We start from the raw sequence: 61,470 nt of genomic DNA on the forward strand, positions 1-61,470 counted from the left end.
AAAAGCATTCATTTCAAAGGTGCCAGACTTTTCCGGCCAGCCTAGTGGTGCCAGCTCAAACAAGCCACCTGAAGAACCCATGACTTGGCCTTGGTGATGCTTGACCAGCCACGAGCTGCTGTCATCTGAATTCTGGAGAGCAATTTCTGCAGGGGTTTCATTATCTCAGCAAGAGCTGCAATACCCCCCCACCACCATTCTTGTGATGTCACACATGCCACCACAATAATAGCCCATCCACAAAAACCCACTAGTTGGCCTATCCACCTTTCTTCACTCCAGAAAATTGCACAATTGGGTTTGTCAACACAGTCCTATGGAGATGGACATAAGGCCCCAACCTGGAGGCTCAGATTCCTTCACCACAGAGACAGAGTAGGGATTTGGGCTGAAACTGAACAGCCATTTTTTAGTGGGTGGCCATTTTCAGCTGTTCAGCAACAGCATCTTGGAGGACAGTGGAGACGGGCTGGAGAAGCCCCAAAGTATCTTGTTCCTGGCCTCCCCAGTCTCCTTCCTTTGCAGTCCCCCTAAAATGCCCACTTCTATCCCTCTCTGAGGTTGGTTTTCCAAGCAGTGTGGTTCTTTCTATGCCAGCTGCAAAAGGGCAGGGGAGGGGGCAGCACTCCAATTCCCAGCTCTGAACACAGGCTCCTGCTTCAGAACTGGGTATCCAAAAAGTCCTATGGCCCGTCATTCCACCTGTATGGGCCATAGGATTTCTCCGTCCACAATGTAGCCATCTCAATTTTAAGAGCTCACCGGACAATTCTCAATGCCTTTCACTTTTTCTGCTCTTCACCAGGTCTCCAGTTACTCCAGAAGCAGGAGTCATTAGCCCACTTTTCACAGCTCCTTTTGGAACACTCGCTGTGGTTACTGCAATTCCCTGACAGTCCAGGGGAAAAATACAAAGAAAAAGAAAGGGAAGGAAAGGAAAACTGAGAAACTGGTTGTATGGGACCAAATGAATGAATGGATCCTTGTAGGTGCCACTGGGATTGCATGTGCTCCACCCTGTTCTGCCATTTTTTAACCCTCTCAGGAATATTTGAGAATTTGAGGAACTAGGAATGCATGCAAGTCTAATTCAAGAGCTGGGAAGTAAATGGGTAGGAAATCTGTTTACCTGCAGTAACTGCTCCGTTAGTGCAGTTGAGCAAATTTCCTCACCATTTATTCCCCATCCATTCAATTTGTATGTATTTCAGCATTTCTTTAGAACTGTTAGGGAGCTGTATTAACTGCAGCAGAAAACGCTCCAAAAGGGATCCATGAAAGTGTGGGGAGGGTTAATATCTCCCCTTTCTGGGGTATTTTGAGTCTTGGGGAAGGCAGGGGCATGGAGAAATGTCAGGCCAACCCTTAAAATAAGGAGGGTTGCATTATTAGAAGGTGATATTGCCTTCCCACTTTTGGTACAAACACTTCCGCTGTTCTTTCTCTTTTATCAGTACTTTTTGATAGACAGCCAGGCAATTAACAGCTGGTGATTTGTCCCTGGCAACTGTGCACAAATTAGCCTATATGCAGTCTCCCCTTGTCAGTCTGTTACCTATTCCACTTCACCACTCAGTTTGACCTCTGAAACAGACAAGAAAATTGACCCAGCAAGACTGCAAACACTGGGCAGACACAAGGAGTGCACTTCAGAAAGACGTGGATGCTGATGCTATTGCAAGCAATTGTGCGATTCTTCTGAGGCCAAAAAAAGCATACGACTCCATTTTGCAGGCTCCAAAGCAAAAACAGTGGAAAGGTAGCAGCCTGGGTAGAAGGAGCTAAGGTGGGCTCTGCCAGGAATGCCGCGAGGATGCCGGCTGCAGGACCAAGGAGAAACGAGGGGAAGAGCAAGCCATTGTGAACAGGGTCACCTGTCAGGTACACCATGGGTTGCTCCACAGACAACCCCTTCCACCCCATGTAGCTTCTTTGCGGGGTGGCTTAGCATGGCATGCAAATATGCCTGATGCTTTAGACCCGTTTTTACTCTAGAGGAGACACAGGAAGCCAGAGCTGAGCTGAGTCTCCAGGATGTGGCATTGGAGGGACTTTTAAGAGCTTAATCAGTCCCCCTGTGTCTACTCTAAAGTAGCACTGGTGGGGTGGGGAGAAAGAGAGATGAAACGGCTAGATCCAGGTTTCAAGTGATGCAATTCTGGTTCTCAGTATATCCAAGAATTCTGCCTATGAGGGGTTAAAACACTTGCTGCGAGCAAAGGAGGTCCAGGGGTGCAATTGGAGGGCCCTGGAGTAAGGAAGCAGCAGTAACAACAGTTCCAGAAAAGGAAGTGGGGCTTACTCATTTGTTTGTTGATTGTTTCAGCAGTTTGTATGATGTGTCTCATGTACTATCTCCATTCCCCAGTCTCCCACCCAGTTAATTATACAAGGGAAGTTCTGCTTCCTGCAAGCACCTCCTGGGTACTCTCCCATTGTTCCCAGAGTTGACACAGAATCCTGGCGATGGTAAAAAAGGGGCTGCTCATTCATGAGCCTGTGAGAAACACTCCAGAGATCTCTGCTGTGTGAATAGAACAGATGGTTTCATTGGCAAAGGCAAATTTCTAAACTAGTGATGCATCTAATAGGATTCACCTACAGAAAATCCCAGAAAAAACATGTGATGTTCATACGAAGCAGGTTCTTCTGCTTGCTTCTTTCCTTAACATGCTGCTCTGTTTAGTTCTGAGCACCATATTTCAAACAGCATGTTGACAAACTGGAAGGGACTCAGCAGCGATCAAGGGTCTAGAAAATAAATCCGGTTAGAACATGTGCAGATTGGATTTCATACAAATATTTAAAATGACACCAAAAATTAGGAGTAACAATTTAACAAGAAGCATTTTAAAATTATGCTAAACATTAGGAGGAATAACCTTCAAACATTTAGCAATTAATCAAGCTGCTGAGGCAGATTGTGAAATATTCTTTCGTGGAGATTTTCAAAAGCATGCTGGTCAGGCATCAGTCGGAGGATGCCAGGGAGTCAGACTGGGCAAGATGGTTGGAGGCTGGACTGGGGCACCTAATCTTTTTTGGCAGACAAGCAGCAACTGCAGTACAAATGCTGCCTTTCCCCCTGTCCTCACTGTGGAGCTTTTTGTGAGTCTTGTTGTGCCTGGTCTACTAAGTTGGGAAGTAGGCAGCAGAGTAATGCGGGAGAGGCAGAAATGAAGCTCCGACTTGTTGCTACAATCACTTGCGTTGGCCACGCAACTGTAGACATGCTACAATTTCCTGCAACATGGGGTGTCCATGCATCCTCTTTGACAAAGGAGGGTTCTCTGTTTGAAAGGTGCCGGAGGACAGGCCTCCATTCTGAAGGCATCTTCTGTTGGAAGGAATGTCCAAGCCAAGCCCCGTTTAAAGATGAAGAACTGATCCTTGATGTTGTCGATCAGTAGTACCTCAATAGCAGCTGGAGCAAGACATAGTAGTCTTCTACACTAGGGTGAGATATACTGCATCTCTTCTTAAATCATAACAATAATTAATATATTTGCATTAAGACATATAAGTTAGCATGTGTCAATTTTATGCAAATTGTTATCCTCATTGAAGAAGGGATGAACAGCTGCTGATCAAATTTGCAGTCAATACTAAAATGGGGGCAGTGGCCACAACTGAGGAGCAGGTACTTCAGACCCAAAAGGATCTGGACAGACTATGGAAGTGGGCAGGAGACAACAGGATGGCGTTCAAGTGGATAAGTGCAAGGTCTTGCACTTGGCACATAAGAATGGGTGTCCTAAGTACAGGTTAGGGGACAAGTGGCTGGAGAGCAGTACTTGTGAAAGGGCTCTCGGGGTGCTGGCTGACTGCAGGCTCAACATGGGTCAGCAGTGTTATGCGGTGGTCAAGAGGGCAAATGCCACCCTTGGTTGCATAGCCAGAAGTGTGACTTCTAGATCAAGAGAGGTATTACTACCACTCTATATGACTCTGGTGCATCCGCAACTGGAGTATTGTGCTCAGTTTTGGGCCCCTCATTACAGAAAGGATATAGCCAGGCTAGAGTCAGTGCAGCGTAGGGCCACAAGGTTGGTGGCCGGCTTGCAGGGGATGGGGTATGAGGCGAGACTGAGGGAACTGGGTCTCTTCAGCCTGGAGAAGGGGAGACTCTGAGGGGATATGTTGGTGACATACAGGTATGTGAGGGGATGTCACACGGAGGTGGGTAGGGAGCTGTTCTCCCCTGCAGAGGAAGGCAGGACGTGCTCCAACGGAGCAAAGCTCAGGGAACCAAGGTTCAATTTGGATGCCAGGAAGTACTTCCTGACAGTTAGGACCCCGAGGGTGTGGAACGGACTTCCATGGGAGGTGGTTGAGGCCCCATCAGTGAGGATGTTCAAGGAAAGCTTAGACAACCACATGTTGGGGATTACAAGAGTGGAGCTAGCTGGAGCCAGAGGTCAGACTAGATGGCCCGGGAGACCCCGTCTGACTCACTCTATGTTTCTATGACCTAATCTTTGGTGATACATTCTCTCTTTTTTGGCAATTCATTTGGCAAAACCATATCCTGCAGGATGGTCCCCCATAGACAACACATGTCCTTTGCAACTCTACCGTTTGGAAACCTCACAGGCTCTAATCTTAGACACGTAAGGATGGGAAGTGAGGATGAACATGCGAGCTGCACTCCATCCTCCTCCATTTTCATTGCCCACCACATGGAAAGGGCAACTTCTGCAGAGAAAAGCCTCCATTAGTCGTGGGGGCTGTTCCTGAGATTTTATCACCCTGATTTTGCAGGCTCTGAAATCTCAAGGAGGGAGTGTCACCAAGCAGTGGTACAGGCCATACAAGCAATTTGCACCGAACATATTTGGTGCATATGTTCCTTATTTTAAGGGAATGGACAGAAGTGGGTGGGCCCTTATTCCCAGTCAATTCTGATCCACAGAATAAATGCCATAGCACCACTTCTAACCATCACTCATTTGGTTCTGCTCTGGAATTCATGGATAGTAGTCAACATTTCTTTCAACATGCATGTTCAGTGCTCCAGAAAGCATTCCAGGCTGTGTACTGCACCTGCTTATCCACAACTGAGTCACCTTGTCCACTGCAGCTTCATTTCTCACCATGGTACCTTGGCTTCTGCCCGTGCATCTACAGGGAGGGCCACCTTCCACTTTGGGAAGCCCAAGTTTAAAGCTGCATGTGGGCTGCCCTGTTGAGCAGGGCCTTTTGAGTAACAGATACTGAGGCTGGATACTGAAAAAAGCAACCACTCAAAACTGATCAACATGTGCCTAGGCTCTTCTCCAGAATTCTCCTTGGCTTTTGGTTCATACAGGCTCTGGGTTGGACAAATTTTAGTTATGGGATACTGTTGAACATGGGCTAGGATCTTAGAAGGAGCCCTTCCTGGAAAGTGCAGCCTGAGTGCATACAGAAGTACCTCCCTGCAGGAACTGGAGCATTTCTCTCTGCTACAGGGCAAGTTCTGCTTCCACTGGCCTCCTCTCCTCTAATGAGTAGGAAGGCTCTCTTCTGCAGAGGAGTATCCTGCATTTGAAGGCATCCTCTACTTGAAAGTCTGCCCTGTCCAATTTTAATTTCAGTCTAATGAGCCATGCAAGCTGCTGCCCATCAATAGCAGCTGGAGATGCAGGCGCACAGGTCACCTGGGCACAGTCACCCTCACTATGCACCACACTTTTCCTTAAATTATAATATACATTTCTAAATCTGCATCTGTGCATATAAACTATTGTGTGCAAATGTTATGCAGAGCACGGTCCTCTTTCCATTCATGAATGGCCAGCCTACTTGAGGGCTGGCCATTCATGACCCAGGTACTTGAGGGACGCACCTCCCAGTTCCTCCCTCCCCCCCCCCTCCCCGCACCATGCTTCAGCTTCAAAACAAGCAAGCATTTGCTCAGTACATTCATCTAATTAAACATCCTTTGTCAGCACCTGAAGGCAACTTTTGAGACATCTCTACATGGCTGTTTTCAACCAGCCAGATGTAGCCCCTGGGAGGGAAGAAGGTTTGGCCCCAGACAGAACTGGGATAACTGCATCCTCCCCTCCCCGCCACTATGGCAACCCCAGTGGTGCAGCAGCCCGTGCAGTTCTTCCTGGGCTGCTGCAGCAGGTGGTGCAGAAGATCAGCCTGTGGGTCTCAGGCCCAGGATCTGGATCCCAGCTGCCAGCTGAGGCTTGGAAAAATCCTATGGCCTCCGAGACAATGTCTTTTAAAAAAAATTCAGTGCAGGTAAGTGCAAGGTCATGCACTTGGGGCATAGGAATGGGCGACATAAGTACAGGTTGGGGGACAAGTGGCTGAAGAGCAGCACTTGTGAAAAGGATCTCGGGGTGCTGGGCGACTGCAGGCTAAACACGAGCCAGCAGTGTGACACGGCAGTCAAGCAGGCAAACGACACCCTTGGATGTATAGCCTGAAACATGGCTTCTAGATCAAGAGAGGTACTACTGCTACTCTATGCAACCCTGGTGCACCCACAGCTGGAATATTGTGTTCAGTTCTGGGCCCCTCATTATAAGAGGGATATTACAAGGTTGGAATTGCTGCAGCGACAGGCCGCAAGAACGGTGGCTGGTTTGCCGGGTAAGCCATATGAGGCGAGACTGAGGGAACTGGGTCTCTTCAGCCTGGAGAAGAGGAGACTCTGAGGGGATATGTTGGTGACATACAGGTATGTGAGGGGATGTCACACGGAGGTGGGTAGAGACCTGTTCTCCCCTGCAGAGGAAGGCAGGACGCGCTCCAATGGAGCAAAGCTCAGGGAACCAAGGTTCCATTTGGATGCCAGGAAGCACTTCCTGACAGTCAGGACCCCGAGGGTGTGGAATGGGCTTCCACGGGAGGTGGCTGAGGCCCCAACGGTGAGGGTGTTCAAGGATAGGCTGGACATGCACTTGGTGGGCATGTCATGAGCAGAGTTGGCTAGAGCTGGGGACCCGACTAGCTGGCGCAGGAGGCCCCTTTTGACTCACTCTGTTTCTATGTTTCTAAGCCAGTTTCAGCTGGGGGCCTTTTCTAAACTTATTCAGTTTCCTGAGACCAGCAAGACCAGCAACCCCGTGCCAGGCAAATGTTTGCATTATCCTGCACTTCACAGTGCTCTCTGTCAGAACAAATTGCTATTGGATACTATGTTATCAGGAGAGGTAACCTTCTCCCTATATCACCACTGCTATTTTGCTAGAAAACAAGGCCTATTTTGTCTGCAGCAGCTCCTTCTTAAACTTGCTGCTTGCAGGCTCAGGGTTTTAAGGGGGGAGGTAAAGAGGGAGGGAGCCCCAAGTTCAGCTGCTGCTCATATTTGGTGCCCCCGTCATGAATCTTGCAATCAGGCACATGGGACTGATTCACAGTCTGGGAACCGAGCACTTTGGTATCTGAAGATTTAAGCGTCTAAGCAGAGTTGAAGAAAGTGCCTGTTTACTTTCTATATAGGTGGGATCGTGTGTTTACACAGCTGCATCCTTCTACTCCACTGAAGCCACACAATCCAAATATTTCTAAGACAGTTTAGGCCACATTTGTGGCAAATACAAGTGCACATGTGCGTGAGTGTGCGAGGGTCAATCCAGCAGGTCAAAGGTGACACACTGCTGCGGCAAAATCAGCATCTGCCTTCCTGGACAGTTCTGAAATCAGCTTGCTGTCCTCTTCTCCAAACTCCAACCCTTCCGCCTATTTCCCCGCATTTTCCAAGTAGCGATGCCGTTGGCTGAGCGGTTTTGCTTAATCAGTGTTAGTCATGCGTCACGTTGAAGGAGCCCCTTTTGTGGTTTCCTACAGACCTTCAGCAGCCAGTGTCAGCACGGCTCACAGCGACAGAGGAGCCAAAATAAACGAAGGCCATGTCTGACCCATATGGGAAAACACTTCCCTCCCCTTGGCCTCAAAGAAAGAGAAAGAAGGCAGGAAAAACCTGCGGAGGAAGGAAATCCATAGAGCATTCGCAGCTGGTGCAGGAAAGCTGGAGCAAACTCTACCTATCAGCTTCAGATTTTAAATAGCAACATTTTAAAAAGAAAAAAATAGGGTCAGGGAGACTAGACCTTTGAAAAAACTGGTGGGCATTGTTTTCATCACAAAGTTGTTGCATTCCCTGAAGTGAGAGTCACAGTGAGTCTTCTTGGGTTGTGTCTGGTTTTGCTCTTGGGCAGGAAGTAGGTTGTCTCAAGGTGCTGTGGGGCTCCACTGTTGGTGGGGCATTGCATCCACTCTGGGTTTCAGTCTGAACTTGAAAGGAGCTATCCATGATACTGAACCCTAGCCTTAAAATAGGTTCAGCAGCACAGATAGCCCCTTTCAAGTTCAGACTGAAACCCAGAGTGGATACAGCACCCCATTGAGACCAGAACCACCAGCCCCTGCTACATGTTACATGCAATACAGAAAAACATCAAGGGTCCTGTTCCATGAATAACATAGAAACAGAGTGCATCAGAAGGGAACTCCTGGGCCATCTAGTCTGACCCCAGGCCCCACCTGGCTCTGCTCATGACATGCCTACTATGTGCATGTCCAGCCTATCCTTGAACACCCTCACTGACGGGGCTTCAACCACCTCCCATGGAAGCCCATAACGCACCTTCACATCTCTCATAGCCTTCCCATATCCACCAGATAGCTGTGAAGCCAGAGTTATGCTTCCACTCTGCAGTTTGTATGTTTGTGATGACAACTTTTAACTCTCAGATCCATTTAACACACAACATCAACTGGAATAGCCTTCCCCAGCCTAGTACCCATGAGGGGTTTTGAACTACAAATCCCAGCATGGCAGAGCTTCGTCCATGCTATCTGCAGCTGGTGGGAGTTGGAGTCCCAAACATCTGGAAGGCACAATCTTGCTTTTTTCTTCTTGCTTCTCTTTTATTTCATTAGGGAATGATTTAAAATGCTTTGCCATTTGGAGAGCAGGGGAATTCATAATTCATAGGAAATGCATGAGCAATATTCAGGCATTAGTGTGAGTATGTATTGATGAGACACTAACTTCTCTCCTCTAGTGCCCAGAGGTCTTCTTCACAGTGTTGCATACTGATTAGCGTGTCGAGCTGTGACTCGGGAGACCTGGTTCTAGTCCCCATTTGACCATGAAGCTCACTGGTGAGTGTGGGAGAGTCACTGACCCTCAGGGTTGCTGTGAGGATAAAATGGAGAAGATGAAGAGGACACCTCCTGGGGTTTCCTGTGAGAAAAAGGTGGGATATACATCAATAAATAAATAGATCCAGTATCTGGTCTGAAAGAGTCCATGAAAGCCCAAAATGCACACCAGCTTTCCCCAACATGGTGCCTTCCAGATGTTATGGATTACAATTCCCGTCAGCCTCAGCCAGCATGGCCAATTGTCAGAAGTGCTGGGAGTTCTATTCCAAGACATACAGAAAGCACCAGCTTGGGGAAAGCTGCTTCAGGCCTTTGATTCTTGTGTACAGAGACCGCACGGTGTCTTTGAGATGTGAGACTGAACATCGGTTGCTAGGAGGAGGGCCGGCCCACCAAAATGGGCTCCACCAGCAGAGCAACCAGGTCAAGTGAGCATGCAGAGTGCGAAAGCACTTTGGGGTTCCTTGGCTTTCTAACTCAAGGCTGGGCAACATGTGGCCCCCCAGAAGTATTGGCACACATGTCCTCTCATCATTCATGGCCGTGGTGGCCAGGGCTGACAGGAACCTCAGGCCAAACCATTCACAGGCCACAAGCTTGCCGTGACAATGATGTTCGTGAAATCAAACCTTCTCACCGATAAAGCCCTGTCCATTTTACCTTACCTATGTCTTGAACAATCCTCCATTTTATCTCTTCTGAAAAGAAGTCTTCAAAGCCCATGCCTGGAAGGGGCGCCCTCTGTTGTACAGTACAGGAATGTGGGAGTGGAGGGGGGCAGGTTATGTTGTTTTCCACGAGAGACAGTTCAAAAGAAAAGTTAAGGTCAAGAGTTACTTTGTTACACAAGTATTGCAGTGCTAATAACTCTGTTTTCCTTTTCCGCACCCAGCATTTTTGTCAACACAAATCTGTAGGAAAGAATGTAGCAGTGTCAAGAATGCTACGCTTCGGGAAACAGAGCTTCTCCATACAACATGCTCCAAACAAGAATGTGTATGACAGGATGACCAAATGTGTAGATCGATATTTTTTTTCTGATAGATGTTTTCAGACAAATCATAGGAAACAAACAAAAGGGAACAGAATTGCCAAAGTCAAGGTAAAATGATAGTACAGTGGTGCCTTGGCTCACGAATGCCTTGGATCACAACCAAATCAGGTCACGAACAAAAATTTCATGAAAATTTTGACTTGGGTCACGAACTCCGCATTGGGTGGCAACCAAGATCGCTGCCATCTCCCCAGCCCCCCCCTGAGTGGGGAGATGGCCACGGTCGCAGTTGCATTCGTGCAGGGAAGACATGCGTGATCACGGGCGTGCTCCTGCAGGAAAGAGGGGCGCAATCTCAGTCATGTCCCCCCACAACCAGCATGATTGCGGCCATCTGCCCCCCCGAGTGGGGAGATGGCCATGATCATGGTTGCGTTCATGCAGGGAAGACACAGAGGAGCTGACGACAGAAGAACTTGCTGAACTCCAGAGTGAGCAGCAGAAGGCACTTGCTGAGGAGGATTCCACTGAGGAAGAGGAAGGCAGGGAGGAGGTTAGCAGTGGTGTGATACAATCCATTATGAACAAATGGAATGAGGGCCAGGATTTCTTTGAGAAGCACCACCCCAACGAACAGAGTGTTGAATCAGATGAACGATAACGTGGTCTCTCATTTCTGGAGGGTTATGCAGCGCAGGAAAAAACAAGTGACTATAGACAGATTTTTCACCAAAATTGACCCTGCAGCTAAGAGACAGAGAAGAGAGGAAACCCCTGAAAGGGATCTCCCCCATGTCCTTATGGAGGGGGACTCTCCCTCAAAACAATAACCTCCCCCCACCTAGGTTAGTGTTCTCCCCTGTACTTTGCTACTTTGTTGTTCTTTGTCACTTTGTTTCAAATTTTTCTGATAAAAAATAGTTACAGAACAAATTAACCTTATTTACATTGAACCTTATGGGGAACTTTGACTTGGCTCGTGACCAAAAATTGGCTCACAACCACATTCAGAGGGGCCAGAACGGATTAACCTTATTTACATTGAATCTTATGGGGAAATTTGACTTGGGTCACAACCAACTTGGGTCACAAGCAGAGTCATGGAACAGATTAAGTTGGTGAGCCAAAGTATCACTGTATTAAGGTCAGGGGGTGGACAAGATGTACCTTCCTGATGGCCCATGACTTAGATGAATCCTCACCAACTGGCTCTGATCACTGAGTCTAACGGAAGTGATAGGCCAAAATATTTGGAGGGCTAAAAGTAGTCCTCCCTGCTTTAGGTTAATCACAGAGCAACATGCTTAACAGTAATAACAAAATTAAAGGGGAAGTTGGATGGACACGGCTTGCCAGAAGCTTCCACCAAAGGACTGAAGACGACACGTGAAGACACAGGCAAGAGGGCAGGTGGCCAAGTTCTCTGGCAGCACAGAGGAGCGATTCCTGGCTGAAAGCAAGTGGAGTGGAGTGGAGTGGTTAGAGCAGCCTTCTCCTAGCAGGCGTGTTCAAGATGTTTTGATGCCAATGGCTATGGAAAATGGGAGCTGTAGTCCAAAACATCTGGCATCTGAATGTTGGTGGGTGGGCAGAAGTTGGAGTAGAAGATCATGGTGAGGTGGCATGTAAGGATGATGGTGTTCCTACATTGCTAATGACTTTATAGGAGCACCTGTTAATCATTGTAATAGTCATAACTCTATGGCAATTCTATGTGCAAAAGTTTAATAAAAATATATACATTATTAATGTCTTTAAATAAAGTGCATTTTTAAAATATTCTAGGGGAGAAAAGCTGCAGGAAATCTCCCAACTCCTTCTAAATGAATTTGGCAAAATTAGCAAACTAAAACAGATTTTTCCTCTGAGATTCCTTCACTGTTAAAAGCTGAGGTAGCATAGTATTCCAGAATCAATCTATCTGAGCCAAAATTAGCATTGCCTTTTAATCTCAGAATGACTTAGAAGGTGAAGATAGTCACATTAATTCACTCAGATTAAGAGGCTCAGAGTAGTTAGGTGTTTCGGGAAATGTAAAGGTTAAATAAGCTACCCTCCACTTCATTAAGATGGCTCATGTTTTAAGAGTGTTCTCTATTAAACTTTGTACTTTGACAGATTGTAGGTCACAAAAATTGCAGAGTGAATAAGATAAGGCCGAGATGGCGACACCAAGCAATGCCACCTGGCAAAGAGTGTCCAACAGTACACAAAATTTTATTTATTTCATTTCTATACCACCTAATAGCCAAAGCTCTCTGGCTGGTTCTTGAAGTACAATAAAAAGAGGCATAATAAAAATACAGATGCAATAAAACACAGTATAAAATACCATCATACACATTTAAAGCAGTTCAAAATTACAACATACAAAATTTAAAACAACTTAAACATCTAACACGATTTCAGTAAAACTTGATCCAGTTTAAACAGCTGGCCTGACAATAGAAGGCAGCTTTCAGCAACATTGGATGACAATGCTGGCTTCAGGTGGGCATCAGTAGCGAGATGATTTCATAACTGGGGGGCAATTGCCCTAAGAGTGCTTACCAGCTACTACTTGGAAGTAGTAATAGGTGGAATATCTTTGTGCAGCTACTTCCCCTTTTTCTCCTTAGGGTTTTTCTGCAGAAGGAAAAAAATGCAAGAAAGTGGAGGGGAAACACATGAGGGTTTTGAATTGGGGTGTGCAGTTTTGATTCAATCCAACACAGATTGCCAGACATTTTTCATTCCATCCTCCATTTATTGACAGAACCAAATTTTTCACAGGAAGTTTCTTCTACATGAGTCCAGTCCAATTCATATAAATCTGACATCCCTAGTTACAAGTTGAAGACATTGTCGTGTGGGTCTCCCTTAAAATTCTATTAACGAGAGAGAGAGAGTGATGGCCAGATAAAGCCTCATCTGGAAGCAGCCTAAGAAAATAGCAAAAAAGCATGACCTAGGTTTTTTGAGGGGGTTGTTTTTGTTGTTATTTTTAGAAGCCAAGGCAGAGTGGCTGGGATGCAGCACTGAGATATGATTTGGATTTCAGCCTGAGTTTCAGCCCATTAGTTTTCTCCATGAGGAGAATGGAGAAAACTAATCCCTGGAACTGTGTTCAACAGTATTTATAGAAGAGGTTCCTTTGATTATTATTATCCATAGGGTGGAACACCAGAATATACACAGATTAGAACAGCTCCAGCACATGTTCACAAGCCTGACAAATCCTGAGCCATGTTCTCATAGCCAAAAATTTCTGCATTGGCTGATGATCAAAGGAGCTCCAAACCGGCTGAGAAGGTCAAAAGGAGGGAGAAATAGTTTCCATTTTCCAGCATGGTTTGTATTCAGGTTTCATTCATGAATGTCCCAAATATGCTTGACCTCTCTGTATACTCCAGAGCATGTCACTGGAGGGGACAGAATGACCCTCTCAACTTCACACCAACTCCATATAACTGTGTTTTGAGTCCTATTCACTGAAAATAGCACTTGGTTAGCAGGGAATGAAAGTAAGAGAGGCAGGGAGGGGGGAGAGAGAGGGGGAACACAGCGAAGGAAGAGGAATTAAGAAAAACCCTTGGAGTTATTTCAATTAATCTGGGTACTGAAGACCCCTAGGGAACTGCTCCTCTTAGAACTACTGAACTAGAACAGAGCATCTCAGGGGCTCAATTGCACATTAAAATATCAGCCACACAGCAAAAGCCCTTCCCCTTCCTGAGTCATTCATCCTCACAAATGCATTGCAGCTGCGGGTGCCTTTTAGCTGTGAACAGGAGTTTAACCTGACAAATTTGATAAAAATGTGCGGTTGTGCCTTGGCAGAGGGAACACACACGCAGGCCATTCCACCCTCAAACACGCAATAATTTATGAAGCCAAACGCGTCTCTAGGCCTGGCAGCGCTGTTCCAAACTGGAGGGATGTCAGCGATATGTATTCTTTATGGGGGACTCTTCCCTTATTTTTTTCCCTTTGAGCAGAGCATTAAAAGAAATGAAAGGATGGGAGGCAGGCAGGCAGGCAGGCAGGCAGGCAGCAATTCCATGGTGTCAGAACGGGTGTCTCCAAGGCCATAGGATTCTCCAGAGAATGGAGCAAGAGGTCCACCACTGGAGGGGCAGATCCAACCTCACATTTCTTCTCCCAGGCCGTGCAACAAGCTCTTCACCCCTTACCTCTTTCATAGCAGTGCAGGAGACCTGCTGAGAGAGAAACATGGAGAGGCTGTGGATCCCCCCTTTTTAATCCCCTGGAGCAGTCCCCAAATCATTGCCAGCTCGGGAGGTAATGTGGGACCATGCTTAAAGTGGCCCTGGGTGGGAGTAGCAGAGATGTTACTCCTCCCTTAGCTGCCCCTCAGGACTCCTGACGACAGGACTTTAGATTTCGTGTAGGTTATGGCATCAGGCGAGTCGTAGCACGAGGCACGATCCCTCAATCTGTTGCAAGCAGGCAGCTGTGCTACAGTAGAGCACAGCACTGCCAACTGCCTTGGATTCCTAACCCATCAAAAGGCTCAAGGCAAATCACAACAACCAGAAACATGAAAAGAAGCCGCTGCAATCTTCGAGAGAAATCAGACAGCCATGTTCAGCAAGTTCAATGGTTATTAGTAATTTATGTACAATTGCCCAAAGGCAGTGAGAAGTTAAGAGAAAGGCAGTAAACAAACACAAAAACCTAATTCCATACACATGGCAGTGAGAGGTGATGCAGTGGTAGGAAACCCTTCCATGTTACTACCGTTGCTGCTCCAGTTGCTTCTCTTTAAAGCTTCCACAACAACCACAGAAGAAGCACACTTGTTAGCATTCGCTGCCCCGGATCATAGGAACCTGCACCCAGGGCCAGCCAGGCTGGAATGTTTTTGTCCCTGGGGCCTAGCTCTACCTGGCTGATTTGGTGCTAGGTGAAGTCCATTTGTTTGTGGGGGGTGGGGGGTAGAAGGACTTGGAGGCAATCATGACAAGTGCTGTTGTGTCAGTTCTTCGAAATTAACCCACCCTCATTACTCAGTAGCCACACCCATGCAAATGCTTGTCTAACCATGAAAGATCTTAGACGCTTATCATCTGAGGGAGGGGCCACCAGGAATAGGTCTTTTCTTGCCCATCTATATGGAGCTGGCATATTGCCTAGGTCGGGGTGGTCTAATACCTGGCCCTTGTTCTGCAGCCCTCTTGCCACTCGGAGCCCCCCAGTCCAGACCCCGGAGATGGCCGTGGCGTGATTGCAGTGAGCTCTCCCAAGACTGCTGGCCTGCCTGTTCTCTCCCCAGTCCAGCATGAGAGCAGGTCGGGCTGGTGGCATCACAAGAGCTCACCCAGATGGCCTGCACGGCTCCGGCTGAGGAGCACGAAGGCACTCAGGAGCTGCGCACCTTTGCGCTCGTGAGCAGGAGGAGGCGGGGCCCGGCGGGGCGAGGTCATTGGCTGGAGCACAAGAGGCTCAGCGCGCCAAATCCAAGAAGGAAGGGGGGCCGGGGGGTCACATGGGAGGGTTTCTGGGTGGGAGGAATGGGAGAAAGGGATGCGCCACCCCAGAGGAGTGGTCATGGCGCTTGGGCTGTGGCCGGAGAAGGAGCTGCCTGGGATCTCTGCCTGGGATTTCTCTCTCATTTCTTCCTCCCTGTTTTTTGGCAGATAGTTATTTTCTTCAAACTCAGAGAGAAAAGCCAACTCTGAGGCCTCATATTGGTTTTCTCCCACATTTAATGGTTAATTAAAATATTAATTGTGTATATTAAATGAAATAAATATATTGCAAACACCTTAATTTATGATACAGAAATGTAATTCATTGTGCAGTCCTTGCATTCCACATCGAAGTCCTCATGCGGCCTTTGAAGTACAAAAGGCTGGGATGTCCTGGCCTAGCTCATTAAGACTTCAATGTGTGTACACACTTACCTGTGGATTTTGTCTAAATTGACACGTACAAGAGAGGGAGGATATCTTGAAATCAGTTGGGATATTACAGTCATTCCATAATCCTGATCTGAAAATTCCAACATCAAGGGAAGGGAAGGGAAGGGACTTAACTAAACTAGCATTTTGTGAACAGTAACATAACTTTTAATGCCTGCACTCTCAAGGTCCTTCTCACCTGCCTGCCACCAAGGGACGGGGCCATCTTAGTAGTGACTCCACAGCTCCGGAACCAATTTCCAATGGAGGTTCCTCAGGCTCCCTTTTTGCAAGTCTTCAGGGAAGTCCTGAAGCCCCACCTGTCTGTGCTGGCCTTCCCTTACCCTGAGGCCATTTGGGTTTCTTTTGGGGAAAGCCTTGTTTGTAATTATTTCAACTAGCAATAGCTGTTTGCACAGATTTTATTAAAACATGTTTTATTATTATTATTATTATTATTATTATTATTATTAGTATAACATTTCTATGCCTCCCCTTGCCGAAGCCTCGGGGCGGCTTACAACACAATAAAATACATTGAAATACAATAGAACATAATAAATTACCATTAAATACAAAAATACAAAAAATACACTGAGTTACGAACATAATAATATAAAATTAAAATTATCAGTATAAAATTAGTAAATAAATAATATAGGAGGAGAAAAGAGAAGGAAGAAGAAAGTTGCCCTGGCCAGATCATATATTTTAACTATTAAAATGATGTTTAAATAAAAAGGTCTTTACCTGGCACTGAAAAACCAGTAACGACGGTGCCAGGAGGACCTCTTTGGGGAGTGAATTCCATAGGTTGGGCGCCACCGCAGAGAAAGCCCTCCTCCAAGTACTTACTCTCCTAATTTCTTTCATGGAGGGTTCCCGGAGAAGGGACTCTCCCGCAGATCTCAAAGGACAGTCGGGCATATACGGATGTAAGCACTCGTTCAGGTAGCCAGGACCCAAGCCGTTTAGGGCTTTATAGGTCATCACCAACACCTTGAATTGGGCCCGGGCTTCAATGGGAAGTCAGTGAAGCTGACGGAGGACTGGAGTCATGTGAGCATAATGCCCCGTCCCCGTCAGCAACCTGGCAGCTCTATTTTGCACCAATTGAAGTGTTCGGACCGTCTTCAGGGGAAGCCCCACGTAAAGCGTGTTACAGAAGTCTAGGCGGGAAGTCACCAGCGCGTGTGTCACCATCGCCAGGCAGTCGTACTCCAGGTAGGGGCGCAGCTGATTAATCAGCCAAAGCTGAAGGAAGGCGCTCCTCGCCACCGCTGTCACCTGAGCTTCCAAAGAAAGCTCCGGGTCGAAGAGTACTCCTAAGCTGCGGACCTTGTCCCTAAGAGGGAGTGTTGCACCATTCAGGACCAGGTCAAAACCACCCTCTCCGAAGCCCGATCCGCCAACCAACAGGACCTCTGTCTTGTTTGGGTTGAGTTTCAGTTTATTGGCCCGAGTTCTTATATCCACGGTGTGTGGTTTTTATCTTGTACAATGCTTTAAGAAGAGTCCACCCTCAAGGGCAGTGTGGAAATAATTTTAGACAGACAGACAGACCACATAAAGACTGTGGCTAAGCCAGAGGGCAAAGTTCCCAACTCCTGCTGGTTGTGATGGAAGGGGGGGGATCCAAACTCCAGCTTTGCTGCACATTGTTCCAGCTCATGCACATCACATTAAATCATGGCTTAGTGTGACATGTGACCATGGCCACTGTTGAAACACTGACAGCACAAGGGAATGCTGTTTCAAAGAGAGAAAATGGATTTTTCACTGAAATCTCCTGGTCAAGAGGAGGAAATGAACATGCAGGCAGGGCTCATCCTAGGCTTTTGAACAGCCCTAATTAGGGCCCACTATCTTAACTCCTAATCTTTGCCTACAGCAACAACATTAGGCTGTTAGGTTGACATAAAGCTATCCCTTTGCATACTTGGCTTCCAACCCCCAGTAGATTGAGCAAAAGCTGAAAAGGCAACTTGCCAAACTCAAGAGATCAGAGAAGCTAATCAACATGTTTGCCTCTGCAGTGGGACTGTTAATTTCAGTGAGCGATATAGTAACTGATGCTTTACAATTAATTTTTGTTTCACCTGCCAAGCTTTGCTGAAGGATTTTATTTTACAAAATCTATAAGCAGAGAACATTGGCATTTCCTTTTGTACTACAGACATGAAGGAATTAAAGGATTCGAGACTGCAAAGCTTTTCATGAATACTTTAAGCAGCCTTCACCACGTAAATTCACTCGGAAGCAGACAACAAAACAGCTGCTGCAAGCTTAATGCCTGGCAATGTCAGCTATTGCCAGTCGAAATGCAGTGGGAAGGTGATGATCTGTGGCAAGGGAGGGCCTTTTCTGCAGTGGCCCCTGCCTCTGGGATGGGTTGCTATTGGGCTTCATGAGGGCCCACCACTGCAAGGCTTAGGAAGGGCCTGAAGAGGCTTTCTCCTGATGCTGGACCTGACTCATGCTCCATCACACCATCCTGAATTCCACAGAGACTGTCGCAGAACAGCAAAACCCATCCATGAGCGGCAGGGAAAATAAGCAAGGCAGTGTGCCCGCCATCCTCCCTGCCCTTCCCTTCCTGTGCTCTCTTCTTTATTTTCCCTCTGGTTGCTTCCAAGACAGCCTCAAAACTCTCTAACTCTAACCAGATACCTACTTTAGCAAGTCTGGGGCTTGGCTTTTAGTAATGGGATGGGTAGCCGAAAGAGAGATCGCTAAAGTTCAAATACCAAAGTTTATTATTTTATTTTATTTCTCTATTGTCCAATTGCCGACGGTCTCTGGGTGGTTTACAACCATCCAGTAAAACAGAATCTAAAACACACCACTTTATGAAAGAATGTAAAGAAAGTTTCCATTTATAAAAGGTTGTTTATAGTTTACCAAAAAATATAATCAATAGGAAAAGTTTGAAATTCTAAACGGGTATATATACGCACACAATAATGGAAATGAGTGCTTCTGCTTGTTTGCATGAATGGTCACAGGTAAAACAGGAATTTGGCCTTGAGAGCCAGTTCTAAACTATTGGGTAGGATTTCTACTCCCCTCTACTGAGAAAGCTCCCAGAAGAAAGCTGCAATTCAACAGAGCAGGAACAGAATCTGGCAATTAGACTACTGAAATTTGAAATTTCCCAGTGCTTTGACATGAACCTTTTTTTTTAACCAGGAAGACAGGTAAAAAAATAACATGTTTCAGAAGGTCTAATTTTGATAGATAAATGATAGGGTTAGCTCAAAGTATTATTAACAACAATAGGCATAATATGGCCAAAAATAAGCATGTTTTAGGTGCCATTGATTGCAAAAGGAATGATTTCCAGAAATATTTAACTTTCCCAATGAAATCAGCAGGATGGAAAAGTGTTCATACCCATTTTTTAAGCAAGCCTGCAATTAGAACTCATCCCTTTTATACAAAACTCATTCAGTCGTGCATAAATAAAATTAGAAATAATCCTGTAATTAAAATGTTGCTGAAAATAATATAGCAGCCTAACTCCAGTTGTGCGCTCAATACAGTGCTAGTTGTTGCCTTCACAGAAAATTGAACACATTACGTTGCCGTATAAGAGATAAAAGGGAAGGACGCAAGGTGGCCAACAAAAAGAATATATCCTCTGCTTGTTAAGCAGGACTCTGGTAGGTGTTCCCGTCAGCCCATCTGTCTGGGAATGAAGCTGGAGGACGGCCACCTTGGACAGAATGCCTCAAGTCGCACGGAGTCTACCAGGAACCAGGCCCATCTGTACATGATGTCTGAAGAGAGCACACGCACACTAGATCAGCACAATGTAGACATAACAAATCCGGCAAAGCGATATTGCTTTCTTTTGTTGCTGTTCTTTCTCACTGCCAGCTTAATATGATGGGTTATGGCACTCGTCTGTGTGGGAGCTCGAAAGAAAATCTGTCACTTGGGCTTAAATGTCAGCTCAATTTTTTTATGACTACCAGGGATATTTTTTAACTCTTTCCATGGATATCCTGCTGTATTTGTAACCCCAAACAGAATCTAGCTATTTATGAAACTATGGATGTGTTATAATTGAGCTCCATCATAGCTTTGCTGACCTATTTAATTAGTCCCAGTATGGGGGAGGAGAAAAAAATGTGGTATGCATCTTAATATGAACCCTCTGAATTTACATTTCCAAAACCAGTATAGGAACTGAAACACAAATATCCTTTAGCATTCTTACTTTTCTGAATTTTGCAATGTAATTCTCTAGTCAAACAAGCCATAAAAATGCACATATTTGGCCACACGCAAAAACCCTATATTAGTGAAAAAATCATATAAAGGTGTTTTATTAGTGGAAACTGCTTGCAAACATGAATAAATGGGATAAAGGGATGTTAAGAAGGGAAAAATGAGACATGGAAAGAAATGGAAACTGGCAGATGGTTTCTTCCTCTGCCAGTAATGCCATGAAGACTTAGAGGGTTTCTTGTCCATAGACATAAATATGTTTCAGCTATGATGGTTCCCATATCATCCAAAGATCCATATGGCACAAGAGCGGCTTATGAGTCCAAAAATCCAACTGATTCTGATCTTGCTTCCCATTTGTGGAAGATTACTGGGATGTATGAACATTCCATTATCCAAAAAAGACACGTTACTTGTGCATTGGGTATATGGCATATTGCTTTGCATCATCTGCTGCCTCACACCTCTTAGAAGAAGCCGTATCTCAGCGGTAGAGAATATGCTTTGAATGCAGAGAGTTTCAGGTCCAACCTCTACTGAAAGGGATCTCACACAGCAGGGTGAAGGAAGGCAGCTGCCATATATCCTACGGACTGACACTAATCTCTCTCAGAAGACAATTTTCAAATTCATCCTATATCCAGATATTATACTAATCTGAATTTTCTATGATATGGGTATCTTTGTCTTGGTCTGTAGCAGGGAGAACCCTTCAAAAGTAATGTGCTGGAAGGTTAATCTACATCTTTTTGTGACTATAATTTGCATATCATTTGTATTAATGATATATTGAGCAATTACCAAACTATGATTAATGGACAGGTAGCATTCTTATAATCACCTTGAAATTATAAGCCACAGGTATTAACACTTTGCATCAATGCTTGAGAAATCAGGACATATGGAAGAAATCATCATGAAGCTAGGTTTTTATTCATTTCCTTTCTGAATATTTAGTATAACTCCATTGTTTCTCTGGACAGGAGAACTAAATTTTTAGTTTTTAAAAAAGCCAAACTTCATAGGAGGGGGACAATACCTTTTATTACTATCAACCAAAACATCTCAGAATGGTGAGCAACCTCTTGAATTCCCCAATTCATGCACAATTTGATGACATTTTGGTTGGTTTTAATAAATGGAATGCACATTGTTTGTTTGCTTTCAATAGCAGGGATGCTAACATTATCTGCTAGAACCTTCTAGATTTCCTACTCCCCCTGAGCTGGGTTGAGGTCTTCTCAGTAGCTGGAAAATAGTGGATTTTCCCAGCAACACTATATGGTTCTGAGCTATCTTAAGTTGCAATGCAAAGTATCTGGAGGTCATTTAGTCCTGAATGAGTGATCAAGCTTTGGGAAAGACCAGGTCTTGATGGGGACAAAAACAACTAGAACTGGTTTGGAGCTGTCCTTGGGGGCATGGCTGTGGGAACTGTTACAACAACTGGGTTTTAATGACTGAATGAGCCAAGGTGGTTTTTAATCTTCTTCTTCTGCTTCTTCTTGGTCATGTCATAAAACCTCATTTGTGGGACTTCAGTGAGATAAGAAACTGCAATACGAAACTGTGGTTTTTACTATACTTTCGGCTTACCATGGATGGCTTCTCATGACATCCAAACCCAAGAATGCAGTTGCCACAGTTCAGGTGTTCAACTACCAGAGTCCCCTGGAAAGAGCAGTCACTATAGGAGCCTCTGCAGTCATCCAGCCTCTACCATCCATCTCCACCTCGTCACAGGTGCATCACTGCTTGCTCCATCCCTATGGGCTGCTGTCTGCTCCCATCCACCTCCCGCTTCTCTGTTTTTCTCCGGATGTCCAGTTCTTGTTTTCCTGCTATAGAGAAGCACATCAGCTCCCTCTGCACTGCTCTCCGCCTGCTGCAATTCCTACGGATGCAAAAGCATTCCCCTCCTGTCTCTAAAGTCACTGTTTCAGACACACATCTGGGCATTAAATGTTCTGCTGAAAGAACACTGTCCTTGACTCTGCCTTCCGTACTCTTCTCCAGTCATATGTCACCTACGACATACCTTGGGACTGTGAACAAGCCATGTCCTGCCATTGCCTTTCCCCCCACCACAACATCCCTGACACAATCCGTTTCCTGAAAGCCAGGCTAGTTCAGACAAGGGCTGCCTCTGGAAAGCTAGATGCAGCCAGACACCCTGGCCCATCCCTTACACAGGTGCCTGCTCTCCCAGGCAGAATGGATACTGGAGAGGATGCTGGCGCTGAGTCCCCAACACCCAGCCAATTCTCCAAAGCACTGCAGCTTCCCAGCTCCTTCTCAGCAGTCCTCCCTTGATGGAAGCGCATCAGCTCCCAGTGGAAAGCGCAGTCCTATGTTTGGACCAAAGAAGAACTGGGCACATTTATTCACCTATGAGCCAGACCAGAGGTGCAGGTGTACCTGAGGTCTACAGGCCATGGCAATCTCTTCCAATTGAGAGCATCTGAAAAAGCAGGGCTATTGATGCACCCCAGAGCAGTACAAGGATTAACTGTATGCTCTCAAGAAGAGCTCAAAGAGATTGTGATGAGCACTCTAGGGAAACCCCCAGAACCATGCCTTGCTATGGCAAACCAGTGTGGCCACTACTCATTCACTGGGACATGATACTGGGCTACACCATGGGAGTTGGGACTACCCCTTCCAAGCAGCAAAAGTGCACTCCTGTCTCATGAAGGGCACCCCTTCTCCATCTCAAGAGCCTACATCTCCTGCTCATAACTACTCCAAAAGAGCAGAGTCATATCCTGCCTGGGCAAGCACATCCAGCATTGCTCCTGATACATTGTGCACCCTCTACTCCCATCCTGGACCACCAGATGCTCTCTCTTGCAAGCAAACCTTCTGTCTTGGACTTCAGGGGCAACAGTCCACCTTCACACCCATCCTCCATGCCCCAGCAAGCATCCCACCTTGTATCAAGCACCATGACATATTTTTCCAGCCCCAGATGTCCTACTGATGGCCCCGCTGCAGGGAGACCAGGAGTTGTGCTGCATGGTGGAGAGTGTCCCAGGAAGCAGTGTGGACTACTGTTCCTAAGGAATGCACTCAGAACTGGGCCTCGGGCAGGAAGGCATGGACAATGTATCTCAACAGCCATCTGCTCTCCAGCTTCTTCTACCCCAGCAGCTGTCTCCAGAGGAGGAGCAGGCCCAGCACAGCATCACCCATCTGGAAAAAATAGTGATGCAGAGCCTCGCCAGCAGAGGAGACACCAAAGGACAGGAGAGATGAAATTAAAAGACCCCTTATTCCACACTGAAAGGGCAGATTCTGCTGAAAGAGGTAGGAGGAGGAGAAAGGTGAGGGGTGACAGAGGGCACGCTCTGAGAACGTTGTAGATCAATGAGGAAGAGGCGGGTGATGTAAACAGGGAGCAATGCACCTCGGGATTGAATTAGGTTGAATTAGGCATGGCAGAGGATGGGATATGTGCCACCAGTGAAAGTCTGGAGTGGGGGAGATGGAGACCATGCTGACATAGAACCTCTTAATGGTTTGTTGCTTAGATCATGAACTTTTTACATCAGGGTTACTTTTTTTCCAGATTTATATCCTGCCTTTTTCCTACAAAGGGCTCAAGGCAGCTTACATCATTCTCCTCCTCCATCTTATCCCCACAACAACAACCCTTATCATGCCCAAAGAGTGTCTGCCCTTCAAAATTCACCATTGGACCAACTGCACATAGGCTTTGGGTTTATTTGGGGTGGAAAAGTACCAAGCTGCTCTCAGACTATTTGTGTCATGGTGCCTCTTTTGTAACGAGGATCAGGACACACATAAAATTATATGCCCACTGAAGCCCATGTAAATTTCGATTTTGTCTCCATGCCATGAACCTATTTCAGACAATGCCAATTTCTACCTCACCCGTGAAATCCAGCACTGCAATCGCACTCGTGTCCCTGCCTCAGTGCAGAAGACATGGCTGTTTCTGGTGCCATCGGCAGCAAGGACAGCTCTGAGCACAGAGGAATTTGGATCATTGTGCTGCATCTGGCAGATCTTCCCCCACTGACACGAACACCAGAGGATCTCCGTCAAGGTGAACGGACTGCATAAAGGTGAGGAGACTGACAAAACACGTCTAGATGCAGTGTTACTAAAAGAAGCAGCGAAACAAAGGAGGGGAAAACAGAGACAATTTTTCTCTCCAATCTCTTTCACTTATGGTAGTCTTAAGTGTCACCTGCAACAATGGAAAGCAAACAGTTTTCTCAAAGTAATGTGACTTTTCAACAGAAGAGTCCCTTTAAAGCATAGATCACAAATCCAAACTAACAATGCTGCTTTACAACACTTTTCCATTTAGGGAAGACAGTGACACACAGGTTAACACAGTGGTTACCACAACAAAAGGAACTGACCTAAAAATTGAAAACACCAGCACTGGCTTGGAGTCCGGGATGGGCCTAGCCTGAATGCCACTGAGCCGGGCTTCAAATTACAAAGTACAACTCCTACCTCAGCCTTGGGTTCAGTGAATGGCCTTAAACTAATTACCCTAATTTAACTGGCACTCCTACAGGAATAGCAATGTTGTGCTCCCAGGCCTCTGATAAGGTCATATTCTTATTCTTTCTCTGAATCTCTGGGATGGCAGCTTATGAATTGCCAGAAAGGAAGTCAAAGATGCTATTGATTTGCCTGACATTTGCATATGTTCATCTATATGTGTAAGTGCAAACGTACAGATCATTTTAATGCAACTAGAAATACAAGAAGACTTACCCGGGGGGAAGAGTGTGACCCAGTTACCTGTCACCTGCCTCTTAGCCTGCTGCCCAGGTGCTGAGTGCTGAAGGACAAACACTTTTATAATGCCTTATTTTAAAAACAGATTTGGTTTCTATAACCCTTCAGATAAAGAATTTTTTCAAACCACTCTCTGGCAGCCCAAATAGAAGACTGTCTTCTGCAAAGTAGGACATAGCAGCCTCCCTAGCAAAGTTGGAGTACTCTGATTTTTTCCTTAAACTCAGTTGTGCTCCTGCCAGCATGGTAGATGGGAGATTAGAATGGGATTTGCCACTCTTCTTCCTTCCTTCCTTCCATTCATTCATCCATCCATTCATTCATTTGTTCTTTCTTTTACTTTGAACTATTCCCCCATTGTTTTCAATGGGAAAGAAATCATTCAAACCAGTGTCAGGTTCCAACACTGGGCTGGTGAGGGAGGTTGGATCTCTCCCTCCAAGACTGGAGCTCTTTCTTGGCCTGAGAGAGAGAGAGGGAGGAGGGGAGGGAGGGAGAGATGATCTTTCCTCTGGCTTCTGTGACACCTTTGCAGAGACCAAAGGACCACACGTCACACAAATGGGGCAGAAGACAAGAATCCTCATATGTATCTCCATATGAAACACAAAACACTGGACTGGAATGCATGGACTATTAATCATGCACAATGACGGGGGCATCAATTTTGTGGATCTCTTCTAGAGATGTCAAAATACCAGGAGAAATCACATATTACTTAGTTGTTTGCATTCATTTGGGCTGCGAATCAGCAGAAGTCTTGAGTTGGCTCGGGAACATCAGATAGGATCTTTATGTGTGTTATTTTCATGGCATTTCAAATGAGTTTCTTACCTTTCTACTTTTGGCAAAGGAAAATGAATATGCTTATTTCCTGATCTCTGGACAAAGATTCATTCCAGTGAGAAACAGCAGAAGCTCCTTATAGTGCTGGTCTGTTTAGCTCAGTATTGTTGATGCTGATGGGTAGCAGCTCTCAAGTGCTGCAGACAGGGAAAGTTCCTACCCATACCTGGGGATGCCAAGGATGGACGCCCAGGTGCTCTACCACTGAGCTACAAAGAGGTGTTACTGAAGAAGCCACTTCAACAAAGGACCAGAAGTGCCTAGTTCAGCTTTTCTCACTCTGGTACCTCCAAATACATTCATGCAAAGCTTTCCTTTCCTCTCTATTTGTTTAACATGGAAGGGCAGTCAGTAATTTGAGTATCTATTTACAGTATGAAAGGGTATATTCCATTCTATGACCTCAGCCTTCACCCACCCCATTCCCATCTCCTTGGGCTGCCTGACTAGACCCACTCCCTGCTGGTTCTCAGCAAGGGCATCACAAAGACTGTTCTGACGGGTCCTGTGATCAGGCCCAAACAATACGTTCTGCTGCCACCCACGCGTCTCTCTCCGCCCACCCACTCAGCAATCCACATCCTCATTTGCTCATCGTATGTCTTACGAATGGCCATATTGAATCAAAACACTGGACTGGAATCGCAATGCATGGAACAGGAGTCACATGCTCGGTCACTCCTGCCTTGTGCCCCAGTTATGCAATTATGCCAAGAGCCCAGAAGAACTGTCACAAGAGGTCAGCCAACCTCTCATGGAGCCCCAAGGCTGGGGCACAAGGGGGGAATGAACAGGCAGCCAGCTGGGCCAATGAGAAGGCAGCCAGCCAGGTGGCTAACTAAGCAGGTAGGTCAGTAGGTGGGACAGGATGCTGCCACTAGCCACAGTGAGAAGACGTGGTGGCAGCTGGAGCAAGGCTGGCCTGCACACCCTGAACTTCATTCTTGTTCTTGGGCAAAAGACAACTTTTGGAAACAGAAACCAAGGTATAACTAACCCGGTTCCTTCTGCAAGTCCAGCCCTGCCAGATCCTGGGAAGGGAGTGCGGGGCAGGAGGGAGTGCCCTCATGCAGCAAGAATGCTTCTGCACACACCCCCCCCCAGATCAATGGAGAACACTTTTCAAAGGGAGAAGAAAACCTTTGTGAAAAGCAGACTCCTGGATTTCAGCTCAGCCCTAAAAAGGAATACGAATACTAATCCTTGAACAATACCTGAAGCATCTTACGCTCGGTTTGTCACCATAGCTTGCTTCTGCAGCAACCTCTCCAGGTGTAAGTGTGAAAGACAGCAGGATTATACAATCCATCATTCCCAAAGGAAGGGGGGAATCTTTTTCTTCGTCTTCTTTTTCTGGATGCCCTACTTTGCCATATAATAGCAATAATCAGTATTGCTTTGTGATATATTCAGAACAGCTTTAGAGATTGATTAAGCTCTTCAGCTTCACATCAGGTTTAATCAAAGCTAGCAGCTGTTTATTGCTTTTGTGTACTACAAATCAATAGAGCTTATGCCTTACATATACCTTTAAAATAGTTTCTTCATACACCACAAGACCCACAAAACTGCAAGCGGCAATTAAGGCATGCAATTATGTCGTACAGAACCAGTGGAGAGTAGTTATTACCCGCCTGCTAAAAATAATGGCACCTGCTCATGTTACTCTTCAGGTGTAACAACCTTCTAGTTGCTTGTTTGTCACAAGTTCCAGGCATACTTTTAACGTGAAAAAAAAACCAAAAAGTTCTTTACAGTTTTGTACATACAAACAGACAATACTTTGGCCAGAAGCCAAAGCTTAAGTATGAACACAGAAATTAAGTATGAACTCAGACATGATCTTTTCAAGACCATCATCCTCTCCAGAGCTGTCTCCAATGGAATTACAGTGCCAGAAGCTTCCACGGAAAAAGCAATAATCTTCAGAAGAGGCAGTTCTGGGATACTTTGTTTGAACTGAAAGACCTTGTGACTGCAAAAGCCGGCAGTTAAAGATTGGCTGATTCCCTGAAACACAAGGGCTTCCATCCGTTGCACATCTGAAAACTTACAGAATAGGGGGATTGACTGGGAGGCTGCCAAGGGGCAATTTCGACATGGTAAATGTTCAATAATGTTGCTTCCGGCAAACCTCCTGTGCCTTTGAACGGCTGTGTGACAGACAGAAATTCATCAGGCATGCATGGAAATACAATGATGGGAGAAGCACCACCTATTGAATTTCTACCTGCCATGGACCCATAACTACAATGTAGATATCCCTGGTGAAAATGCTTCTCGTCTCTGGCCCTGGACTGCCACATCCATTCCTATTACCCTTAATCTTATTTCTGTTCTTCATTGCGCTAGCTTTCCCTAAAGAATGCCAGGAAAGTCAATGGGTGTCACTCTCAGGCTGCACAGACCTGCAGTGCTGCAAAAGATTATGGGATGCCTCCCTTTGACTGCACCATGTTTCATTAGTGCTGATACAGCTATGGATGCTCTGGTGCCTGAGGTGTGATTTCTAGGGATGCAAGAGTCCCGTCACCCCCTTTCTCTCCCCAGCTATCAACTCACTCAAAGAACATTGTCCATGACATGGGATGGGGCTGAATGAGGTGGATTCAACCAAATAAAATGTTCATGCTTCTCTTTGAAATCAATAGGATCTGCATTGTCAGAGAAACTGGTGGGAGGTGATTGCTCCTACTTGTGGTGCCCACCATGACTTCAGTGGGATGTGACTCCATCCCTGATATTATCCCAACCTCCTTTAAAGAGAGAAAGAGAGGGAGAGTGAATACATATTTAAGAATGTTGACGTCCACAAACCTAAGGAAAGCTTTGTATACAGCACCCTCCAGTCTCAGAGGTCTCTGTCTATCCAGTGCCCTGCTTGGATCAGGAGGAGAACAGATGCTTTTACAGCTTCCTATTCCTCTGTTTCCACAAATTTAAGCCAGACATACCTCTCAGTCTGCCTAGCTGGCAGAGGGCATGGATGGGGCTCTTGGTTCGACAGGATGCAGGTCTCCTCTTCCCTTCCCTAACCTCTTTCTGAAGAAGCTGCTGAGTCCTTTGAAGAGCTGCTGCCCAGGTCCCCTCCATGGCAGCTGCAAGCACTGCTGAGAAGACAAGATGCTTGCCAGTCTCCATCCACAAGGTCACAGCTGTAAGGATTGCTCTGCGAGAATGGGAAATAAAAATAGAATCAACTAAACAGCTACTGAACGTATTGAGTGAATTACTGAACTGATCCACTCATTTGTTTTCTGCATCCCATTGAACATGTTGTACATAAGTGCTTATAAGAGTCTGAGTTGAACAATCTGATGGCAGCCAAGCTGATACAGGCCAGATGCTGGAAAGACATGGGTTGCAGCATCTAAAAATGAGCAGCTGCAGAAGATATGGGGATACATCAGCAGTGAAGACGGCATCCCAAAATTCAGCAAGAGCATCTCTGGCAGTGCCAGCCCATGTTCCAGCAGTACAGCATATAATAACACAGCATCTCATGCAAAAAGTCAGTGATATCAAAATACGGTCCAAAGTTTCTACTGGGTATGCAAATAACTCTCACTGAATGTTTGAAATAAAAATACATTGGAGTGGATTCAGGGAGAAAATTTCAATAATTTGTTTTTTAACTCAGGAAGTAAAGGGGAGAGGGGTATGTGAGCTTCAAGTAGTTTCATAAGTCAAGTTAATATTTCTGTTGTCAATTTCTGTGCCTGGATATTCTTCTACACACTGCTAACCCCCTGAAGCCTTCTTTGAAGGAAGAAACCTAACAGCGCAAAATGTCTTTGGATGCTCTATGCTTATAATATGCAGATCAAGGCGTTCTTATTAACTCAGTTTCAGTTTCCTTCCTTCCTAGGTACAAGTGCTGGGATGTTATTTGCAAACAGCCAAGGTAATTACCATCCAGCAGGGTCCAATTGTTTTCAATTAAAAGCCTGACTGAAGTCTTTCGGTTTTAATACCATTGTGGCCATCTGCTTTCACTGAAGTTCATCACTCAACCTGTGAACAAAAGCAAAGGGCATATCCAAACCCTGTTTAATTAGGAAAACAACTTTGTTTTAATTTTGGTCCAAGTCTTCTTCTCAGGCTGATGCAAAGACCAAGAAAACCAGCAAGGTGTGGTGGATTCCATTATCACTGAGCACTGTGGAAGAGCCTTGCTTTTGGCAGAGATTTGGTTCCACTCTTTCCCTTCATGCACTGGCATTTTCTGCCTTTCCATTCCCCTTGAAGCATAATGCTTAAGAATAAACCAACAAAAAGCTTCATGTCAGATTTTCAATCCAAAGTCTGCCCAACTATGTCACCCTATCACTCTATCACTCTGAGATATTGTGGGAAAAATTCACTGGCAGGAGCCTTCCCAGATGCAGCCTCTGAAGCCAGATAAACTCACAGCTGTGATACGAGCAGACAGGAAGCCCATGCAGCACAGCGGTCTCCTTAGAGCAGGGGTCCTCAAACTTTTTGAACAGGGGGCCAGTTGAAAGGGGCCAGGGCTGGGCACGGGCCGCCAAGGCAGTGCGGGGCGGAAAGGCAGGCCATGCGTGCGGAGAGATCATTTTCTCCCAACGAGTCCAAAACATACTTGCGCACGTGTGGCGAGCTATGGCAGGCTGGATAAATGGGCATGGTGGGCCGGATCCAGCCCGCAGACCGTAGTTTGAGGACCCTTGCCTTAGAGCATCCTGGTCCGAGCCCTGACCCACAGGAGCTGAGCATGGCTGCCAGCCCTGCAAAACTCAGAGTCACCAACCTGGGCCTGAACGGGTCGTTCTTGTGGGCCCAAGGAGGGCCTGACATTTTTGAGTTTGCCCCTCCTATCAAAACTCATATCAAAAGATGTTTCTTCTTTTAAATGTCATCATCCAGCCAAACTGCATGAATGTATGTGCTACATTACGCCTAGCATTATATTTCATATTCTTAAGTTAGTCAAGCAAGCTTGGGTTGGAAAAGTACTGCAAGTGTTTACATTTTCCCCCAACATTTCCAATTTTGTCCGGAAAAAAACATTGTATCAGTGGCTTCAAGATTTCCAGGAATTTATATCCCTCTTAACCACAAGAAAACTGAGACTAGTCTCTGAGTTTTCATGCTAGTTCTGTCTTCTCTCACATTTGCTTTTAAGCTCATTTTCAGAGGCCCTTTTCCAGACACTCCAGCCTTCTGATACGGGGAGATCAGTAGGGCAGCAGTTTGCAAAGCACCAAAAAACAGAGCATTGATCTATGTGAAAACTGCATATCTGTGCATATACCACTTTAGAGTCATTTATTATAATTGAAATGAAAATGCAGCATCTCACCTAAGTGTTTAAGACTGGAAACAGGTGATGCTCACCTGTTCTTCCTTCAGATGCACACGTGGACACCCTAGGTCAGAATGTGGCTTGCTCCGCCCTAATGCTGGTTCTGCCAGACTCCAGCAAATCTCTCAGGATCTGAAAAATCTGAACCATCTCTGCATCATTGCACTAGTACAGAGGGATGCAGGTTCTGAACTATGCACTCATAAGGCAGGACCCAGTGAAAGCTACATGATCGCATGAGCTGCTGTGCAAGCTGAGCTCTGGTAGTGCTATTTAGGTTTGCAGAATGACACTGTTGGATGCAGCCTTCGGTATTGATGGTTGGTGTGCGTAGCCTCAGTGGTTGTCTTCATGGTAATGGGACTGCAGTCTGAGTGGATCTCAGGCCCTGGTAAAGTGTACCTCACAGCCCTGCCCACCTGATGCTTGGGCAAGCTTGTCAGGAAACATTTTCACAGTTTTCTAAGTGCATAGCAGGAACGTGCCATAAATCTGTAAGACTGCAAGACCACTATGAAAATTTGCTTAAGTGCTTGAAAAATAGCTGCTCCATGTATTATTCTGCCTCTAAGATATTACCCTCCTTCATGGATCACTGCCTCGTTGTGACGAAGGGGCTTGTGTAGCTCAATGAAGCTATGAGCTATGCCATGCAGGGTCACCCAAGACGGATGGGTCATAGAAGAGAGCTCTGACAAAACGTGATCCACTGGAGAAGGAAATGGCAACCTACTCCAGTAGCTTTGCCATGAAAACCCCATGGACAGTACCAACAGGCAAAAAGATATGATGCCGGAAGATGAGCCCCTCAGGTCAGAAGGTGTGCAATATGCTACTGGGGAAGAGCGGAGGGCTAGTACTAGTAGCGCCAGAAAGAATGAAGCGACTGGGTCAAAGCCGAAAGGACGCTCAGTTGCAGATGTATCTTGTGGTGAAAGGAGAGTTTGATGCTGCAAAGATCTATACTCCATAGGAACCTGGAATGTAAGATCCATGAATCAAGGCAAGCTGGATGTGGTCAAACAAGAGATGACAAGACTGAGCATCGACATCTTAGGAATCAGTGAACTAAAATGGACAGGAATGGGTGATTTTAATTCAGATGACCATCAGGTATACTACTGCGGGCAAGAATCCCTCAGAAGAAATGGAGTAGCCTTCATAGTCAATAAAAGAGTAGGAAAAGCAGTACTGGGATACAATCTCCAAAATGACAGAATGATCTCAGTTCGAATCCAAGGCAAACCATTCAACATCACAGTAGTCCAAGTCTGTGCCCCAACCACTGGTGCTGAAGAAGCTGAAGTTGACCAGTTCTATGAAGGCCTACAACACCTTCTAGAATTAACTCCAAAAAATGATGTCGTTTTCATCATGGGGGATTGGAATGCTAAAGTAAGAAGCCAAAAGATAACCGGAATAACAGGCAAGTTTGGCCTTGGAGTACAAAATGAAGCAGGGCACAGGCTGGTAGAATTTTGCCAAGAGAATACGATGGTCATAGCAAACACTCTTTTCCAACAACCCAAGAGACGACTCTACACATGGATATCACCAGACGGTCAACAGAGAAATCAGATTGACTATGTGCTCTGCAGCCAAAGATGGAGAAGCTCTATACCAGGGGCCTCAAATTCAACTTACCTGGGGGCCGCTGGAAGTAGAGTCTGGGTGAGGCTGGGCCACATCAAGTATTCCACCACCGCGGTGGTGGTGGGCCGTTCATCCCGTGGCCAGCCTGGGCACCACTGGCGCTTTGAGGGCCGCAGAGCCCCTCCCCCATGCCCCGCCTGTCCTGGCAATTGGCCCGTGGGCCACGAGTTTGAGACCCCTGCTCTATACAGTCAGTAAAAACTAGACCAGGAGCTGACTGTGGCTCAGATCATGAGCTTCTGGTTGCAAAATTTAGGCTTAAGTTGAAGAAAGTACGGAAAAGCACTAGGCTACTCAGGTATGACCTAAATCATATCCCTGATGAATATACAGTAGAGGTGACAAATAGATTTAAGGAATTAGATCTGATAGACAGAGTGCCTGAAGAACTATGGACGGAGGTTTGCAACATTGTACAAGAGGCAGCAACTAAAACCATTCCAAAGAAAAAGAAATGCAAGAAAGCAAAATGGCTGTCTGAGGAAGCTTTACAAATAGCTGAGGAAAGAAGGGAAGGCAAGGGAGAAAGATACAAACAATTGAATGCAGAATTCCAGAGAACAGCTAGAAGAGATAAGAATGACCTCTTAAATGAACAGTGCAAAGAAATAGAAGAAAACAATAGAATAGCGAGGACCAGAGATCTCTTTAAGAAAATTGGAGATATGAAGGGAACATTTCATGCAAAGATGGGCATGATAAAGGACCAAAATGGCAGGGACCTAACAGAGGCAGAAGAGATTAAGAAGAAGTGGGAAGATTACACAGAAGAACTATACAAGAAAGAGCTTAACGTCCCTGATAATCACGATGGGGTGGTCACTGACCTCGAGCCAGACATCCTGGAATGTGAAGTCAAATGGGCCTTAGGAAGTCTGAGCAACAACAAACTGGTGGGGGCGATAATATTCCAGTTGAGCTATTCAAAATCCTAAAAGACGATGCAGTAAAAGTGCTACACTCAATATGCCAGCAAATTTGGAAAACTCAGCAGTGGCCACAGGATTGGAAAAGGTCAGTTTACATCCCGATCTCAAAGAAGGGCAATGCCAAAGAATGTTCTAACTACCGCACCATTGCACTCATTTCACATGCTAGCACAGTTATGCTCCAAATCCTACAAGCTAGGCTCCAGCAGTATGTGGAACGAGAACTACCAGAAGTACAGGCAGGATTTCGAAGAGGGAAAGGAACTAGAGATCAAATTGCCAACATACACTGGATCAAGGAGAAAGCTAGGGAGTTCCAGAAAAACATCTACTTCTGCTTCATTGACTATGCTAAAGCCTTTGATTGTGTGGATCACAACAAATTGTGGCAAGTTCTTAAAGAGATGGGAGTACCAGACCATCTTATTTGTCTCTTGAGAAACCTTTATGCGGGTCAAGAAGCAACAGTGAGAACTGGACACAGAACCATTGATTGGTTCAAAATTGAGAAAGGAGTTCACAAGGTTGTATACTGTCACTCTGTCTATTTAACTTATACGCAGAGCGCATCATGAGAAAGGTGGGGCTAGATAAATCACCAGTTGGAATTAAGATTGTTGGGAGAAATATCAACAACCTCAGATATGCAGATGATACCACTCTCATGGCAGAAAGTGAAGAGGAACTAAAGAGCCTCTTGGTGCGGGTGCAGGAGGAGAGCGCAAACGTTGGCTTGAAACTCAATATTAAGAAAACTAGATCATGGCATCCGATCCTCTCACTTCCTGGCAAATAGATGGGGAAGAAATGGAGGTAGAGACAGATTTTTTTTTTCCTGGGCTCCAAGATCACCGCAGACAGGGACTGCAGCCAAGAAATTAAAAGACGCTTGCTCCTGGGGAGGAAAGCTATGGCAAATTTAGACAGCATACTAAAAAGCAGAGACATCAGCCTGCCAACAAAAGTGCGTATAGTCAAGGCTATGGTTTTCCCAGTTGCAATGTATGGCTGTCAAAGCTGGACCATAAGGAAGGCTGAGCACCGAAGAACTGAGGCCTTTGAATTGTGGTGCTGGAGGAGACTCCTGCGAGTCCCTTGGACCGCAAGGCGATCAAACTGGTCAGTCCTAGAGGAGATCAACCCTGACTGCTCTTTAGAAGGCCAGGTACTGAAGATGAAACTCAAATACTTTGGCCACCTAATGAGAAGGAAGGACTCCCTGGAAAAGAGTCTAATGCTGGGAACAATAGAGGGCAAAAGAAGAAGGGGACGGCAGAGGATGAGGTGGCTAGAGGGAGTCACTGAGGCAGTTGGTGTGAGCTTGGGTGGATTCCTTGGGATGGCGGAAGACAGGAAGGCCTGGAGGAGTGTTGTCCATGGGGTCGCGATGGGTCAGACACGACTTCGCGACTAACAACAACAACAAAAGATATTACCATTATCAAAGGGAAGAGGCAAGGTCAGATTCTGGTCTCATTTGCTTGGATTCAAGCTAGGTAGGTATCCCACTGCAACTTCTGGAGCTTCCTTTGCACTGTTGCTAGTGCACCTCATGCATAGATTGTCAGGTATAGCAAACTGCACTTTATGCACACACATAATGGGCTAACTGGAAAAGAGCACTTTGCCCATTGCAAATATTCCTAAACATTGCAAATAGGGCCCAATGTATTCCCATTTAGGCTTCTTCCAAAAGTGAAGATCAGCTCTGTCCTAAGCACAGAATTGCACTGCAGGCTGCAGTCACCCCAGGGAAAGCATTTTGAAAAACATGCCCAAACAAGTATTGAGCAAATATTCCATGCATGAGGCAAGATCTGGAAGGAGCCTTTGTACTGCATCACATGGTTTCTTTGTTTAGTCTCAGCCTGTCAATGAATCTTGTCCTCGTTGTGTGTGTGTGTGTGTGTGTGTGTGTGTGTGTGTGTGTTTTAAGTCAACCCCATTGAGTTAAAAGGCACTTCCTTTTAGATAAGCATGTGCAGGATTGCAGGCACTACTGAATCCCTACTGATCTAACTGAGAGACCTGTTAAATCTCTCCCACCGAGAACAGTGGACTTTGGCTAGATCATGCCGGGTTGTGGGTTAATGGTATTGTAGATAAACAAAAGCTGGAGTCCTAAGCAAATTGATAGAGTCAGATAAGGGACTTAGAGCCAGCCTTGTGCAAGCAGGTCTCCCTGACCTCTCCTCTCCCTGCAGCACTCTGCAGAGGCTCCAGGGTCTGTTCCAGAGGATCCCCAACCCACCAGAGTATTCTTTGGTGCCACATGGGGAGCTGCAGGGGAGAAGGGTTTCTCTTTCCACTGATGGAAGGACACCACTCCATCCAAGCCCGGCCATTGAACCAACATAGAGAAAAAGTATCGCTCAAATACGCCTTAGCGTAGTCTTTCCCAACTTGGTGGGTGCCCTAGGGATATTTTGGACTTTGGTGCTCATCAGCCCTAGCCAGCATGGTTAATGGCCAGGAATTCTAGGAGCTGTAGTCCAAAACATCCAGATGGTATCTTGCGGGGGAAGGCTCCCTTGCAGAATGGCTCCTGAGCTTCTGTTGAGATTTTGCTTGAGATGCCTACTGGGTTTGAGCAAGACTGGTATTCACAAGAAGCAGGGACCTTTCAGTGAAGGCTCATTTCATCTGAAATGCCGACTGCATTCAGGCTGGTGGAAATGGTTCCTTTTTTCTCCTTTGGGAAACAAATTAAGAGTTCCTTTTTTCCATTGGACCTTTCGGGATTTTAGCTGTAACTGTTTTATGTATATTTTTGACTTGTGCTTGATTTGGTCTACTATATTATTATGATTTTGCATGAATATTTTGTTGGTAATTGCACTGTAGACCCCAATGAGATTTTACACACACACACACACACACACACACACACACACACACAATGCATTGGTTCAATCAGATTAAGGTGCATAAAGGCCCTCAAATTATCAGTTAAAGAACTGTTGGCAACATAATTAGAAAAAAAGATTGATCAGTTTAGGCTGTGCCACCAGTAGGCAGTACAAACTATTATAATATTAATACTAAGATGAAGATGATGATTCTGCTGCTGCTGGTGGTTTATAAAGCTATGCTCCTTAACACATTTACCTGGAAGTAAAAATTATTGATTTCTGGAATTTACTTCTGAGTAGACACGCAAAAGATTATACTATAGCACTACCCAGCAGTAACTAACAATTATTTCCATGCACACTCAAAAGTAATCACAGCATGTTCAACAGAATTTACCCCTAGGAAGTATGCATAAATGGGGAAACAATGCCTTAAGTTCTATACAATGTCTAGCAAATGTATTCAGAGTAGCACTCCTGGGACTTACTAGCTGTAGGCGTTATTCTGATGGCACCTTTGGTGCCTAGTATACCTGCCTTCTGCTTGTGCCAGAATTTAATCTGGATTATATGAGCTAATTGGATGACATGGACTAATGGATTTACTGGAGTACCTAGTAAATCACATTATGGAATTGTTAACATTTATTTCTCGACAGTTCTTTATTTCCAGCTATTGCCAACGGGACTTCCTGGAAATATTTGTGGCCTTATGAATTTGAGAAAAATGTTTGTTTGTTGTGGTTGAAAATCAAGTTTTATCTTTGAAACAGGGTGACTGCTATGCAACCAGCCAGAGCATTTTCCTTCTGTAGGCCATAAGGCGCCTCGACTATGCACTTGGCTGGGGACTAAAATGGAGGCAGGCACATGGGCCTTGCAGCCACATGAGGGCAATGGGGCCTACAGCCTCCAATGCTCAGCTGCAGCACGTACAGTTGCGGCAAAGGCCTTGGCAGTAAATCTCAGAGGCAAACCACCAGGGAGCCCGTGGACCATGTGATCTCAAAGCTGCCACATTCGCTTGCTACAGATATTTGGCAACAACCGCAGCCGCCCCGCCTTTTTTTTTTCCTGCCACCACGCTGCCAGCTTTTGCCAGAGTGACAACAACAGAAGTCACTGAGATGTTCAGGGAGGTTTCCAATACTGGGCAAAAGGTTTAATCTGCACACGGAAACACAAATGTTGAAAGAGAATGCAGAAATGGAAGAAATGCCTATCTAAGTTATTACCGTTTCTGCCCTGCAAAGTGTAAAAAATTGGGTGTCCCAGTTGCCAATGTAAATTCTAAGAAATCAACCCACTTAAAACTGGCTTTTAGAGATGCATTTTGAAAATCGTATTTACAGCAAGTTGCCTGAGATCTTTCTGAATCTCATAAAGGTTATCACTGATATTGTATTTATTTATTTAAAACATTTATATGCCACCTATTGTGCTACAGCATCTCTAGGCAGCTCACAATCAGACAGTTAGAACATTATAAAACTAAAACAGCAACCACCACCCCTCAATGAATGTAAAAATCCAATACATAAACTACATCATTAAAAATACAAATAAAATACAAATAGAAGTTTAGTGTCATCAAATATTAAAATGTTTTTTAAAGGTAGATCTTCACTTGGTGCTGAAAAAGAGTATAAAGAAAGCATAGATGTTGCAAATAGTTTTTATTTTAACCAAGAGATTCAGCAAAGGAAAAATCATTAGATAGTAGCAAGGGAAGGGAAGGGAGGGGAGGGGAGGGGAGCAGAGAGGAGAGGACTCCTCTAGCCTAGCAGTGATTACCTCCTTTGTCTTTTAGCCTGTGAGTTAAAGAAATAAGCAGTAAGTGTAGGTTACAAGCAAAATAACAATGCAATATCAGCTCCCCAGTGTTTGCACTGGATCACAGAGAGTTGTCCCTTTTTCTTTCAAGTGGGTGCATTTTCCTTGTAAAACTCTTCGTCCCCGTTATGATTAGGCTTTGCCATTTTATATAGTGTGCCATCTAACAGGACTGGCAATGGTAGTGAAGTTCAGACCCCAAAATATACAAAATGGATGGTGGAAAATGATACTGGTTTATCAGTTTATATTCATCTAGAGTCATAGTAATAAAATACCTCTCTTATTGCTACCTGCAACTGTATTACCACATCCTTTGTGCTCTCAGCTGTAAACTATTTCAGGGAATGGCAAGAAAGAAAAAACGTGCATGGCAAATTTGAACAATGTTTTTCCTTTCTTTCCCTTCCGCTCCTCCATCTTCTTGAGTATGGACACAGCTCTCCAGTCTTCACTTTCTCGGTGGCTGCAGCAATTTATTCTGGAAGGAGGTCACTATTGTTGAGAAACAACATTTGTTTTAGATGTTACTGACATAAGTTGGTTCCAGTGGCTGCATCTTAAAAACAACATTGTAGAGCTGGGAAAGGTGCACAAAAGGCCGGTCAAAATGATCGGGACTGGAGCAAACCCCCCACGAGGAATGACTGAACTTGGGGGTCTACAGTGTGACGCCCTTGGACACCTGCCTTGATGCCTCCCAAGCATCCTGCTCCCTATTCTTCCTGGTTCTTTAAAAGGCGTAACTTTTTTAATTACACAGAATCCACTGGGAGGCTGGCATGTGCAAAGCAAAGCACCAGCCTCTACCACCATCTTGTTTCCTCGAATGCCCAAAATAAAATGGTGGGTGGCTGCAGCCCAGCATCTCATTTTGGACTGTGCTTTGCTACCTTTCCCACTGCCTCAGCAAATATGAAGGCAAGCAGAAGTACTTTGGTAGACTAAATGGGCTGGTGGGGAGTGAGGGGGAGTCTTGGCTTTGCTACTGGCTTCTAATTTATTAAAAATATGAAAAGGGAGGGACAGCACAAGGAGAGAAGAATGGTCCCCCTCTCAGAATATTAGGATGTGGGCTTATCTGATGAAGCTCAATGGTGGAAGGTTGCAGACAAGTCAACCGAAGCTCTTTTGCACACAGAGTATAGCTAAACTGTGGGATTTGCTGCCTCAAGAGGTCTTTAGCACAAGGCTTGATAAATTTATAGTGATTGAGGCTATCAATGGCTACTGATCACACTGGCTCCATGCTACTCCAGATCTGAGGGCTGGAGTTGTTGCCCTCCTAGCTATTGCGGGTGATCCCAAGTATTTGACTGACCGCTGTGGGAAATCGGATGCCGGACAAAAGGCCTAGGATGGAGATTCTTCTATTCTTGGGTGGCAAAATCCAGTAGGGCTCCGAAGAAAAGTAATAGCTGCAATTCCTCATAGGTTGTTTTTCCCAGCGTGAATTTTGTTCCATTCCATCAGTTTATGATTTCAAAGGAAAAACCTATACATTTTTCTATGTATTTATCCTAATATACTGTACAGCTTTTGTATGTAATTTTCCCAACTAGATACATTTCCGCAAGGAACTTCCCTTACTAATGCATGACTGTGCAGTATTTTTACTGAATATATATTTTTGTGTATACATATGTGGATGCATTTTTTTTTTTTAATTGGAGAAGATCGCTATAAAATTAGAGAAATGTGAAAGCCACCAAATAACTGCATTTTAGTGTGGCCTTTGCTTTCACAAGAGCAAGTTTGGTAGGTCTGCACACATTTCTTCCCCATCCCCAGCTATCAGTCAAGTAGGACACCTAAAAAGAATAATCTCCTCCAAGAGAAGGGGCAGCCACCTGACACAGCTCCCTGCAGAAGGTCACCTTGCTCAGTGAAGAACTTGGTCTCATCCTCACCATTCTACTATAACGCTCTCTCACCATCTCCTTGAAGGGGACTCAATTACGGGAGATAGTTCTGCTTCCGTTACCACCTCACCTCTGCTGCAGTTCAGCAGCAAATATTGGGACCCTTTCTGTTTCCACACGACATTTTCCTACACACATACTTTATATACCCTGCCCCATGCTCAGTGTCTACTCACATGATGCTTTGGCAGATCAGTTGGCTGCCTTGCTGTGTCACGTGACTGACCCAGATGACTGCACCACCAATACTAGCATCCCGAGTGAATGGTCCAAAATGCACCACTGGGTCCTCTTGGAGTCCCAAGGATGTTGAAGCCCTGCTTTTGTCCTTGAGCTTGTTATGCTCAGTCTGCCTTGAGACAGGCCTCTACATCTTCCCTCTCTGGTTAGTTTGGCATCCCAGATATAAGCATTTGTCTGGCCTTGCAGCAACCACAACTTTGTAGCTCGTGCTATTGATCAGAACACAGAGGTCCATGCATATGTAACCGTCTACTCCTTCTTCAGAGCTTCCAAGGATGCCCTACTCCAACTGGCTTCCTTACCGGTAGGGTACCAGCTCAGCTATCCCAATCTGGGGCCCTGAAGGATGTGGAGATACGTAAGCCATGGATGGTTGAAGGAATGCTGGGAATTGTAGTCCCAGCCAACACGGCAGGAAGCACAGGCTGCCTTAGGCAATCCTAAAGGAGAGGGCTTGCTCGGAAGAGATGCCCTGGCTTTGTAATGGCCTCCTTGCACATGGCATCCTTAGCAGGACCAGGTTAAGATTTTTAAAATTTACACAGGTATATTAATATAGAGAATCTTTCCGTCTGCCTCACAATTTTTATCGTCCGATGTTCATGGTTGATTGTGCTATATGAGGTTTTCTAATTTATTATCTCTACTGTTGTATACTGTCCAGGAATATGATTTGATGAAGGACTGCACAGAAACATTTTCAAGAAATAAATCACTCTTTCTGTCCCGGATTCTTTCACACAGTGCATTTGATGTTGCCTAAGGAAGACAAAAGCAACCTATGCCCAGGCACCACTGGCTAAGAAAGTTGCAGACAATCTGGAAGGGGTTCAGAGGAGGCCAACAAGGATGGAAGCAAAGTCCTATGAGGAGGGATTGAAAGAACTGGGAATGGTTAGCCTCCAGAAGAGACGACTGAGGGGAGATAATGATACTATTGTACAAGTACTTGACTGAAGGGAGATATGATAGTGTACTACAAGTACTTGAAGGTTTGTCACAAAGAAGGAGGCCAGGATCTCTTCTCGATCATCCCAGCATGCAAGACACAGAATAATGGGCTCAAGTTAAAGGAAGCCAGGTTCTAGCTAGTTATCAAGAAAAATTTCCTGACTGTTAGAGCAGTATGATAATGGAACCAATTATCTAGGGAGGTTGTGGGCTCTCCCACACTAGAGGCATTCAAGATGTAGCTGGACAGCCATCTGAGAGGGATGGTTTAACTGGGTGTCCTGTACTTAGCAAGGGGTTGGACCCAGTGGCCTTCTGGTACCTTCCAGCTCTACTATTATTTGATTCTGTGATACAAAGTGGGAACAGACATCCAGGGTTGCCTTTGCATGTCTGCCCTTCTCCTTTGACCTGAAGCTTTTTAATGCACTATGTCTCTTCCAGATTTGTTATGGATCTCCATAGACGTTTCCCCCACTTTCTTGGTTTTCTGATAAATAACCTCTAGGAGGCACAGTGGTATACTGGAACACAGCAGAATAATGCAACTACACTAGTAGAGAGTTACACTACGTTTGCAAGTCCAAAGAAGACCATATTTTCCCTGCCCCTCAAAACATCCAAAAGTGGCTGGAAAATACAAGAGGGAAAGTGAGGGATGACCATCTCTCCTGTAGAAACATAGAAACAGAGCGAGTCAGAAGGGGTCTCCCGGGCCACCTAGTTTGTCCTCCTGCACCAGCCAGCTCCACTCACAACATGCCCGCCATGTGCATGTCCATGAGTGAAGAATGGCCAGTGCATAATAAAAGCCCCATCTAAAGAATCCTCAAAAGACACGCGAGCTGCTTTGTCTTAATGGGCTGCTGAAATTTTCCTGAGTTTCAAAGGCTATATAACTGAAATATGATGGGGGTGGAGCTGCACATGTCCAGGGGTACAAAGATCTACTCTGAGCACAGTGTATTTCATTCTTTTATTTTTTGAAAAAAAATAGAAAAGGAAAAAAAACTTAAGATGTAAGAACTGTTTCTCTCAGGAACAAAATGATTGTTCCCCCTTTCATTGCCTAATTTTGACTACTTGATTCAACTGTCCATTTTTGCTTAAAACTCAAGTGTTTCTGGCCTTTAGATCTTAATTATGGTACTAGCTTCTTAAAATGTTCTGGGAAAAATGACAGAATAATGAATTATTATCAGTTCCTTGAACTGAGATAAGTTGGAGGAATCTATTAGCAACTTCTAAGTGTTAGTGCTTCTTCATTCGCAAGCTCTGAAACCTCCCTGCCAGCCCCATGCATTCAGCTCTCTCACTAGACCCTATATGACAAATCTGATTCTTCCAGTCGAACAAAACCTGGCAATATCGTAGTATTGAAGGAATGAAACATCCCATCTGTCCACTTCTCAATCGCCATTCATTCATTATACACAAAGGGCTGGTAAGGACGCATCCCTCAAAGGCAGATGGGGCGAGTGCAGTTCTCTTCTGCCCAGCTCCCATTGGCAGGTAAGAACCCACAGAACTGTGAAGACCCTCAGCCTGTGCTCCATGCAGACTGAACGGGCACACAAGATGGACACAGCCTTTCAGACTTTGATGGGATGGGCTCTATTCCTATGTAAGTTCCCTCAATTATTTCTCAATTTTGTTTATGCACCTGACTTAGTGCAGGTATCTTTTATGGAAATGCAGCTTGGTTTGTTTGTTTGTTTGTTTGTTTGTTTGTTTGTCTGGAGGAGGGAATGCATTTCCTCTTTTTTGGCAAAGTGCCCCCCTCCTAGACTATGTTGAGCATGTACAAGCCTAGGAAGCCCCTCGGCCATGTGGGGTCATCTGTGGGGTGCCTGCCAACAACCTCGGGCAGGTGACAAGAACCGGATGCATAGCTGGGCCCAGGAAGGGCCTCCGTGTGTGGTCGGTGGGGACTTAAGCTGAGCAGCAGCCTGCTAAGTTTCACCAGCACAAGCGAGAACGGTGCAGCTGGTATCAACCTCACCTTTCCCAACCCTTTGGGAGCATTCCTGTTACTCAAAGACTGCCCTGAAAATGCAGAAAATAAAGGGCCCAGGGGACTTCCAGGAGGTATGCAATGGTCATATAGCATGTCTATGATTATATTTCAAGAGCAGAACCCTTTTCCCACCAAAGTCCTATTGAATATTCTCACTCTGCGAACAACCATACTATTGGCTTTCCCCGAAATGGGTTCTTTGCTGGCAAATGGGATGGCATCCTAAGAGCATCTTTGCAGAGGCACCCGGCTTGCAATTGTGGATTTCCAGTAAATGGCAGTCAGCTGAACTAAGGGAAGGGGTTCAGTTCTGGATCAAGACATGGGAAGGAAAGAGAAGGGGATGACCAGGTGAGAGCACTCTTGTGGTTGCTGTGTGTCATCAAGTCATCTCTGACTAATGGTGACCGTAAGTACGAAAGCCCTCCAAAATATCCTGCTCAGCTCCTGTAAATTCCTGGCTGTGGTGAGACCATGCAGGTAACAAAACACACGAACTACCAAGTCACTAACAGTGAATATTTATGGATTGGATCGAGAGATAATCATGTTTAGAGTAGATCCACTGAAATCAATAGAGCATTACTGTGGCTAGTGCAAAGTGGGTAGATCCAGATCCTATCCTATGAGGGGAACAAGGAGATGAAGGGGGATGGAATGGAGCAACAAGGCCATTTTGTTTTGTGTTTTAAATGCAAACTGCCCTGGGCCAGTGATCCTTCCTCCAATTGACACGAGGCCCATATCTACAATCATGACTTTGAGCTGTCCCCTGAAGCTTAATCTCTTGATGCAGACATTCCCAGAGGCATGACCCAGCTGGTTAAAATTGTACTTTTATTATTGATCAGTAAAATGATTGTGTCAATGTTGCTTTTCATTACTATATTTTAGTGCTATTATGTTTGCAGCTTTGGTGACTTGTTGGGAAGCAGCATAATAATTTGTGGAATAAATTTAAAAACATTCCAAAACAAACAAACAAACAATAATGGAGGAGCCTCTCCATCTTAGTTAAGTAGTCTATTTTACTTGCCAACTGTGCTTTGGAGCTAGAACCTCCCTGCACTCAAGGAGGTAGCTTTCCTCCTCCTAAGAGTTGGATTAACGGCCGCCATCTGTCAGACTCTGTCCATTCTGACTCCCATTCCCCTCATGGTGGACCTCTGTATATTCTGAACTAGGTTGGAAGAACCTCTGGAGCAGATTCAGGGGTGAGGAAAGAGGGCTATGGAAGAACAGGGTGGCACTGTGTCATTTCACTGGTAGTAGAGACGAGGGACTCTCAGCTTCCATACCAGGAAAGGATACACAGTACTGTGAGGATTGGGACCTAGTTCAGGTTGCACCATAAGGGGCATAAAGCCTGGCTTGCTGAGGCATGTTAGCAGCTGTAGGGCTTTTCCTTTGTCTAAATATGCATAGGACTGTATCTTTACTGGCTTTCTTCTTTTTTAATGCTTTATTACCAACATGCCTTAGAATTTCTAGGCTATGTTGTCGCTGTGCTAGCAGTGACTCCCTCCGTGAAATTTGTTCGGTGCATCACTCTTCTGCCAGCAGCAACATATATAATATCAAAAACACCAACATTCTGGTTCCAGAAAATTACACAGCTAATTAAGTCTAATTTCAATAATGCTCTAAAGCACTACTAATAAATCGTTGGGTTCTTGCTTTCATTCCACATAGAGAACAACACGTAAGATGAATCATAATGTTGAATTTTAAGTCTTATAGTTTTATATTTGGACTTGGTCATTACACAAGAGAGCAGTCTCAGAAACGACTTTGCCCCATGTTTCCCATTCATTTTCATGGCATGAGCTCACATAAAGCTCCACCGGCAGGCTGAAAGGCTGCCTTGCTAAAAGTCAAGGATTGTTTTCGCTTCCTTGCACATGTATGTCTAGTACAAGCTGAGTCTGGTTTTGCAAGAGTTACACAGCATCGCAGTTGTATAAACAAGTGCAGAATATTGCCCCTCGGGTTGTAAATCTGAACTTCAGCATACTTCCATGAAAGGGAAAAGGCAGGAAATTGTATTCACCATCAGTTCAGTTCTCAAGAAACACTCCTGTATAAATATTTGAGTGCAATAATAAATGGAGAAGCATTTGTAGAAGAACCGTTGCAGGATGTGTGTCACCATTTCCACTGGGTGCTTTTAGCAACTGACTCTTTCTTGCACAGCACAGTGTTGGGGGGTGGGGGGACTGCAAGCCCCCCAGGCAAGTGATCCCACCCACAGTCGTAGCAGCCATCCCCTGGCATGTGCCAGCAGGGCTTCATTTCATTCTTGTGTGCTTTGTTTTAAGGAGCAAGTGCCACATCGAAACTGCCCAGCATCTCAGAAGCAGTTATTTTAAGCGAGTGAGGCATGACACGCAGCATCCTGTTTGTTCCCACTAATTGTCAGCTAGGGATGCGCAGCTCAGTGAAACGGGCGTTCACTGAGGGTCTTCAAATCCCACTGCGATGCTCATTCCACCTAATGTTCGTATCACATTATAAGTTTCCCCACATGCATATTTTCATGCATGTTTTTTTTTCAAATGAACACATCCATTGTGCATATTTTAAATGTATGCGTTTTTCTTCCATTGACAAAAGCGTGAATGCATGGCATTTAACATACATTGGTTTGAAGTATATTGTTGCACGAATAGTGATGTAAACTTGGAAACAAGCCAACTGCATTTGAAATAGAATTAATTCATCAGTTTCAGGATGAATTAAATACATTCCAGTCAAAAAACCAACTAAATATCTCACCCTTTCTGCTTCCTACCCATGTAGGAAATCTGTTCTGTGAATGTTTTCGTATCCAGTCATTTCCATGTACCTCATCATTATAAACTGTTTAGAAAGGATCCAGTGGAGGGCTACAAAAATGATCCAGGTTTTGGAAAAACTGCCCTATGAGGAGAGACTGAGGGGACTGGGCATGGTCAGCCTTGAGAAGAGGAGGGGGGACATGATATCCCTCTATAAGTCCCTCAAAGGCTGTCACAAAGAGGAAGGTCAAGATCTCTTCTTGCTAATGCCAGAACGTAGGACACGGAATAATCAATTCAAGCTGTGACAACCCAGATTCAGGCTGGACATCAGGAAAAGCTTCCTCACTGTCAGAGCAATACGACAGTGGAACCAGCTGCCTAGAGAGGTGGTGGCCTCTCCCACACTAGAGACACTCAAGATGAAACTGGACAGCCATCCGAGTGGGATGATGTAACTTGGTGTCCTGCAACAGCAGGGGATTTATTTATTTATTTATTTATTATTTAAAACATTTCTATGCCGCCCCCATCTCAACAAAGCCTCGGGGTGGCTCACAACATAATTAAAATATATAAATAACAGTAAGTACATTAAAATTCATGAAAAACTTGGTAACATCTCCGCATAAAATTTAAAATCCTAAAAATACATAATACATAATTCCAACTCTACTATTCTATGATTGTATGATTCTAGTAGTTTGAGATGAATGCCATGTTGAGGGGGAAGATGTTTTCAGAAAAGCATCAATGGTGCATGTTTCATCTTTTCTGAGTTTCTGTGTAGAGTCCAAAATGGAGCTTGCATGTCTTCAGCATCACCCAACAGTGAAATGCACAATTCCAGTTTTCCACTGGAATGCATACATCTCGGGACGGAGAAAGGATATTACAAAGTCATTTGGAGAACAGAAAATATCTCATAGTCCCTGTTCCCCTATACTTGGTAAAGTTTGAAATCACCCACATGTACCCAGTTCAAGTTATCACATTTATTAGTCTCCAAATCATGGTTTGCTGATCAGAGACAAGCATCTGTTTCCTCCTCCCCCATCACATAACGATTTATCTCAACTGGCCCTTGCCATGCTTTTTCATAATCTAGACTTACTGTTACCCCAAAATGGACTTAGGCAGAGTTAATAAGGATGGCTTCAAAGCCATTGTTTGAATGCATTATTTGAGGCAAGTTTGGAAACCATGGATTTGAGCAATCCTGGTTAGATCTCTCCATAATGAATTCCAGTTTGGATGCAAAGCATCGATAGTTACAGTAAACTATAGAAGACAGAATGTCTTCCTTCTAAAAGAAGGAAGTGGGAAGCATTCAGGCATGTCCTGTGGTTTGGAGCGACATTTCACCCAGACTATGGTTGGTTCATGTTAATCCTTTAAATAACTATTTAACCTGCTAGTAATTTCACTAGTTCTCAACTACCCTTCTTCCTGAGAAAAGAAGAGAAATTACAACCCATGCTGGCATTTAAACAACACCACAACTGTAACAGCAAGAAGCAAACCTTCATTTGAGTTTCTTCCCCTTGTAGGAAAATGAGTTTAAATAATGCATGGTGTTCTAAGCAAGTGTTATTGGAGCAAACATCATTTGTCAAGAATAAAGTACATCCCATACTCAGTCACAATTTGCAGTGTGGGCAGCAAGGCAGGGGCTCTTACTTATTTACCAAGCTGAAATGTTAACAGGATACTACAGGGGCAGGGAGAGAGGACGACAAGAAATGCAACGGTGCTGAAAGCTCTCAGAGATGCAATGTTCTTGCTTTGATCATTGGCATCATAAACCAGATACGGTGAATCTGTGACTTCATAAATAGTTGCCTCTGCTGTAATTCTTTATGCTGAATCTTGAAGGCAAAGTTCCAGATCTGATTGAAAAGCATGGGTAATGGCCCTTAAGGCAAAACTAACTAATTAACTCTAAATGAAAGCTTAAACACACACACACACACACACACACACACACACACACACACACACACACACGGAATGAGTTTGATAATAAAATAGAAGCTGTATTACTTCTTACAAGGAAATGTATAAAGGCCTTTGATAATGTTATCATAGTTAATATTTGGATAATCAACCTTCTCCAACCTGGTGACCACCAGATATTCTGGACTAGTTCTCACTAATGGCTAGGAATCCTGGGCCAAAATATAAGGGGGAATGGACACAACAGGTTAGGAAAAGACATTTTGTCTTAAGTTCTTCTTTATTTGTTTTTCCTTTTATTTTCAACTATACTGTAATTTTTTAAAACATTTCAATACCATCCTTCATTACAAAATCACAGAGTGGTGTCCAAAATTCATTAAAACAACAATTACCATAAAGTACAACATTAAAACAGAAAGATCTACTGAACTAGGAAGTGAAATTCAGCAAATACCTAGATAAACAGATGGGATTTTAGCAAGTTCCAAGATAGCTGCTTAACATATTGCAGGGTGGACAAAATTCCAAAGCCGGAGAGTGCCACAGTTGAAAAGTCATCTGGTTGCTTTCAAATGCACATGTGCAGATGAAAGAACAAGCAGGAAGCCTTGTCAGTGAAGAGGGAAGTCAGTATGGGAGAAGGTGCCTTTTCAGTTAGCCTGGTCCCAAGGTGTTTAAGGCCTTTTATACTACCGGTCTCTGAGCAAAGGTGTAACAAGCTTGGGGTAGTCTGCCCCACTCAGCAACCTAACTATCAGGTTCTGCACCGATCACCATCTCTGGACCAGTCTCAGGCAAAGCCCAAGAGAGAATGTACTCAGCAATGCAGTCTTGAGGCTACTGATAGATGCATCACTGTGGCCAGAGGATCCTGATTCAAAACTGGCCAAAGCTGGTAAAACACAGTGTTCTCCAGCCCAGCTCTTCAAGATCCTTTTTGCTGGAGGTGTCAAAGATGTATCCTAGAGCCTTACGGATGCCCACTACGTGCTCTATCTCGAAGCTATGGCGTATCCCCAGAGAAAGTTTCTTACTGAGCAGATTAAAAATGTAATACATAGTTCAAATATATTTAACAAATATGGGATTGCAAAGGAGACTATTAGGGTGGTATACGTAAGAAGCTTTGAGTGACTTCCTGCTCTTATCAGGTCATAGTTTCATAATAAAGGATTGCAACATGCCCAGCTGGCCACCTTCACTTCCAGAGGGCCTCAGGACAATGGCCTGTGCACATACGAACCACAGGCTGGTTCATCTCCTCCAGAATTCTGTTCAAGTGAAGGCCAACCAGATGACTATGGGAAAGCCACAAAAAAGACAGAGGGTAACATCACCTCCTCACCCATGTTCCCCAGCAACTTGCTTACATAGGCATGCTGGCCCTGATACTGGAACCACCAGGATCATAACCATCAGGGCTAGCTGCCCCTGACAGCCTTCTCCTCCTGAATTTGTCTTTTTTAAATAGTCCAACTTGGATCCAACAACTACATCCTGAGGTAGATAACTCCATAGTTTAACTACAGGCTGAACGAAGATGTACTTCCTTAAGTCTCCTAATCACAAGTGGTTGGTGGAATAGGACTCAGCCTGTTGTCCCGGTTTACCTTCTAAAGGTGTAGAAGAAAATCGAAATGGTTATAAAACGTTGCCCCTCCATTCAAACAACATGTTTCATGTACACACACTGGCCCTATGATACAAATCAAAGGCGCTCAAAACACTATTGCTATAGAATTTGCACACTGCATCTTGATACCTCTAAAAAGCCTCTCTCACACAATCCCACTCCGAGTTAGTATGCATAAACCCAGACAACGGAGAGGTGCGCTTGTTCTTGCTGATTCACTTTTGTTGCTCTGACTTGATAATTTGCATACCCAAGAACTTTGAGAGCCTTTGCCTAGAATAAGCCTTAAAAGATAAAGCCATCCTTTGGGAGAAATTTTAGGAACAGCCAACCTCAGAAGGAGGTGTGGGCTGATATGTGTCACACTTTTAATTAGAATTTCAGTCCTGATTTTAAATTGCATTTCCAGAGATGATATTCTCCAGGGGGATGGTGAAATAAATGCTTAGAAAAAGGTACTGTAAGCTGCTGTGTCTGTTTCATATCAGTATGTATCCCAATTTGAAAAAAGCATCTTTGTACCTAAGATCTCCTCCTCCTCCTCCATGGAGGAATACATTAGACAGCATCTGAGCTGAAACGATCCACTTGCTGGCCCCATCCCACTGCTCATCTCCTATACTTCTGATTACTGTAAAATGTGTTGGTACGTTAACGTCTCTACCATATTTTATCTACAGAACAGCCCTGTTGATATGCTATGATGAAAGGTAACTTGCTGACCGGAGCCACTAGATCTGGGATCTCTAGTGCATAACTGCCCTTGGTGGTACTGTTTGGAACATGCCCCAAGTAAGAGCCTCCAGGTTCTGAATTGGCTCTGCAACAATTTCGGGACATAGACCTTGGTGCCAGTTTCTGGTTTCTGGCCTGTGACCTGGCTCCTGGTTCCATCCTGAGAGCAGTGGAAACTTGTCCACTGTCACCTGTGGAGCTATCGGGAGTCTGAATCTGAGTCTTCCATGTTTGAACTAAACAGTCCTAATATTGGTTGAAGTTTTCCTTTTCTTGTGCAAATGTAGCAGAAACTGCACCATTCATACCCATGGAAAAGGTATCGGCTAACTCAGGATAACCCGTAAAGTTTGAACAGGTATGAGAAGCTCACTGGAGGACATACCAAAACATAAAATCTTTGAAGGCTGACAGGCTGAGGCAGGGCTCGGGGGCACTCGGAGAACTGAGCAGGAGTGATCATGGAATGAAGTGAACAGAGGGGTATGAAAATCATGAAGGAGAACATACAGAATGGAGCAGTGGGACAAAAAGGAGGAAGAAAGAGTCATACAGAGATAAAAAGGACTAGTTAGAACGAACTTACAGTCTAGCTTCCTAGTTCACACTGAGAAGCTATTCAGAATGTTGCCATGAACACAAGAAAGCATTGTGCTTTGGCATCAATGGGGAAGTCAAGTATTTTAATATATCTGGGACTGAGGGAGTGTGTTTTTGCCTCAAGATCAAGGAAGCACCAAAACAGACCAGTAAGAACCAAGTATGCCCAATAGTATAGAATGCTGACTGGGACATGCTGGGAGTTGTAGGACTTTTTAATTTCTAAACATTCATAGTAATTCTAGATGACTTTTACTTAGGCAAATACTCTGGAATAACTGACTTAAGATTGATCCAAATTTACTTATCAGAGGAGTTACAGGGCTCATAGAGTGACTCAAGCACCTTCAGGTTTCATGGGGGGAGTAATTTGTCGCATAGGGCACCTGTATGTGGGAACCGCACATATGCAAAAGATACTACATCTGAAAGAAAGCCAAGCTAGCAGCCTGGTCGACATTATTCATTTTAATTACTTAATTAATTAATTTCTATAGAGCCCAACAGCTGAAGCTGTCTGGGCAGTTCACAGCAGCACATTTAAAATACAATTAAAATACACCATATTAAAACAGATTAAAATATCATAAAAGGTTTACAATACAAAATTTAAAAGCATATATATGTATGTATAAATAACTTGAAGACACTCTTAAGACTTGTTAAGCACAGTTAACAGACCCCACTAGACTACTTGAATGTCCTGCTGTAGAGGACAGTCCTTACCTGGCACTGAAAAGATGGTAAAGTTGGCATCAAGTGGGACTCAGGGGGGAGTTTGTTCCATAACTGGGAGGCCACCACTGAAAAGGCCCTTCTTCGTTCTTCAGAGGTGGCAGTAGATGGTAGGCCCTAAAGCAGAATCCTAGTGTCCATGTAAATGAAGGCTGGCAGCAGTGGTGTAGAGGCAAATTTAGAAGTGGGGGGTTCCTTCATGATAGTCAGAGCCATACCTGAAAGCCACACCTATTTCCAAGATGATGCAATAAAAATGAGCTTTGTCACCCTGTTGAATAATGAATGCAAGATGAGGGTATCTGTCTTTGAGGTGAAACAATGACAGCTTCTAGAAGTTATTTCTTTTCTTATTTACTGTGAATGAAAGATTTTTAAAATTAGTGTGGTGTAGTGGTTAAGAGCATGGGATCGGGACTCAGGCAATCTGGGTTCTAGTCCCAGCTCAGCCATGGAGCCAACTGGGTGACTTTGGGCCAGTCACAGACTCTCAGCCCAACCTACCTCACAGGGTTGTTGCTGTGGGGATAAGATGGAGGAGGAGAGATGATGTAAGCTGCCTTGAGCCCTTTGTAGGAAAAAGGCAGGATATAAATTGAAAAATAAATAAATAAATAAATAAATTACCCCAGTCTCCAGCCAAAAAGATTCCAGGGTGGCTTACATGGAATTAATAAGGCAGTTCCTGTCCACAGGCTTGCTATCTAAAAACATGACATACAAGGGGAAGTGGATGGGGGTGTTGGGGGGGGGGAGCAAACAGGCACAAAAGACCTTTTTATTTAAACATCATTTTAATTGTTAAAATATATGATCCGGCCAGGGCAACTTCTTCTTCCTTCTCTTTTCTCCTCCTATATTATTTATTTACTTATTTTATACTGATAATTTTAATTTTATATTATTATGTTTGTAACTCAATGTATTTTTTGTATTTTTGTATTTAATGGTAATTTATTATGTGCTATTGTATTTCAATGTATTTTATTGTGTTGTAAGCCGCCCCGAGGCTTCGGCAAGGGGCGGCATAGAAAAGTAATAATAATAATAATACAGAAACATTGAGGAATCATTATAGGCATCAGGAAAAACATCATGACCCAGTGAAGGCTTGGGTAACAGATAAAACAATCAGGAGTTACAAAAGTCTAACAGGTTTTAAATGTTGCGGCTTTTGCAATCAGAGATACAGAATTCCTTAAGACAGAATTCCTTAAGAATTCCTTAAGTCACATGGAGATGGGTAGAGACCTGTTCTCCCCTGCAGAGGAAGGCAGGACGTGCTCCAACAGAGCAAAGCTCAGGGAGCCAAGGTTCCGTTTGGATGCCAGGAAGCACTTCCTGACAGTTGGGACCCCGAGGGTGTGGAATGGGCTTCCATGAGAGGTCGTTGAGGCCCCATCGGTGAGGGTGTTCAAAGATAGGCTGGACATGCACATGGTGGGCATGTCGTGAGCGGAGCCGGCTGGTGCCGGAGGTCAGACTAGATGGCCCGGGAGACCCCTTCTGACTCGCTCTGTTTTCTATGTTTCTAAATGAGCCAGGCGATTCCCGGATGGCTTGTCTGATTCTGTGAGGAAATGCATTAATAATGGGGCCCCCCCACCCTGCTGCCTCCACTACCCCCGCCAGGATGCCTGCTTTTCCCAGGCGTGTGGAGTTGGGCAAAGTGCGAGTCCCTTTGAGTAGAGAGGAGCAGGGGCACTGCTGCCAGATTTTATATTAAAGGATGTGCAAAGGCATATTTTTTATGTTAGGATTTATTTGGACTTTCCCAACAGAAGCATACTGGCAGCCAGTGCAAGCAGGCCAGAAATGCAGCTATATGATCAAACCGTCTGGTCCCTCTTATTAGTCTGACCGCCCCATTTTGCACAAGCTGTAGCTTCTGGACAGTCTCCAAGGGCTTCCCATGTAGAGTGCAGTAATCTAGTTTAGAGAGTACCAGCTCACAGATCACTAATAGCAGGCTATCTCTGTCCAGATAGGGGCATAACTGAGCCACCAGCCAAAGCTGGTAGAAGGCAGTCTGAGCCACTGAAGCCACCTAGGCCTCGTGACAAAGATGGCTCAAGGGGTGCCCCCAAGCTACAAACCTGCTCCTTCAAGGGGAGTGCAACCCCATCTCCAACAGATTGAATTCCCTCCATCCAGTCAGAAGAACATCCCCTGATAGCATCTCAGTCTGTTTCTACCTGGGAGGTCATTTTCATATGAACTGCATCAAGGAATAATTTTGCACATGAAAACTGAGGTGGCATGTCGCCACATTTTATTTATTTGTTTTTTGATTTATATCCTGCCTTTTTCCTACAAAGGGCTCAAGGCAGCTTACATCATTCTCCTCCTCCATCTTATCCCCACAACAACAACCCTGTGAGGTAGGCTGGGCTGAGAGTCTGTGACTGGCTCCAGGTTTGGGAGGCCCTTGGCCAGGCACCTTCAATGGGCCCCTCACTTGGCGAGTTGACCTTCCCACAGCCATTGTCCCCAGCTGTTCCTCCTCCGCCGCCTCCTCCTGGTCAGCTCCACCACTGGGGTTTTGACTGGCAGGAACCAAGACAGAAGGTAGGCAATGGCATCTACTCTTCCTAGAAGAATGAGTAGGCCATAAAAAGAGGAGGAGTAAGTCCAGAGGCCTCTTGTCAGTGGACCCCTGCCAGGGTGTGGACCCTTGGCAGGTACCTAACCATGCTGACCCTTGGCGTCTGCCTTGTGCAATCAATGTGAAGGCTTCTAGCACACTCTAGCAGCACCCTTGAAGAGACCCTGAGCTAAGCCCTGTCTGCAGTCTCAAGGCAGGAGCCTCCTTCTATGAACACACATCTGAAGACCATCAAGCACAGTTAGGGCCCACGGAAATTAACCGTATTAGGCGCTTGCCCTTCCATTTCATGGCCTGCGCTGGGGGCCAAATGGGTGTAACTTTCTATGGACTGTGCCCAACCTCTTCTGGGAGTGGAGAGGGTACAAGATCTGCCCCGTTCATCCTACTTTTGCCTTCATGACTGAGAGGCAGAGCCAGCTGAAGAGGCACAAGAGAGCTGGCGAGAGAGAGAGAGAGAGACAGAGAGAGAGACAAGGGCAAGGAGAAAGACCTGAGCCAAGGCTTCTCTGCCAAATGGTCCTTACATAACTCCAAATGCAGACGAATGAGGTCAGAGAAATGTACAGGGACTTCGTCCCTTGGCCAGGCCAAGAGCCTTTTCCAGCTCTGAGTGTGGTGATGAGCATTACAGAGGAGCTGCAACAAGCATGTCCCAGGCAAGGTGGTGAAAAATAAATAATTGTTCTCCTGCAAGGTAATAACTTGGTAACCAAGGGATAATGAGAAGCCTGGGCTATAATTGAGCCTAAGTAGCTATTGCGATGCAATGACTGGGAACTGAGTCTCATTACAAGAAGCTGCATGTTCGGTGCTCCTGAAGCCTGGCTGAGAACATGCACTAACAATGATGTATTTATGCTGCTTCATATTCCTGCCGAAGTCATTTAATTCATATAGATGGAGGAGGCCCAGGGGAGGACTTGACCTTGAAGCTTGGCCTGGTAAGTACTCTCCATCTGAATGAATAGAATGACACCTTTCTCTTCCTCTAAGACCAAGCTTCTCTCATCTGAGAAGGGACAGCCAGATCTCAGCTTGCCATTGACCTAATTGTCTGACAAGAGTTAAGGCAGGGGATAAGCAGGCGTTTGTTGTCCTGCTCCAAGGACAACTGGTGCCATGGCCTCCCCGGAGGACTATTCGCCGGAGGAATACGAATAGGGAGAGAGCCAGCACGGAAGGCCCCAGCCAGAGCCAGGCTGTGGAGTTGATGCCGTAGCTGACAGCCTTCAGTCAGAAGAGCATCTTGGGCCTTCCTGGGCTGTTCTTCCAATAGAAGGCTGTCAGATGCAGCATCGACCTCACTGCCTGGTCTTCTAATGGCAAGCAGCACCACCACTGGGCCATAGGAAGCAGCCACCCACAGCTACAGTGCTGGGACCAGAGGTGTTGGACAGGAACAGAGGTCTTAGCAGAATGCAAGGGGACCAGATGCAAAGGCAAAGTCCAGAGACAAGCTGAGGTCACACACCAGCAAGGCAAAACAGAGGCAGGAGCAAGGCGCGCTCAGGCACAGGCCAGGTGCCTGGGAAGGCTGGGTCAGACCAAAGGCAATGGCAGAGGTGGGAGCAGGCAGGAGTCAAGGCACTGCCAAAGGCAAGGCTGGAAGCAGGATAAGTAACACAACACTATAAGCACAAACGCCCAGTTGCTGTGGCCAAGCTGAGGAGGACACGGAAGCCTTTTGCAGAACCCTCCCAGAGCGCCCAACTGCTCTGGATGATTGCACAAGCCCCAAACAACCCTGCTTAAACAATCCTTGCATAACCCATGGTCTGCTGTAGGCTTATATGAGGATCACGTAACAGACAATGGCCAAGTTCACACAACATGACACTTACCATTTCAATCTGCGGAATGGCACGCCTGTGCACTGCAGCTCATCTTGGGTTAAATGACCCACAGTGAGCTGTAGCACGTCATGCAAAGCCCGTCACTGATCCTCTGTGGTTCTAAACAGCCCAGTTAGACAGACCACTGCATTGACAGGGATTCCACCCTGCCACACAGAGAGAGGAAACCGACAGCAGAGCTCACTCCATCTTCTTGGTGGGACCAGGAAAACGCTCATCCTCTCTCCAGTCACTTGGTCATTATATAACTGGAAAGTTTTGGTACTTGCAATATTCCCCTCTTCCTTCCCCCTTCCTCCCCTCTCCCCCCTTTTCTAGCCCTTGGCTGCCTGGCTGTGGTCCTTTGCACCAACTGCAGCTTCCAAACACTTTCAGTGCAGGTCCCGTACAGAGCGCACTGCTGTGATCTAACCTACTTGCCACGCGCATCTATGGTCAGCTTCTGTGCTTCCAGTCAAATGGGCTAGCCATTTCTACAAGTGATAGCCGAGTTTGGGCACTCATTCATAGCAGAGTGTGGGCACCTGGATCTAACTGGCCCTACCAACTGTGGGGTCGGATCCAAAGTCCCTGGCTGACTATACCAACAGGACCTCCGTCTTCCCTGCATCTGAATGGCTGAGCTAAGAGAGAGGAAGAGCTGGCAGTCAGATCCTCTGCATGCAAACGCCTCAGGTTCCCGAAGAAGGAACAGCAGGATCAGTCCGGCCCTACCATTGATTGATTGATTGATTGACTGACTGATTGATTGCATTTGTATGCCACCCCATAGCCAGAAGGCTCTCTGGGCGACTCACAGCACAGTCATAACAATGATACAAATAAAACAGAATACAGTAATAACTGAAACCATAAAAGCATAATACAATAAAATGCTGTATTAATATAAATGCAACAGGAAGATAAGCACAGTATAACCAACAAGACAATAAAACAATAAACCAGCAGCAAGACAAATAAATCTTAATCTAAAAACAAATATGAAATAAAAAAGTCTGAACTTGGCATTGAAAGCAAGATAATGTGGGAGCAAGATAAAGCAAGACAATACCGGTCATGAGGCAGCAGCTGCTTAGGAGAAAGGCGTCTGACAAGGTGTTGGAGTACAGCGCTCCCCCTGCCATGTGCCACATGGCCTGGTGCCCTCAAGTGCAACCAGGAATGCTCCTCCGTGCCAAAACAAGGTTCAAGTGCCAGTCGTCTGCATATGGCGCCATCTTGCCCTTTGTCTCTGGGAGCCCTGGGCACAGCCCACTGTCCGGGCAGCCTTCCATATCCCTGCATGTGCACATCCCATTATTCATGTGGAAAGGGGCCCAAGGCACGCGCAGATGCATGCCCACGGCAGGCCCTCGCGCATCTTCAGTGGAGCGGCTGTCTCCCTTTGCGGTGTGGCTTGGCTGACCCTCCCTCCCCTCGCGCATCCCACTGGAGGACTTTGAGTGAAAAGGCGGATGGCGCTGCAGCTTCCATTAAGCACCAGGGCGAGTGATGGGCAGAGTTTGTATAGCTGTGTGAATGTGAGTGTTTACATTGCTATTTTCTTAGAATATGCATTCTAAACATATTTTGGCTCAAGAGATGTCTTTGTAAAGATTTTCCGTTATGGTTACTGGGCATCCTCCAGGATGACTAGTGCACCTCCATTGGCCCTGTTGGATGTGCAGGACCAAGCAACTAGGATATCCGAAAGCAACCGCAGAAACCACTGGAAATGCCCATTTCTGGGACAGGTCAGCAGAGCACCCTTCTCAGAGCTCTGACAACCCACCCCTTTTCTGGAAACAAGCATTTCCATTCATTTTGGATGCCTCGGGAGCCAGTGGTTTCTCACCGTGCACGTTGTAGGTCCCACTCGTGTGTGGGCAGCGTTGGATGCTGCCCTCTGAGCTAAGAGCTGCATCAGAACATCCAGAGACCACAAATGCCAGCAGATCATGACATTTCCTGGATCTGGTTATTAGAATCTGCAACAAGTGAATGTCCCAAACATCCCTAGCGGTTGCACAAATGGGGCGTGTGGAAGGAAATGGGCACTGCCAGCCTCCCCGGCACCTCTGTCTGTGCCATCTGCTGCAACTCGGTCGACGTGGGATGGTCACTGCAGTAGGGTGAGCTGGACCATGTGTGCACAGCTGCCCCAGCTCCATCTGTGTGCTGCCACATGGTGCTGTTCTGTTCTGAAACTTGTCTCCATTCAGGGCTCGAGCTTTGAGGTTCAACTGCTTTTGGGAGGGGGATGTAATGATCTGGGTTCACAGCAATGCGAGTAGCAAGATGAAGAGTTTGTTGGTACCATTCTCTTTTTATTTGTGCCTGTCATTAACATTAAGCACATGACATTACAGTGACAATATAACTGATGACTCAATAGGCTGAATTTTAATTCATGGAATATTTCCATTCATCACAAAATGATCTCTTTTAAAAGTCTGTAAAATGTATTTATTGGACAAATTCCAGCATAATTCTTTCTGGCAAGCCTCCTTTGAATGATAACATGGCAGCCCTTTAAAGCTTCCTTCTGTCGGGACCTTTTTTAATGTCAAAGACATAATCATTCCTTTCTGCTTGAGCCTTAGACATTACGAATTAAGATAGGGCACCAACTCAACTGAATTTCAAACATTTTACTGCTTGGTTGGTGCAGCTCCAAGTTCATGACTTCAGTTCTCAGGGACAGGGACTAAATCAAAGCTCTTCATTTTAAAAACCTAAAGTTGGACTGTGTGATAATGTTTTTGAAAGAATTCTCCTATTGCAGCAAAGGTGCAACCTTACAAACAGGTTTTAGAGGAGCATCTTAGCAGCCTAATAATGGATGTTTGGAAATGAGTACCAGAACTTTCCAAAAAGGCATTTCACTTGTACTTTCCTTTCGTTAAAGTGCATTATCTTTTCGCTGCTCCTTCTGCATCACTCTTCACACCATTTCAACTCCACTAGGGAGTCAGAATCAGATGCAAAACAGAGGAGGCGAATCATGGGAGGATTCGGGAGGGATGCTACTCCCAGTTCAAGAATGCGTTCTGGGGCTAGGCTAAGCTATAGCAGCCAGGAGCAGCTGTGCAAAAAGACGTCAAAGAACATTCCTGCTTGAAGAAACACAGACTTGCCCCTTTCAGATAAATTAGCTGTGCAAATAAAATAGGATCAGAGGCCCAGGCCTCTGTGCCAGCATTCAACAATATACAGAAATCTGCTGGTAAGATGTTTTTCATGGCAGTGCCTTTGTGAGATCTTGTGAGACCGTGACAGAAATGCTTGCAAGACCCCACAAAACCAGCAACACTTCTTTAAGTTCTAACACTGGAAGCAACCAAGGGCACGGCCGCTACATCCAGGACATTTCCCTTCCACAAATGCAGAAATGAAATCTGAGAGGATGTGCATAGCTGAACTTTCCTTTATCTTTCACACACATCCTTTTGACATTCATAGAGGGGAAGGGGTGTGACTCCAGTGCCAATTTAACTTGCATATTTCACATACTTCTGCAAAACCTGTGTTGGTGACAGTCAGAGCACCTGTAGCCATGCATTTTGCACAGCTGGTTCCTTACACAGATGTGTGATACACACCTTTGCAAGGGAGCAGTACTGCCCATTTCCCGCACTTCTGATTCAATACATGCTCCAGGCCGTCTGTCTTGAAGCACACACCCAGACAGCTACCAGAAACACGCTCAACCTTCTCCAAGGAAATATATATTAGTCCAATGTCCTCCTCAAGCTGAAAGGAAATGTGAAAGACATTTAGAGCACTTCCATTTTGCAGCTCTGTAACATTCCTTTGCTTTGGCATCCGGCCTTCGTTGCCTGTTTACGTGCCCCTGCTCCCTCCAAGAAATATTCAACAAGCATCCATAATAGAAGGGCGAGGCTGGGCTGCAGCCCGTGCAACTTTTCCTGGCTGGCTTGGATGAACCACTCCTCTGTTTTCTCATGACACCCATTGCTCACGTCCAAAGATGAAATAGGCCATTTTGGCTGAATCCATCCAATCACCATGCAGTGTTCCCTCATCAACGAATTGTTCCTGAGGGGCAAATGAGGTCAAAAGTTCTTGTGCGAAACCCTTTTAATTAAAAGTTGCTATCTTCATCTGTAAAGTCCCTCAGGATTTGCACCGGCCTTGCTGAGAAAGAAATTTGTGGTGTTGAAGGCCAGACTAACACATGCTGCTTTCTGCTTCACTCTGGTTTTAAGAGTGACCGTGCCCTTCTCTAAAAGCTTGTTACAACAGGGAAGACAGAGATGAAAGAGACATTTACCTCCATCTAGTCAGCATCTGTGCCTCAGGGTTGTCCGATTGCTTGGGAAAACGTCAAACAAACTGAGAGATAGATGATCGATATAGATGTCCCGGCAGCGGCATAACAAACGCCATTTCAAGGAAGTCCCTGGATGGGCCAGATAGGTTGGGTCCTGTCCTTAGCAGCCAGATACGATGCGATTTGAGATCTCAGAGTCAAGAGATGCTTCACTTTCCACCACAGGGGAAGAGGCTAAAGATCTTCAGTTCGCAGATGACAGCTTTCCTTTCCATGGCCACCAAACATGGGCTGGGCCTACCTTTGATAGTTCTAGGTAGGAGGTGGGAAACCTCTGGCCATGCTGGGGCACATTATTAATTCCTCAAACCCACTCAGAGCAACTCTCTCCCTCTTTTCCATCAGATTCTAGGAGGATCCCAAGAGTCTAAAACCAGTCGTTAGGATCTGCAGGTGGCTAGATGTGGACTAATGAACTGAGGCTTAAGCAGTGCAGCTGGCATCCTGGAAACGGTAGAGCTGGCTGACCAAATGGAACTGGGTAAAAGTACTCCGAGCCACGGCAGGCAACTAGACTTAATGCTGGATCCAGAAGCAGCCCCCAAATGTGAACTGGGCTGGGGAAAGGTAGAAGTGGGAGGATGTATTTCCATCCAGACACACGTAGCGTTGTGCCCTGGTACACGTATGCGGGCAAGCTCCCTG

The 61,470-nt window shown here is 45.3% G+C and overlaps 1 long non-coding RNA gene across 1 annotated transcript; it reads right to left on the reverse strand.

The window, feature by feature from the left end:
• Window positions 1-19,295: 19,295 nt before the first annotated feature.
• LOC123019050 lies at window positions 19,296-52,319 on the reverse strand. Its single transcript, XR_006413840.1, has 2 exons — window positions 52,023-52,319; window positions 19,296-29,035 (listed from the first exon to the last, which is right to left on the reverse strand). It is a non-coding gene; the product is annotated as an uncharacterized LOC123019050 (long non-coding RNA).
• Between the last annotated feature and the right edge of the window lie 9,151 nt (window positions 52,320-61,470).

The sequence above is a fragment of the Varanus komodoensis genome, unplaced genomic scaffold (assembly GCF_004798865.1).
Source record: "Varanus komodoensis strain SLA01 unplaced genomic scaffold, ASM479886v1 scaffold1, whole genome shotgun sequence".
NCBI classification, from domain to species: domain Eukaryota; kingdom Metazoa; phylum Chordata; class Lepidosauria; order Squamata; family Varanidae; genus Varanus; species Varanus komodoensis.